The sequence below is a fragment of the Elephas maximus genome, chromosome 1 (genome assembly GCF_024166365.1).
Source record: "Elephas maximus indicus isolate mEleMax1 chromosome 1, mEleMax1 primary haplotype, whole genome shotgun sequence".
NCBI classification, from domain to species: domain Eukaryota; kingdom Metazoa; phylum Chordata; class Mammalia; order Proboscidea; family Elephantidae; genus Elephas; species Elephas maximus.
This window is the reverse complement of record NC_064819.1, coordinates 6,865,264-6,937,352: the sequence shown is the minus strand read 5'-3', so window position 1 is coordinate 6,937,352 and position 72,089 is coordinate 6,865,264.

The following is a 72,089-nucleotide window of genomic DNA, read 5'->3' as shown; positions in this document are numbered from 1 at the left end:
CGGCTGAGTGCTTAACATTTGACACCACCAGGCTCCTTACACGTGTATTTACCACAATTTAAAAAAAAAAAAAAAAAGAAAGCTAATCAAAGTGTCTATCTGCACATTTCACTATATATAAATCACACCTGCATAAAAAATAAATAATACACAGTAGCCAGTACGCTCTTTCTCCCTCCTGCCATAGGACCCTGGTCTCTACAGCTAGATGCTGACCCTCGTTAAATTCAGTTGATCCAGTTGACTACCAAGGTTTTTGCACCTTCCACCTTATTGGCAAACTATCTGGGAGATCTAAGGTTGGGTCCCTAACAAATGCCAGCCCCCAAAACTTCTGGCAGATTTGTGATTTTTAAGCACTTGAGAAAAGGACCCTTTTGTATCCTCAAAACTCCCAATACAAAATCATTCTTGCTGCAATCGACCTGAAAAGGAGATGAATATGTGCAATATTGCAATTCTAGCCTGAAAGTGTGTGTACATATAAATGACAGGCAGGCTTTGAACAGTTCAGAACCCTAAGGCTGTCCTTTGCAACACTTAGTTCCAAGTTTCTAGTACATTTCAGCTTCCCAGATACAAACTTTCTTTTAATCTGATCTTCGTGCCTTACTTGTTTCTGCCTTGAATATCAGATGCCTATCTCATGACACAGAAGAAAACTCAAAATAAACCTTTACAAATCAATTCATGTCACCCAATAACTATTCAAATATCTAATCTGTGCAAGACACTGTACTGAGCCCTAAAAAAATGCCCTCTCTTCTAGTTCCAGGGTATTTTCTATACCTCCTCCTTTTATGAAGAACAAAAAAAAATTTTTTTTTCTTCCTTTTATAGACACAGCAAAGCTGTAACAGGAACATCTTAGATATAAATAAAGGAATCTTATGACCGTTTGAGATATTTTAATTGCTCTTGGGCTTTTACTACTCTGTGGTCTTTTGTGTGAAATTCAGAGGGGCTCTAGTACCGTCTAAGGAGATGGAATCAATATTCTCCACTGTGTCCTTCCTGGTGAACCTGATGACTGAATGACGGAGGCTGTCTATGTGGAACGATCATGGCAAACTTACAAGGAGGTCTTGTCACACTGGTCATGAATGCAAAGAACAACTTAATCATTAGGGTCAGCAATACCCTAAATGACTTCGCTGCTTCCCTGTTGAACTGTTCATTTATTATTGACTACACATCCTGTTGGAGCCCTGGTGGCCCAGTGGTTAAAAGTTTGGCTGCTAACCAAAAGGTCGGTGGTTCAAATCCAAGAGCTGCTCTTTTGAAACCCTGTGGGGTGGTTCTACTCTGTCCTATAGAGTCATTATGAGTTGAAAACGACTTGAGGGCAACCAGTTTTTTTTTTTGGTTTACAGATTTTATTGGGGTTCCTGGTGGTAAAAATGGTGTGCTTGGCTGCTAACTAAAAGGTTAGAGATTTGAGTTCACCCCGATGCACCTTGGAAGAGAGGTCTGGTGATCTACTTCCAAAAAATCATCCATCGAAAACCCTATGGAGCACAGTTCTACTCTGATACACATGGGGTCTCCATGAGTAAAGATCAACTAACTCATTGGCAACTAGTTGTATAAAACAAGAGTGATTACTACGTACCTGCTACAGTGTAGGCTCGTTTTAAAAGATGAGAAAGCCACCATTTCAGAGTGCATGTTTCTTTCACCAACCAAATTCAGTTCCTGAATTTGAATAATGAGAATTCAAAGAGCGAATTCAGGTAACAAGGGGCTACACCTTTATCTGAGTCTATTCAGTTTCTTAGTTTCAGATAGCAAGTTCAGAGAGCAAGGAGTATGTTATGAATATTTTGAACTCTTCTATGCACCTGATTTTGGATTTTAAGAGTTTGGATAAATAGGAGAAAAACACGAGGAGAAAGGCTTTGTGGCTTTATGTTACTCTTTTAGTTTTATAGTAAAACCAAAACCAAACCCATTGTCATTGAGTCAATTCTGACACATAGTAGCCCTAGAAGACAGAATAGAACTGCCTCATACGGTTTCCAAGGAGCAGCCGGTGGGTTTGAACTGCCAGACTTTTGGTTAGCAGTAGTATCACTTTGCACGTATGCACAACCATGATACAAATCAGCTTTGATTCCTCACCAGGTATATAGCTATAAAAACCAAACCAAATCCACTACCTTCAAGGTGATTCCAGCTCATAGTGACCCTATGGGACGAAGCAGAGCTACCTTTTATGGTTTGTAAGGATATAATCTTTATGGAAGCAGAGTGCTGCATCTTTCTCCTGCAGAGCAGCTCTTTTGTTCAAAACAGGACCTTTCAGTTAGCAGCCGAGTGTCTAACCACTGCACCACCACAGCTCCCGTATAGCCATAAGGGCCTGAGTATTTACGATACAGTCTGAAATTGCAATTATCTCTTTAGCTCATAGTTTAATTGCATTGGAAAATTTACTATCTTAATAGAGCTATAAGCAGGCACATGAATTGTGAATTTATGTATATGGATTATGGTTTTATACATTTGAGGGAGAAAGAGGCACAGATGGTTGGGCTCCATAAACTACTTCATTGGTGTATCAAATACGCACAGGTACATTTCAGGCAGGTGAGAATAAAAGAAAAGAAAAGGAGAAGAAAAGATGTGCAGATAAACTCACCGCATCCTGACACTTCAGTAGGAAATTAGCTATGGAACTTTATTTTCCTTGTTATATTGTAGGAATAAAAACATAATTTTCCTTGTTCCAATTCTTTCCCGGATGAATTACACTCAAACCAGGGGTCAGTGCCTCAAAACTCCAGTGAAAGTATTTGTAAGCACAAGTTGAGAACACAAATCTTCTTGAATTCACCACAAATGAGTATACTATTTCAAGTGCATAGAGCGCTCATACTGTGCTACAAATTTCTTCTTCGCCTGAATGTATATGATGCTGACCTCATGAAAGGTGGTAAAAGCCACCTATTAGGAAGAAAGTTAGAAATAAGTTTCCACTTTTATAGCCAGGAAGACTGGGGCAAAAAAAAAAAATAAAGGCTCAGAATGATGTAAAGGAAACACAGGAACTGCTTGGGAGAGCCAAATTGCAATTGAACTTCACTTTACCCTTGGCTAGAAAGAAGTCTGTCTGAAGATTGATTAAATCCAGTGTCCACAAGTTGCCTGGGGTTGCAAGTCATTTACAGAAAGATCCTGTGCAGAGAAGTAGAGATTCCTACTCTTAAAATACCACTCAGAGTAAAAGGTTCATTAATACTGAATTACTAAGAAGGTACTCTGTTGATTGCTTGGTCTCCCCTGGGGCAATCTGTATGTTCTGTAATTTCCGAATTAGGAGATTTGGTGTTTGTAGGTAAAGGGAACTGTCAGGAGAGCAGATGTGGACTGCCAAGCATAGGCTGACTGATTTCCCCTGGAGAATTCACTGCTTCAAGTGGGGCCAACTATCTCACAGGTTACTGGGGTGATTTTGTGGAGTTGTTTAGACCCTGTTGAATTAAACAGGCTTAAAATGACGTTGGCATTATCATGTAATGCCATTCAGGTGCTTCACATGCGTGCGAAAACTGGACAATGAATATGGAAGACCTAGAAAGAAGAACTGATGCCTTTGAATTATGGTGTTGGCAAAGAATGATGAATATACCAGGGACCGCCAGAAGAACAAACTAATCTGTCCTGGAAGAAGTACAGCCACAATGCTCCTTAGAAGCAAGACTGGAAGGACTTCATCTCACGTACTTTGGTCATGTTATCAGGAGGATCCAGTCCCTCGAGTTGGATATCGTGCTTGGTAAAGTGGAAGGTCAGCTAAACAGATGAAGACCTTCAATGAGATGTATCGACACAGTGGCTCCAACAATGGACTGAAACATAACAGTTGTGAGGATAGGATAGCACAGGACCAGGGTAACTGCGAGGCAGAGCCGACTTGACAGCATCTAAAAACAACGACAACGGAACTATATTAGGGAAGGTTCACAGAGAAAATCTATTTTCATAGCAACAGTTTCCTAACTTCACAGGCATCCACAGGTCAGTTTTATGTGAAAACACATAGCAGACTCCAGCATCCATTTATTTCATCTACACACCTTTTTTTTTTTTTTTTTTTCCGTTCATTATCTATCAGATTTTAGGCCCTGATTTAGGCCCTGGAGATATAACAGTTAAAGATGACACTCGTACAACCTCTATCACAGTTGAGGAAAGAAAATTAATAAGTAATATAAAAAAAAAAAATTTTTTTTTTTTTTTATAGATAGATGTAAATTTAAGTAGCTAACAGTGCCAAGAAGAAAAATAAAGCAGGGGACAGATTTTGGGTAGAGAAAGCTTCTCCAACAGGTTGACACACAGACAGAGGGAAATACATGAATGGGTCGTGGTCAGGACTGGGGAAAGAATGTTGCACATCGGAGAAAAGGCACGTGCAAACACTTTGAGGTGGGAATGAACCAGACATATTTGAAGAAAGTACGGAGGCCATGTTGGCAGGAGTAGGTAAGTGGGGGGAATAACTGCACCAAATGAGTCTGGAAAGGTAAGCAGAAGACAGACCACACAGGGTCTGGTTGGCCATTGTATGGACTCTGGCTGTTCATAAAAATTGGAAAGGGGTCCATTAAAGGGATTCATCAAAAGAGTGACATAAACTGACTTAAAAGGTGACCAGGGTTACCACATTGAGCATAGACCCTTTGAGGGTAGAAGACAAAACAAGATGAGTTAGTGAACTACTGAGGTAATTCAGGTGAAAAATGATGGCAGCTTGACTGAGAGTGATACCTCTGGAGGTGGTGTGAAGTGATCAAATTCCATACAGTTTGAAAGGTACACCAGCAAGTCTTGCTGATAGATATAGGCTGCAGTTTGTGAGGCAAAAATCAATGATGGTAAATATGGGGTCTGAGCAAGGCAGTATGATAATGTCATTGCTAAGACTGGGGTCACAAGGAGGAATGGATTTGAAGGCAAGAGGATATTGAGAGCTCTGTTTGGACATGTTAAGTTTTATCACTCTTAGAATTCCAAGAGGAGGTGCTGAGTAGGAGATTGAATATATGTCTGCAACTTGAAAAGTGTTGCAGTTAGAGAAATAAATTCAGAAGTCATTATAAGGATGACATTTAAAAATGTTCTATTATGAAAGGTCTTAAGCATACAAAGCAAAATATTATGAAGAACCCATATTGTCTGTCATTTGGCTTTACTAATTATCAGCTCATGGCCAATCTTGATTCATCCATACCCCCCCACCTTTTCTCCCTTTAGTATTATTTTGAAGCAAATACCAGTCATTATGTCATTTTTTTCAATAAATGCATACATATTTCAATATGTATATGGATTAAACTCATGGGTCGGGGCAAGACCATCTAGCGAGAGAGTGAATAGAGAAGAGGCAAAAGATGTGAGTTTTGGAGCATTCTAAAATTTAGAGGTCAGGAAGAGACTCCACCACAGAAGACCAAGAAAGAGCCACCACTAAGATGCGGGAGGCAGGAGGGTAGAGGAATGTGGTGTCTTAGAAGTCAAGTGAAAAGAGGTATTTTGCTATGTCAAATGCTGCTCAAAGTAGAACAAGAAGAACACAAAAAATCAGCTTAAAAAAAAAAAAAAAACTCATTTCCATCGAGCAGATTCTGACTCATAGCGACCCTACAGAACTGCCCCATGGAGTTTCCAAGGAGCGTCTGGTGGATTCAAACTGCTGACCTTTTGGTTAGCAGCTGTAGCACTGAACCATCACCACCAGGGTTTCCAAATAATTGACTACTGAATTTAATTAGATGGAAATCGTTGTTAATTTGGAAACAGTGGTTTCCCTAAAATGATAGGGACAAAATCTAGATTAAAATATGATGAGAAGAGAATGATAGGTGATAAAGTGTAGGAAGAAAACATTTTGAAGTGATTTCTTGAAAAAAACAAACAAAAAAAAGCCAAGAAATCGGGCAGAAGCTAGAGAAGGACACTGGGTCCTCAAAAGTGCTCTCATTATCGAGGGACAACGCAAGAGAAATGGTCTGCACTTGGCATTGAGGAGCGTGAAAGAAGACTGTCATATCCCCAGGCCATGTGTTCAGCGGTGCAGGGAAACAAAAGAAAAAAAAGCAAAAAAAATAACTGCCTTAAAAGGGCAACAGAGACATCTGTGATCTCAGGAAATATCGGGCACCAGGGCAATTTGGGAAAAGTAGGTTCAGAGAGGAGACCCTGGTGGTGTAGTGGTTAAGAGCTATGCCTGCTAACCAACAGATCGGCAGTTCAAATCCACCAGGCGCTCCTTGGAAACCATATGGGGCAATTCTACTCTGTCCTATAGGATCACTATGAGTTGGAATGGACTTGATAACAACAATTTTTTTTTTGTTTGTTTGTTTTTTGATTTTCAGTGAAGAGGTTAAGGATAAAGGGGATTTTCTGATGAGAGGCCATGTACTTTAGAGGGCAATTGAAGGGCTTTGGGGGAGAGCTGAGAAGGAACAGGAGTTGAGGTCAGACTGTGAGAATAACAGTCCATGTGCTGATAGTTCCTCAGGGGCTTGTGCTCAGGCGGTGACTGCTGTGAACAGGGGTGAGAGCACGGTCGGTTAAGTCCTGCTGATCCCTTTAGGGAAGGCGAATAATCACTGCATCATCACACCCCCCTCGCTAGATCAAGCTTTTAGGTAGCTTAATGTGGTAAAGTGCTGTTTTCGTAGCCAAGGGAGAAGTGGCTTTACCATGGTCACATGGCGTTTGCTCAATTTCAAGAGCAGGCAAGAATCTGTAAAACTATTTTGTAGATTACAAGATACAAAACAATTGAGGCTTTTTGAAGGAGTAGACACTGTAGACGTGGTGCCTTTCTCTTTCTCTTTCTTCCTCACTGCAAAGAAATATGCTCAGGAAATGGAGGTTTGATGGAAAGTCCACAAAGCCTGAAGTAATTAAATCTTGTTAACGCAGTTTAAGAAAGCCTCCCTTAAAGTTTACGGTACAGAGAATTGTCTTGAAAATTTTATAGAAATGAAAATTCCTGGAACTCAATCCTAAAGACGCTTTATATCTGGGATTGGTAGGGTGAGCCTATGTTCTATTTTTCCTGGGGTAGTGCAGTTTATTCTTGTTAGCCACCATGAGTATTTATAGAAATCCATTTCACTCTCAGAAACGTCCAAGCTTGAACAATAAAGTACATGATCATCTTAACAATAGGATCTGACGACCTTTATTTTAAACAAGCGTGGCAGGTGAATCTGACACAGGTGGCCCAAGTACCACTTTAGGGAACAATACTGCTTGTTTTGCCAATTCTGGGCTTCATATCATTTCTGAATTAGTAGTGTGGCCTAACCAGCCCAGTACAGTATATATATCTATATAAAATACCAACTTGAGCAAACACACACACTAGCTAGCACTATTGGATAATACTGTGTCCCAGGAAAACACCTAATATTATTTTCCCTTAATAGGTGAGGAAATTGAGGCAGAGAAGTTAAATAACTTGTTGGAGATCACACAGCTAATAAGAAGTAGTGTTTGCATTCAAACTCAGCAGCCTGCTCCGAGCCTATGCTCCTAACCATTTCGGTATACTGTCTCATGTACTCCTACTCTTGTGGAAATAGTGCTCTCTATTTCCTCCCCCTTAAAACGCTGGTGATAACCCTCAACAAGATCATGTATTATCATTACCTTGTATTGTCTTATTCCACTGATCTTCTACGTGTCTCACTGAGTCCTCGTGCCATTTTTTTTATTATTATGAGAAATACGTAGAATTTTTATTATTTGTACATGACCATTCGTCTTTTCATTCCCAGAAGTCATCCCAAATTATCGGCTTTCCTCAGCCTCAAATGTGCTTGGAATAAGAAGAAGGGAATTGACAGTCACTGAGGGCTTACTAAGTGCCAGCTACATCATTGCATTTTACATACTTTTTCTCATTCAATCTTCATGACAATTCTGAGAAGTGAATATTTTATCCCACTTTTCAAGCTAAGAAAATTGGAATTTAAAAAGCATAAGTAGTTTTTGCAGGCAAACAGAAAGCAGTGGAACCTGCCTTTGCACCCTGGGCTGCGTTCTCCAGGCTAGACTGTATACCATGGTTTATTTTAGCACCAGCAATAACTTTATTATTCTATTTGCTTGGATCTGATGCTCTCTCCTTAGCCTGTGTTAATAATAGCCAAAGGAAGGCTCTTATTCCATTCTCTTTGGTGAAGAGATGTATTGCCTTGATGAAGTCTAAGATGAAAGTAATAACATTAAAGACACCCTTTCAACAACATAAAAGGTACTGCTAATTAACCATTTCACACTCAGTGTTGTGAGATTTTCTAGGCTTTCCTCTTCAATTGAAAGATGACTATGACTGACGTTTATCCGTCTATGGGCTACTTATTAGTAAAGGAGTGTCATTACAGTGACCAGGTGGCTGAAAATTAATGAAAAAAAAAACATGAAAATATACTGAAGGCAGTGGATGACAGCAATAAACACAGTATTCTGCATGGAGCTAATGCTTATTTATTTGGTCAAAAAATAAAAACAAATAGAAAATTCAGTACTGAGTTATAATAAGAACTGTTGCTATAATCAAGACCTATATGATGCCAAAAAGAGAGACAAGAGAAAGACGAAGGGAAAAAAAGGTAACAAAAATGCATATAGCAGCCAAGGAAACAAGCCCCCTGGAAGTATTGACCCTGACAGAACCTAAGGAAGCTTTTAGGAAGACTGAATAACTGCCACAGCTCTCCAAAGCAGTGTGACAGCCTGAGCAATGTTGTGTCCCTAAATATCTATCTTTTCATTTTCTAATTCTATATGAAGTCATGTTTTCCTTACTGACTGAAGCCTGCATTCAAAACTGCAGTGGCTTCTACTCTCAAAAGAAAGTAAAAGATTGAACAGACATAATATTCTTGCTGTTTGCCAAGAAATGGGAAGGATGCTGAATTTTTCTGTCGGGAGAGCTCTCCAAATCCCTACAGAGAGTAAAAGCCCATCTGTGTTTCTTCCGACGTTTCACCCCGCACTTCTAATGCTTTCCGCATCTAAAGGGAAGCCTTCAGGACACCGTGCTGTGATCAATGTCTCATGTCAGTGTCTCTCACAGTTCTATACACGCAGTACCTGTTCATTTGTGATTTTGATCAATTCAATGTCTGATAGACATGTTACTCACTTGTTGGGAGTTCAAGGTCCCAAATAATGTTTCCATGTAAAACGAGAAGGACTTGTGTCAGTCTCTCTAGTTCAGTTATCTTATCACTGAAAGAAATTTACATAATGGATAGATAACCAAGAAAAGAAACATCCATTGCTATCGAGTGGATTCCAACTGGTAGCGACCTTATAGGATAAAGTAGAACTGCCCCATAGGGTTTCCAAGAATGTAATCCTTAGGGAACCAGACTGCCACATCTTCCTCCCATGGAGTGGCTAGTGGGGTTGAACCACTGACCTTTCAGTTAGCAGCCAAGCACTTAATCACTGCACCATCAGGGCTCCTTAAAGACAGGTAGATAAATAGATACATATGTAAATATGTTTGTGTATATATGTATATGTATGTTTGTATGTGTATTAATGTATAGAGAGCTGCAATAGCTATCCGTGTCCACTGACTGACATTAGCTGGCCCTAACATGTAAATGTTAGGAAACCCTGGTGGCGTAGTGGTTAAGTGCTATGGCTGCTACCACCAGGAGCTCCTTGGAAACGCTATGGGGCAGTTCTACTCTGTCCTATAGGGTCGCTACGAGTCGGAATCGACTTAAATCACAGTGTTTTTTTTTTTTTTAACATGTAAAAGTTAATGTGAAAATGTATTCATTTTTCTGTGATCCTGGTGTGTGTCCATGTACAGAGAAATGACCAGGCGTGTATGACCCAATGGAGAAATTACCTCCTCACCTTCCTCTTGGACAACTGAGATTAATTTCCTCAGGTTTAACACATGAAAAAATTATGTGTTTATTGACCCTGATGTTTTCTTAGCAAACACCCAGTCATTTAGGAATCTTAAAATGGATATATAAATATACATATATATATATGTATATATAACCTGGATGTTTACAAGAAAATGTGTATATTTATAATTTAAAATATAAATTATAATTTATATTTTCATGGGCACAAACCATGTGTATTATTTCCTGCACATGCTACAGGGATTTTAAGATGACTGACTGGAGTTCTCCATTCAGCATTCAGTCCACAGTTGATGTCTCATATAAAGCTTTGTTGATTGAAAGAAGAGCAGGGGTTCATAGAGTTTTAGCACCATTATATTATATACCCAATGATGATTCTAAGACTCTACAGAGAATTTTCTCAGGTTTTGACTGCAGTTCCCACTGATTTATATCCCATACAAGGAAGAAATAATCATTTCATGACAATTCATGTCACTTTTCTATTTTAAGCACTAGGATGTTTATCAACCGTTTATCATTGTTTTTAGGGTGAGACCGAGGCTGCTTCCTGTTAATCTGCCTATAAAATTTGTAACTCTTAGTATGTTCTGGGTTGGATTCCCAGCTTTGTCATTTGCTAGCTGTGTGACCTTGAACATGTTCTAAAACAATTACAAGCCATGGGTTTCATATTTAAGAAGTGGGGGAAGGGTACAACAATACATACTTTATAGGGCTGATGTTAGGATTAAGGTGAGCTCTGCGAAAGAGTTTAAGACAATACCTGGTACTTCTTTTACAAACTTTCCCTGGGGATGCAGAAAATATATATATTTTTTACTGCCCAAGCATCCCGAGAATCCATTTAATCCAACTCACTCATCTTGTAGATAAAGTCTAATGGGATGAAGTGATTCCTTCAGCTGGTTCCTTGCTGGGACAGAAGAGGAGCGCTCAACAGCAGCTTCTGAGTCCCTGGTCACGGCGATTCTCAAGCATCAGTGTGTCCATCAAGTCAAAGTGCTAACACCAAGTGAATTGTTCTGCTTTCTGAGTTCTATGAACACTTGCAGGGGTGGTGAACTGGGAAAGCCTTGGCAGTAATAAGGTTTAAGGAAAAGAACATGGGTTCTGGAAAACATAGACCAGGCTATAAGTCCTGAGTTTGTCATTATGTCCTTAGGTGAGCTTCAGCAGCCTTCCCTCTTGAATTCCCATGGGGGCAATTGGCTCTGTCCTTAGCTCTGAGACATCTAGCCCAGCCCTTTTTTGCTGCCCTACTTTGCAACTACCAGATAGCATCACTTGATTCTACAAGCAGTTATTGAGCACCTTCTATATTCCAGATACAACATTCAGATGAGCCTCTTGTGGGCCTCTGAAAAACTAAGATTTTTTTTTTTTTTTTTTTCCCCTTCTGGTTCCCAGTTGCATCTTTTTAGTGTTATGGCTCTCTGGAAACTACCTCATTTCTCTCTCGGACTCTTGCCAGATAAATTATTTGAAAACTCTCTTCTCTGGTCTGGGAACACACATCCTCCTTGTTCCTGTGAGTGATGGCCATGTCTGGGAGGGAAACAAGTTCTCAATTATCTTATTCTGTAAAAACTCCAAATAGGCTCTTGGCAGGTGGAGATAGGGTAAGGTGGGAAGAGGAGGTAATTACTACTAAATAATAATTCAGGGCCTTGTTTCCACTTTGCATAAGACCTTAGCTCTTTCCTGACCTGCTTCCCGGAAATCACTGAAGCAGAGTATCTAGGGATTGTGCTTCTCACTAATTGGAATGAGCCAGAATAGAGACCATGACCCAGGGACCAAGCCAACATCACTTTTTAGCCATAGGACAGGAAAGTACATTCCAGAGACATGCTACTATGTGCTGCTAAGATTAAAGGAAACTCAGATTCTAAAAATTCATGAAGAAAGATGATTTTTAATGAGGTCTTTTGTTTATTTTCATTAGTGATTGCTTACTGACCCAATTAATAAGAAGCCAGAACTTCTGTTGCAGAGAAAAATGAGAAAAATGAAAGCATAACTACATAAAATGTTACTCAAAATTACCTGAAGGGAAAATATTTTCTAATCATGGAATCAAAGTTGTATTAATTGTTTTTAATATTTTTAAATATATGTGCAAGTCTTTGGCATCATAGTTTACAGAAGTTGGGATCTTGTAAAGGTGGAGACAAAAAAAAAATCATAGAAATGGCCTCTAGAGTAAGCCAGAATAAATTGCCTTTAGCAAGAGTTATTCCGTCTATATCAACTTCCTTATAAACTCCAAAGAGCAGGCATTCGATACTATCTTATCACTTGGGCACATGTAGGTGCTTGCATGCATGTGGTTATTTTAGTCAACTTTTTATTACTTATGTATGGAAGAAGAATCAGTGGTTTGCTCTACCATTACGAAGTGTGGTGAACCTCCACAGTGTTTCCTGGAGCCTCAGCCTCCTCGTCTCTAAAATAAATCCATTGACTTGGAAATTGTGTTCAGTGTATTTCAAACATATGTGTACATAAGTGTGGTTATATTTCAAAAAGGATCAGTCTTTTGTTTTCAAACTTTTTTCTACCTGCCCATTATGAAGCTGCATAAACATATTTACAACTTTCTTACCTCTCACATCCAGAGAACTTCGTACAATGGAAAAAAAACCTTCATGGCTGGAGGAATAACCTATCGGGTGTGATGTTTGTTTGTTACCTAGTTGGGGTGATGGGCTGCATGTCAAAATTAAAAAGATATGAGAAAGAACAGCTTGATTTAAAACGTTAAAAAGGTCATGAAATGCTCTAAAAAGGGGGCCTAGAGTGCTACGACTGGAGGCATGAATCAATAAAACAGAATGACTGGGGCTAGAGTTTTGGGTGTGGAGGAATAGACGGGAGGGTGATGAATTATTTTGTGAAGCTGCTAGGAGGACTTTGAGAAGCTGGATAGGGCAAAAGGGTCTCGTGGAGGTCTTCTGGCTCACGCACTGAAATCCTTTTGGTGCTACATGAAGTATTTTAATAACTCTTAAAATGTCTTTTCAATATTTCTTAGATACTCTTTGATTCCAGTCTCATGTTGAAAAGGGACATGAGGCGGCCCAGCTTTATTAGGGTGCGTAAGGATATGCTGCCTCAGTGTTTAAGGACTTATTCCCATTTAAATCTTGTGCAGTTCCCTGATGTCCATCTGTGCTGTTCCAGCCACCAGGGCACCAGGAAAGGTGTTCCATGACTTTATCCTTGATCTGTGGCAGAACACCATACTCTCACTGGCAAATCTTCTGCTCTTAATTCTCTCCTACTTCTCTCCCATTTCACTTTTCTCCATGCGTTTACCATGTGGATGTTTGCGTTGGTCTCACCCACACACTAAGGTAGGAAGATGACAGCTACAGAGTAAGAACACGAGAAAACGGAATGCATTTAGTGTCACAGCAATGTAGAGTCTGGCGATTCTGCTAAGGAAGCTGTGAGGTTATCTCACAGCAGCTGCTCAGTAATCGTCTGCAGGCATGTACATGTGCAGCAGGGCGTGCCCCCTGGCATAGGTCTTAGTCTAGTCAGCCTTTCTGTAAATAAAGGAGTTTCGGATGTCACCATGGAGAAAGGGAATTTTACACAGATAGACAAGGAGTCAAATATCATACAGACGGTGCTCTATGTCCCTATTTCTATAGCATTTTTGCAGTTTCCAACATTTGTTGTCTTGTGTGATCCACTTTGCAGCCCTGTGAAGCTGGCAAGACAAGAGCCATGGCCCCAGCTGAGGAGTCAAGCTTAGAAAGGTTAGGTTCGTTGCCCAAGCCACACACAGCAACTGTGACAGACTCCATGGTAGCACTCTAGACTCCCCTCTTCAGTCCATTTCTCTATCATCTGTAAGATGCTCTTTCTGGGTGAGCCGGCCTGAGGTCAGAATCACTGCTAAGTGTTTCACTGAGCTTTGTAACCAGTGATCACATGGGGTCATTTGATCTTTTTTCCTAGAGTTGGTTTTTTTTTTTTTCTTTCTTTCTGTCTTTTTTATTAAATTCACAGCACTCTTAGCAAAGGGTCAGTTCTGGAAAATTCACAGCACTTTTAGCAAATGTTGGTTGTAGAAAACCATCACAAAAACCTTTTTAAGAGCTTCCTTCTCTGGAATAGATCTCATTTAATTGTAGTGTATTAGAGGAGTTTGTTTACCTAGATTGCAGCTGATTAATTAATTAAAAAAAAAAAGTCCTAGTTTACAAATAGGGAAAATGAGGCAGGGAACATTGTCTGAATTCTCTATTAGTTGTTTTCTTCCTACCCTACTCTAATCACCTCCATCATATTCTTCTTATGTGACTGTTGGTAAAAAGGATGCAATGTTTCAGGTTGAAAATTGTGCAGCCAATTAAGGCCAGTTGCCTAAGGTTGGATGATGGCATTTGTCACAGCAAAAAGGTAGCCTTAGAGCTGTTGTTCAGTTACAGAATTTAAAGATGAGTTCATTTCTTATTTTGAAAAGATGCTGAATAAGCTATTATTTCATTGCCTTCTTTCAAAATGATTCATCTGAGAATAGAACCTAAGTTTGAGAAAAATTGATATAGAACCCCCTTGTCCCTTGATTTAACTTACTAATAACTATGGGATAGTAAATTCTGTATATGCTTGGTTCAGGTTAAATCTTTTGTAGGTTTGTCAATAAGTTTTTTACCCAGCTATGGCTGAGTTGTTTTTTTTTTTTTTTTTTTTCCTTTTGTCTGCCCTCTTTGTCTCTAATTCTTTTTGATCCATTAGAAATATGTGCTCACTGAGGTCCATTCCACACTCTACCCAGAAATCAAGGAACTAGAACAGTCAGGTTCTTAAAGGATATGACATAGGCTAAGCAACAAGAGAATTGTGGTACCTGTCTTTGAATCCTGGGCAACCAGTAAGTTGCTAAAGTATCACTGGATGTTCATTCCATATTGCTTTGATTACCCTTGTTAGCTGCCACCAAGTTGACTCTGAAGCATGGTGGCCTTATGTATAACAGGAGGAAGTGTTGCCAAGTCCTGCATGGTTCTCATTATTGTTGCTGTACTTAAGTCCATTGCTTCAGCCACTTTGTCAATTCATCTCACCAAGGGACTACCTCACCTTTACCAATCCTCTGCTTCACTGACCTTTTCTAGAGTTTGGTCTTTCTTGATTAAGCATCCAAAGTAAGCAAACCAAAGTCTCACTATCCCTAAAGATCATGGAAGAAAAAACAGGGATAGCATTAAGAGCTTTAATACATGGCTTAAAGAGAATACAAACTATAACTAATCATGTACAAACACCAGAAGATAAACTAGGTAACTGGGAGCTCCTAAAAATTAAACATGCTTATCAAAAGACTTTACCAAAACAGTAAAAACAGAACCTAAAGACTGGGAAAAAAAATTTTGGCTACAATATATCCAACAAGGTTCTGATTTCTTAAACCTATAGAATACTTCAACACCTTAATGACAAAAAGACAAAAGTTTAATTAAAAAAATGGGCAAATGATATTTACAGATACTTCACCAAAGAAGACATTCAGGAGGCTAACAGACACATGAGGAAATACTCGAGGTCATTAGCTGTTAGAAAAATGCAAGTCAAATCTGCAGTGAGATACCATCTCCAACATTACTGGCACTAATCAGAAAATAACAAATGTTGACAAGGTTCTGGGAAGATTGAACTCTTATGTACTGCTGGTGGGAATGTAAAATGGTACAACCACTATGGAAAACAATATGGCACCTCCTTAAAACTCTAGAAATAGAAATACCATACAATCCAGCAGTCCCACTCATAGAAATATATCCTAGAGAAAAAAGAACTATCACATGAATAGACATATACACACCCATGTTCACTGCAGCATTATCCACAACAGCAAGAAGATGGAAACACCCTAAATGCCTATCAATAGATGAATGGATAAACAAATTGTGGCACATACTCACAATGGAATACTATGCAACAATAAAGAACACTTAGGAATCTGTGATTCATCTCACAACATGGATGAATCTGGAGGGAATTATGTTGAGTGAAATGAGTCTATCACAAGAGGACAAATATTGTATGAGACCAGTATTATAAAAAACCAGGAAAACGTTGATGCATAGAAAGAAAAAAAAATTTTTTTTGATGGTTATGAGGGAGGGGAGAGTTGGGAAAGGGAAATCACCAGCTATATACTAGACAAGTGTTAACTTTGGTAAAGGAAAAGACAACACACAATATAGGGGAAGTCAGCACAGCTTGACCAAGGCAAAGTCATAGAACCTTCCTAAACACATCCAAACACCTCGAGGAACCACGTTACTGGGGCTGAGGGCTGAGGACCATGGTCTTGGGGGATATCTAGGTCGATTGGTATAACATAGTCCTTTCTTGAAATGTGATATGTATGAAATCACCAGGAGTTATTCCAGGAAGACCTTACCCCAGGTAACCCCTGTCATAGTATCTAGTGCTGCCATAACAGAAATATCACAAGTGGATGGCTTTAACAAAGAGAAATTTATTCTCTCACAGTCTAGTAGGTTACAAGTCCAAATTCAGGGTGTTGGCTCCAGGGGAAGGCTTTCTCTCTCTGTTGGCTCTGGAGGAAGGTTCATGCCCTCAATCTTCCCTGATCGAGGAGCTTCTCAGGCACAGGGAACCTGTGTCCAAAGGACACACTCTGCTCCTGGTGCTGCTTTCTTGGTGGTATGAGTTCCCCAGCTCTCTGCTTGCTTCTCTTTCCTTTTATCTTTTGAGAGATAAAAGGTGGTGCTGGCCACACCTCAGGGAAACTTCCTTTACATTGGCTCAGGGAGGTGACCCGAGTAAGGGTGGTGTTACAAAGCACCCTAATCCTCTCAACATAAAATTATAATTGCAAAATAGAGGACAGCCACACAATACTGGGAATCATTGCCTAATCAAGATAATACACACATTTTGGGGGGAACACAATTCCATCCATAACACCTCCTGCATGCTTGAACTACCACATATTATAGAGCTATGTCTCCCATATTTTGTTCCTGGATGGAGATATTATTCTCCTTTGAGTGGACTCAAAAAGACTGTTACCATCAAGTTGATTCCAACGCATAGTGACCCTATACGATAGAGTAGAACTGCCCTGTAGGGTTTTTAAGGACTGGCTGATGGATTTGAACTGCTGACTTTTTGGTTTGTAGCCAAGCTCTTAACCACTATGCCACCAGGGCTCCTCATAAGCACAAACCCCTGCAGGATGCAATAGCATCCAGAAAAAAAATCATCTCAGAACTCTGAAAGAGTGGCTTTGGTGGTTGTAAAAGGCTTGAAAATAGAAAACATCATAGACTTGGAATATTGAATTATAATTTCAATCTCATTCCTTAACTTCATTGCCTTGGGCCAATCATGTAAACCTGCAGAGCTCAGTTTCTTCACCTTTAATATGAGTTAATATTTATGTGACCAATCTGTTGTCATGATTGAGATATTTGAAAGAACTTTTCATATTAAAAAAAAAAAAAAAATCCAAACCCACTGCTATTGAGTTGATTCCAATTTATAGCAAACCAATAGGATAAAGCAGAACAGCCACATAGGGTTTCCAAAGCTGTAATCTTTGCTGAAGCAGACTGCAACATCTTTCTTCCACAGGGCAGCCGGTGGGTGCGAACAGCTGAGTGCTTAACCAGTGCACTACCAGGGCTCCCTTTCATATAGAAGGTGCTTAATAGGGATATATTAAATGCACTACAATAACGGTTGCTGGATGAGTTCCATCAAGAAATTTTCGAACTCCTAAAGATATATTGCCCAAACTCTGTCCTGTGGAATATGAGCATACCTTTAGTTGTTAATAGGTTTTAACATAAAAATAAAAAGGTTTATAGTCAAAAAAGCTTGATGAGACCTATCAGGGTCACAAAATACATGTTTATGTATTAAAGCCATTAAGAAGTCCAATCACTGAAAACAAAATGAAACAAAACAAAAAAAGCCACTTTTTTTTATCCAAGTGTTTAGCATTCTTATTGTCTTAAAATGCATTCTCACAGAACATTTAGTAAAGTTCTTCCAGAATATATTTCAAAAAATGCTATTATAGAATTTTGGAACTTTAAGAGGTCTTAGAAATAATCTAGTTCAAAGCTTGACCCATTTTATTTTACAGATGAGAATTTTCAGGTTCACAAAGGTTGAGGAACTTATCCAACATCATACCACTAATTAATGGCAGACCCAAGATCATAACACTTGCTGAAGCTCTTTCCACTGCACTCCCTGCTATGGATCTAAATTGTCTGCCCCTTGACTCTCCATAAATCAGTCATGAAGGGGCTTCAGAACAATAGTCTATATTCCCTCCTCTACACATAAACCCTCTAGGCTTCCATAGTGAGATCCTAAATATTTGTGCCCAATGATCCATTTTTCTTTTATACCCACCCACTTGTGCGCAATCACAGACATGCCCATGCTGGTTCCAGGCGGCTAATTCTAAACACCAGCTCTTTCAACTCATCTCAACACCCACGCACAAATGGTTATTGAGCCCTTATTAAGTATAAGCACAAAGCGTGATCTAAAAATAAGAAGGACCGAGTTCTCAAGAAGTCTTAACCAAAAATCTATGCTCAGAGGCTTTGGGCATTTTTTATGAGCTTCTTAGTGTTCCATAGGAAGTCTGTTAGATGTAGGAATGCAGATTTCTTGCATATACTTGGGCAGAGATTAATATTTGCAGTACTGCCAGAATATATATCCAGCAGCAAAATGCACAAAAACACGATAATTATCAGACTAAATATTTCTCTTACAGTAATTATTACATTATGCTTTCTTGTTCTGATTATCTATGTTCTATTTATCTTCTCAAATAGAATTTTAAAACTCCTTGAGATTAGGAGCTTTGTCCTTATGCACCTTGCACAAAAAGAGGTTTAAAGTCTTCTTGCTTATTTATGTTATATGGAGTTCAAGGGCATAGTTAAAATCATATCTGAGTGGGTAAAAGAGGAAGGGAGGAGTCAATCCTGAAGCCTGGCACCATTCATGAGAAAAATGGATTAAATCCAGTGTAGGTGTGCCCTGTTGAAAACACACTTCATCATAAACAATTTGAATGACAACTCTCAGTACATTAGTTGTTTGGTTTGACAATATAAACCCTGGATCTGAACAAATGCCTCACTGTTATCCAAATGACTTGTTTTACTGGCTATTTTATTCTATCTTCTTTGCACAAAAATAACCCCTGAAGTAACATGCTTTTCTGAAATAGTTGGCAGTGAAAGCTGCTGTCTAATGTCATGGCAAATGCAGTTACCTTTACTAAGCACGTAAATTCTGTCTCTTATGGGAACGGATGGCTGTCTTAAAGTTACTCTTGAACTTCAAATTGCCACATGCCAGGACAGCGATTTATTGCTTACTGAAAGAAAGTTTTCTAACATTCAGATCTCTGGGCAAGTACAGAATGACAGAGCTACAGCAGAGTTGTGCAATCAGGTATACTACTAAACATATAAGCAAATAATTTCATGGGTAATAATCTTATCATCACTCATTTCAGAAGACTCCAGTGGTTCCCAATGGCCACCCTCCAACCAATTCTTGAGACCTGCTTCCCTCAATCTGTCCTTATTTCAGTCAAAAGAACATTTATTAAAAATACTTCATGGAAAGTGCTGTTTTTATGTATGAAATTTATTTTCTTATATAAATTATGTATTTCTCTGGGCAGACAGCCTTCACCTTATGGCACTAATAGCTCATCGGTAATACCAAGCTATAAGACAAGCCTTAACAAGAGGTTTGTATTCTTCAACTTAGCACTTGTCTACCAGGCACTGCAGAGGGAGAAAAAGCCAGGATCTGCTCAGGAGGTGAAGAACAGGGCAGGGAGGTGGGGCAATGGATACCCTTCTGACAGTTTTCTCCCAGGAAGGAGAACAAGCAAGCTTTCTTCTGGATTCTAGGAGTGAGAAAGAGTGAAGCTGAGAAGCCTGATGCAGCACTGCCCTTTGGCTCTCTTTACTTCTGAGGGAAGCAGAGGACGCATTTTCTCTCATTTGTAACACATCGCCCTGGCCTACCCGATGCTTTGGGGAACAGTATGGTGGAAGTCGTCGGAATTAGCAGCAATTAAGAAAAGAACATACATTGCCACAGTGAGATGGGTGTCATCCTGACCACAATGACCTGAAACCTATATGTCCTAGGAGAATGCCATTGAAGACCCAGAGCTGGCTGGTGTTGAGTCTTCCAACTATCAGTCACAGATGTAGAGAGACTGAGTCTGGAGACAGAGTAAACGGAATGTCTGAGTAGGAGGGTAGAGTACCATGGGGGTTGGGTATCAGTGGGCAGTGGCTGGAATAGGATTAGGCCCTCTTCCCTTGCAGGTGGAGGCTGGACAGGGAGTGGGGTTAGAAGGAGCTGCAAGCTCCTGGAGCTCCCCTCACTCTGGCTCTTTACTACACTGAAGACGAGTTGCTCAGATACTCTGAAGCACATTCTTGATACAGGAATGGGGGTCTGTGGGGGGAAGCAGCGATTTGGTATTGGGCAGGAGCCAAGTTAAGCCTTTATGAGGGCAGCCACCACAGCCTTGGTGTTGAGACTGCGTAGGCCACAGTAGGTCTGGTCAATACCCACAAAAACAATGAGTTTGCTTGTGACGTATACGTCATAGAAATAGCAGCACCCACCCTGTCATCAATGGTATCAAATTTGGTGAGGGCAATGCCATCAGTGAGCCAAGGTATTTGAGCTATAGAATGGTCAGCCAAGGCTCTGTTGAACTTGACCAGCTGATCCACAGCCTGGTTGCCTACTAAAGCCTCCCCTACAAACAACACAAAGTCAGGTGTATTGACAGTAATGAGTTTGGCCGGGGCAGTCATCAGGGGCGCATTGTCTTGCATGTGGCCAGCTGTGTCCACCAGCAGCACATCAAAGCTTCGGTTACGTGCAAAGGCAATCGCTTTTATGGCAATGCCAGCAGAATCTTTGCCGTAGCACCTTTCAAACAACAGCACCATAGTATGGCCGTTGTGATTCTCTGGCGAGTGCAGGGCGCTCAGGCGCGGGTGTGTGTGTGCAGCTAGTTGCTCCACAGCCCCAGCACAAAATGCATCGCGGGCAGCAATAAGGACACTGAAGCCATTCTCTGACAACCAGAAGGAAATCTTGGCAAGGTTAGTAGCCTTCCCCACTCCGTTAGCACTACAGAAGGTGACAACATACAGGGGCTAGTGGCTCTGGGCATCCATGATGTCCCAAAGCATGTCCATACAGCGTGGAAAGTGCTTGATTTTTAAGTTATTATTTTTTTAACTTAAAGTTGATGTGTTACACACTGAAAATTAAACATATATTTTGTATTTCAAAAATTGTTGGCACCCTCAAAAGTGTCTGGTTTTTGGTACAAGCGGAGACATTTGTCCTGAGAAGAAGTAGGGAAGGTGAATTAAAAAAAAAAAAAAAAAAGTGAGAAGTAAACTGACAGGAAGAGAGGAACAAGAGGAAAGAGAACTGCTCCAAAAAACAGTGTTAAAAGGAGGTTGCTCTGAAAGGCAAGAAAGTATCAGATCAGCAAATACAAAAACTGTTGGTGAGATCCTGTGTATCTTAGGAATTGTGGTCATTGTTAGGTGGGGTTGAGTTGATTTTGACTCATGGTGACCCCATGTGACAGAGTAGAACTGCCCCATAGGGTTTTCAAGGCTGTAAGCTTTATAGGACAGAGCATTAGGTCTTTCTTCTGAGGAGCTACCAAGTGGGTTTAACTACCAACCTTTTGGTTAGCAGCCAAGCCCCACCAGAGCTCCTCTTAGGAATTAGCAAAAGATGATTGATAGGTATTTAAACTCTAGGTCTTTCAGCATCTCTTTTATCTCTTGAAATTTTGCTCTAATCTCATTTTCCCTGACTTCAAAAACACAGGTAAGCTAGTTGGTATTTTTTTTTTTTTCCTCACTCTGGTATAAACTCTGTAAGTTCATAGTTAGTCTTCATTCTCTTCATTCTTTTTTGTGTTTATGGCAATATTTACTCTATAACTTGGTACCCGGCAGATATTTAATAAATGTAGTCTCATTCTTCATCTTAACAATTGGACTAAAAACTAAGCAGTTATCTATGGATTCAATTGTTATTCTTAACTGTTGCTATGCTTGTATTAAAGAGGTAGACACTTAACTTAGTGGCTTGTTGTTGTTAGCTGCTGCGGAATTGTCTCTGACTCATGGTGACCCCATGTACAATGGGATGGAATGTTGCCTGCTCTTGTACCGTCTTAATGATCAACCATATGGTGCTGTCCATTGTTGCAGCCACTGTGTATTTTGAGTGCCTTCCAACCTAGAGGGCTCATTTTCCAGCACTATGTGGGACAATATTCTGATGTGATCCACAGGATTTTCATCTTCTGATTTTAGGAACTAGATAGATCTCCAGGCCTTTCTTCCTAGTATATCTTAATCCAGAAGCTCTGCTGAAAGCTGTCTTCTACAAAAGACCCTGCTGGCACTTGAAATACTGGTGGCATAGCTTCCAGCATCACAGCGACTCAAGCCACCAGAGTACAATGAACCGACAGATAGGTGGTGCATGTAGTAGCTAAGCTCACTAAGATAATCTACATTCCTACCTTAGTTATCTGTTCTATAGCATTCTTACATTTCTAAGACAGCTAGTACACAGTATGACTTGTGCTATTACATCATGTCTATGTTAAGCAGTCAAAAAATCCTTTATGGGAGCTAAAAAATATTATACCCAACATATCGAGGGTGATTATGAACTGTCGAGCTTATGAGTTTTCAAGAGGTGCCCTTATGAGATAAGTTTAATTAAGCAAGGCGTTCTATTAATCATTTCTAATTACTCATGCAAATCACAAACGCTCTGGCCTGTGATTTAATAGCCTGATTTAATCCCAAATGCAGCTGATGTCTGTGGTCTAATGGGTATTTCAGTGAACGAGTCTTCGCTGATCTTGTTACTCTATCTAGATATGATAATTGTCAGAAAACCATGGCTTGATTTATTAGGCCTTACAAGTGTTTTAATTGCTGGATTAAAGCGGCACAGGTAAAAGAAAGGAAGAAAAGGTTGTGTTGTTACATGTAGCAGTAAAATTACAACAATGCACACATGTATCCATCTGGTTGTTTGGGAGCTATCCAAGGTGCTGGCTCAGGGACCTATCCTTTTCTCTTCCAAAACACAAGTTCTATCCGTTCACTCCAAATGTGATGCTAAAAAAAAAAAAAAAAATCTTATCCTGAGTTTAGCATCATCATTTACATAAATAAATAAGGCACGTAGATACACTAAGCTTGTGTGACTTAAGATTCCAATTTTCTTCTCTATACTAAGCAGTGAGCAGTTGCCATGGAGCCAATTCCCACTCATGGAGATCCCATGTATGTCAGCGTAGAGCCGCACTCCATAGGATTTTCAATGACTATAATCTTTCAGAAACAGATCTCTAGGACTTCCATCCAAGGTGCTTCTGGGTAGATTTGAATCACTAACCTGGTTAGTAGCCAAGTGCTTAATCATTTGTGCCACCCAGGGGCCCTTTTCTCTATACTAGTAGTCAGAATGGTTAAAAAATGCAGCCTCTTCACCCATCTCCACTCCAGTTTGCTTGAGAAAATCTATAATGGCAAAAGTACCATGAATTAATTTCTAAGTAAATAATTTAGAAAATATAAATTGTAAGAAATAGTCATCTACAGATACATGGGACTTACTATTTATTCACTCTAGAAGCAATGCTTGGTGAATATATTCGTTCAAAGATTTCTTGTAATAATTCCACAACCCCCTAGGGTTTTATTCTATAATTGGGATCTCTGTTCTCTTACTGAACTGTTAACTGTAGGTCTGTTTTAACCTTGTTATTTGGATAGAGGTTTTGAAATTCCTTGTACTGTAAGGAATAAACAGAAGTCTCCATTTGTATTTTTGATTTTTGTTTGTTTTTCCCATGTATGGTGAATTTTCTCCTAAACCTATATAGCCATTCCAGGCAAGCCGGGGATTCCAGTTATAACCTCAACCTCCCTTCCCTCCATCAGAATGACCCTACTTTATTTTTCATTGTACTTTAGATGAAGGTTTACAGAACAAACTAATTTCTCATTAGACAATTAGTACATATATTGTTTTACGACATTGGTTAACAATCCCACAACATGTGAACACTCTCCCTTCTCAACCTTGGGTTCCCTGTTACCAGCTTTCCTGTTCCCTCCTGCCTTCTAGTCCTTGCCCCTGGGCTGGTGTGACCCTTTAGTCTCATTTTGTTTTAAAGGCCTTTCTAATCTTTGACAGAACAGTGAACCTCAGGAGACTTCATTGCTGAGCTGAAAGGGTGTCTGGGGCCATACTCTAAGGGTTTCTCCAGTCTGTCAGGCCAGCAAGCCTGGTCTTTCTTTCTGAGTTAGAATTTTGGTGGTAGCAGGGCACCATCTAGTTGTACTGGACTCAGTCTGGTGGAGCCTGTGGTAGCTGTGGCCACTAATCCTTTGGAGTAATCTTTCCCTTCTATCTTTAGTTTTCTTCTTTCTTCCTTGCTTCTGAAGGGGTGAAACCAGTGGATTATCCTAGATGGCAGCTCACAGGCTTTTAAGACCCCAGACAGGATTCACCAAAGTAGAATGTAGAACTTTTTCTTTGTAAACTATGTTATGCCAGTTGAGCTAGATGTTCCCCAAGACCATGGTCCCTACAGCCGTCAGGCCTGTAATTCCGTCCCTCAGAGAGTTTCATTGTGTCTTTAGAAGAATGCTCCCACTTTACAATCTTAGTTTGTGTCCCCTTGAACACTCCCATCATCAAAATCTGCTGTCACAAAATGTCTTGCTAAATCAATTTTTACTAAGGTGTAAAGGACAGATAAGGTTGTATTTGCATTTGAATAGAGATGACTGTATTTCACTAAAGGGATTAGGCTCTGACCTAGGACTTTAAAAATAGACGATACCGGTTGCAGTGGAGTTAATGCCCACTCGTGGCAACTCCATGTGTTTCAGAGTAGAGCTGTTCTCCATAGGGTTTTCAGTGGCTTATTTTTTTTAATTAGATTGCCAGGCCTTTCTTCTGAGGTACCTCTGGGTGAGTTTGGATCTCCAACCTTTCTGTTACCAGCTGAGTTTGTTGCATCACCCAAAAACTCCTGAATCTTCCTAAAACAAACAAACCAGTTGCAGTCAAGATTCTGACTCATAGTTGCTGACTCAAGGCACCTCTGGGTGGACTGAAACCTTCAACCTTGGGGTTAGTTCAGAAAACTAAAGACACGAATATTATCTGGGCAGGTAACAGATGACTTTCTGACTCATAGCAACCCTATAGGACAGGGTAGAACTGCCCACAGTGTTTCTAAAGAGCAGCTGGTGGATTCAAACTACTGACCTTTTGGTTAGCAGCCTTAACTTGTAACCACCAGTGTTTCCGTTAACCACTTAACAAACCCATTGCCATCAAATCAATTCTGACTCATAGTTAGTACCCGTGAAATCACTCTAAATGTGTATTCATGTGTTTATCCACCAGAGAGCCAGTGTGATGAGCTGATTAAAAGCCTACATCCTGGAGCCAGACTTGCCTGAATTTAGAGTCATTCTTTGGCACTTGCTTACCTGTGTAACCTTGGGCAGGTTTTTTTTAACTTCCCAGAGCCTCAGTTATCCGATTTATGAATGGGGATGAAGATAATAGTATCTACTTTGTAGTTATGGGTTGTGAAAATGTATCATTTAATGAATGTAGAACACTTTAAATATGCCACACACATGATTAGTGTTCAGTATGTATTCGATAAATAAAATAAATACTAGTAAAGCTGGCCCTGAATCCTTGTGATCTTTTTTCAAGAATAAGAATTAAGTCCTTGGATATGTTTTAGTTATTCCTGGGAACTACACTATGCAGCTGGATGACTGGTGTAAATTAGGCCAAGTATTTAGAACTACACTCTTTAAAGTATAACCCAATTTGGGGACACCCAAATGAGAATGGTAAATGGGGGGGGGGGGGGCAGAGTTTTCCCTAAATCACAAACCCCAGTCCTTTCTGACCATGAATAAATACTGAGGAACAGTTCAATGAATGTCAGTACTGTGCTCTCTAAACTCACAATTTCTGCCTTCCTACCTTCTCATTGAAGGAGCCCGACAGGTGCAGTGGTTAAGTGCTCAACTGCTAACTGAAAGGTCAGCAGTTTGAACCCACCAGCAGCTCAAGCAGGAGAAAGATGTGGCAGTCTGCTTCCATAAAGATTTACAGCCTAGGAAACCCTATGGGACACTTCTACTCTGTCCTATAGGGTCACCGTGATTTGGAATTGACTTGATAGCAACAGGTTTGCCTTTGGTTATCTGGGCTTCTCACCTTCCAATTTTCCCCTTTTATTTCCCTCTTTCTTTAATTTCAAAAATATTATTTGGCAGGTAACAGACAACAGGAGGAAGAGCAGGTTGGGTGGGAATGGGTGGTCGACTAAGAGCCCGTTTTTAGACACCTGTGCATGTGTTGCTTTTTGAAAAGCCACACAGATATATCCGGCAGATGGCTGAATCCAGGGATCTGAACTCAAGGGGGAATCAATGTTCAAGATAGAAGAGATTCTTCAGTGTGCAAGTGGGAGCTGAAGTAGGCCGCCACGTTAGAAAGCGTAGAAACTAAAGTAAAAATCACAGAGAGATGCTAGAAAAAATGTTAGTTAACCCTTGGTTTTAAAAGGGCAGGATAGGAGACGAATCAGTGAAAAAAAGTAAGATAAGCTAAAAGGTAGGACAAGAACCCAGTGTGCTTGTTTCACGGAAAGCAAAGGAGAATTATATTTCTAAAAGAAGTTAAAGAGTTGAAAACTATTTCTGGTAAGAGAAATAGGGGCAGGGCAGTTAAGAAACAGTGAGTGATAAGCAAACAGAGTTGCTAAGAAACCATCGTTCTTCTGAGAACCTAGAAAGAATGATGAGACAGGGATGGTGGGCTAAGTGGATAGCTGAGTCAAAAACAGATTTGCTTTTAACTTTCTTATTTTGGGCTTGTATGTGTGTATAGCCCTTGTTTGTTTAAGAACAAGAGGCTATGAGAGAGGAAATTCCAATGGCCTTTGTAGAAGGTGAGACTTGAGTTGTACAAAACATGGTTTGACCCTAAGGAATGCTCCAGAAAACTACTGAAACTAATAGAAGAGTTTGGCAGAGTCTCAGATTATAAGATAAACATACAAAAATCACTTGGATTCCTCTACATCAACAAAAAGAACATCGAAGAGGAAATCACCAAATCAATACCATTCACAGTAGCCCCCAAGAAGATAAAATACTTAGGAATAAATCTTACCAAAGATGTAAAAGACCTATACAAAGAAAACTACAAAGTACTACTGCAAGAAACTAAAAAGGACCTACTTAAGTGGAAAAACATACCTTGCTCATGCATAGGAAGACTTGACACAGTAAAAATGACTATTCTACCAAAAGCCATCTATATGTACAATGCACTTCTGATCCAAATTCCAATGACATTTTTTAATATGATGAAGAAACAAATCACCAACTTCATATGGAAGGGAAAGAAGCCCCGGATAAGTAAAGCATTACTGAAAAAGAAGAAAGTGGGATGCCTCACTCTGCCTGATTTTAGAACATATTATACAGACACAGTAGTCAAAAGAGCCTGGTACTGGTACAACAATAGGCACATAGACCAATGGAACAGAATTGAAAACCCAGATATAAATCCATCCACATATGAGCAGCTGATATTTAACAAAGGCCCAGTGTCAGTTAATTGGGGAAAAGATAGTCTTTTTAACAAATGTTGCTGGCATAACTGGATATCCATTTGCAAAAAAATGAAACAAGACCCATACCTCACACCATGCACAAAAACTAACTCCAAGTGGATCAAAGACCTAAACATAAAGACTAAAACAATAAAGATCATGGAAGAAAAAATAGGGACAACATTAGGAGCCCTAACACAAGGCATAAACAGAATACAAAACATTACCAAAAATGAAGAAAAGAAACCAGATAACTGGGAGCTCCTAAAAATTAAACACCTATGCTCATCTAAAGACTTCACAAAAAGAGTAAAAAGACCACCTACAGATTGGGAAAGAATTTTCAGTTATGACATCTCCAACCAGTGCCTGAACTCTAAAATCTATATGATTCTGTTAAAACTCAACCACAAAAAGACAAACAACCCAATCAAGAAGTGGGCAAAGGGTATGAACACGCACTTCACTAAAGAAGATATTCAGGCAGCTAACAGATACATGAGAAAATGGTCTCGATCATTAGCCATTAGAGAAATGCAAATTAAAACCACGATGAGATTCCATCTCACTCCAACAAGGCTGGCATTAATCCAAAAAAACACAAAAAATAATAAATGTTGGAGAGGCTGTGGACAGATTGGAACTCTTATACACTGCTGGTGGGAATGTAAAATGGTATAACCACTTTGGAAATCTATCTGGCGTTTTCTTAAAAAGTTAGAAATAGAACTTCTGTACAACCCAGAAATCCCATTCCTCGGAATATACCCTGGAGAAATAAGAGCCTTTACATGAACAGATATATGCACACCCATGTTTATCGCAGCTCTGTTTATAATGGCAAAAAGCTGGAAGCAACCAAGGTGGTCGTCAATGGATGAATGGTTAAATAAATTGTGGTATATTCACACAATGGAATACTACGCATCGATAAAGAGCAGTGACGAATCTGTGAAACATTTCATAACATGGAGGAACCTGGAAGGCATTACGCTGAGCGAAATTAGTCAGAGGCAAAAGGACAAATATTGTATAAGACCACTATTATCAGATCTTGAGAAACAGTATAAACTGAGAAGAACACATACTTTTGTGGTTACAAGGAGGGGGAGGGAGGGAGGGTGGGAGAGATTTATTTACTGAATAGTTAGTAGATAAGAACTACTTTAGGTGAAGGGAAGGACAATACTCAGTACACGGAAGGTCAGCTCAACTGGACTGGACCAAAAGCAAAGAAGTTTCCGGGATAAACTGAATGCTTCAAAGGTCAGCGGAGCAAGGGCGGGGGGTTGGGGACTATGGCTTAAGGGGACTTCTAAGTCAACTGGCAAAATAATTCTATTATGAAAACATTCTGCATCCCACTTTGAAATGTGGCGTCTGGAGTCTTAAATGCTAACAGGTGGCCATCTAAGATACATCAATTGGTCTCAACCCACCTGGATCAAAGGAGAATGAAGAACACCAAGGTCACATGATAACTGTGAGCCCAGGAGGCAGAAAGGGCCACATGAATCAGAGACTTACATCATCCTGAGACCAGAAGAACTAGATGATGCCTGGCCACAACCAATGACTGCCCTGACAGGGAGCACAGCAGAGAACCCCTAAGGGAGCAGGAGATCAGTGGGATGCAGACCCCAAATTCTCATAAAAAGACCAGACTTAATGGTCTGACTGAGACTAGAGGAATCCTGGTGGCCATGGTCCCCAAACCTTCTGTTGGCCCAGGACAGGAACCATTCCTGAAGACAACTCCTCAGACATGGAAGGGACTGGACAATGGGTTGGAGAGAGATGCTGACCAAGAGTGAGCTACTTGTATCAGGTGGACACTTGAGACTGTGTTGGTATCTCCAGTCTGGAGGGGAGATAGGAGGGTAGAGAGGGTTAGAAACTGGCAAAAGGATCTTGAAAGGAGAGACTGGAAGGAGGGTGCGGGCTGACTCATCAGGGGGAGAGTAAGTGGGAGTATGGAGTAAGGTGTATATAAGCTTATATGTGACAGGCTGACTTGATTTATAAACGTTCACTTAAAGCCCAATAAAAATTATTTAAAAAAAAAAAAAACAGGGTTTGATGGGATAATGCAATGGAAGAAACAAGGTAGAGGGAGAACAATTCGGAGCTCAGAATTGAAGGGGCACACATCTTTCTTTGAGAAAGAAGCAAAGAAAGAGAATTGGCGAAGCCTGTGGCTATTTAGAATTTGTGAGGAGAACGTGGTTTTCAGAGACATTTTGAGGAAAAGAGGAAGAGAGTGAGGAAGTTTATCCCTTGTGACTTTGATTTCTTCTCAGTTAAGCCTAGGTCACAAAATGTTCCAGGCTAGAGTAAATATTCGATGAAGAAGTTTTTAAGTTCAGAGGGTTTGCTTCACTATTTACCTGGGGGGGAAGTTTAGTATCAACACTAAAAACAGAGCAAACAAAAACCTGTTTCTGTTGAGCCAACTCCTACTCATGGCGACCCCAAGTGTGTCAGAGTGGAACTGTGCTCTGTAGGGTTTTCAGCGGCTGGTTCTTCAGAGGCAGGTTGCCAGGCCATTCTTCCAAGGCACCTCTGTGTGGACTGGAACCTTCAACCTTGGGGTTAACAGCTGAGTTCAAGCTAAACATTTGCACCACCCAGGGACTCCTTTTTGAAACTTAGTTGGGGAATTTTTGGGTCTCCTTGTGTCTCCCAAGGTAGTTACTTTATTTTGTATTAAAGTTTTCAGACTTTTTGTTGGGTCTCATCAGATGTTAATGTAGCTTCTGAAGAGACAGGGCCCTGGGTAAAGTCTGGAGCAGAGTGCATGCCAATAATGCAAGCAGTCATTTAGGGAGAACCTACCACGGGTTAGGATTGTGCAATGTGCCCTACACTTGTTTAAAAGCAAGTAAGCGAACAAACAAACAAAAAAATGTGTGGGCTTCCAAGTTAGGTTCCTTTGAACCTCTCTCACACCCAGTGTTTAATCTGTAAAATGAAGCCTACCATTATGACTAATTCAGTATCTACTAATAAAAAAAGCAGAGTATTAGATATTTATATACCGTATTTTTACACAGATAACACACCTTATACATTGTTTTACAAACTGTGCAACCCCCCACACATTATTTTCACAGGTGCCCTATACCAATATTTTTTTACATGTTGCTGACTTCAATTTTTTTTTTTTTTCTGTCCAATGGATTTAATGTTACCAGGATAAAACTGATCTCATGGAAACTTCATTTAAGCCAGGTATTTTCCTAATCCAAGCGCAATCAATGGTGAACTGAAGGGGCTCATGATGGAAGTGGGATGCCATGTTGAAACCAAAGAGTGTGAATGCAGGAAGAGCTAGAAATTAGTAAGAAGTGATCCTAGGCCTAAAACTACAAGAACAAATTGTTGTTTACATTTTATCGCTTTCATAAATCTTAAAAACTGAAACATAATTTTTGATAATCAGTGTCTTGGAAATCAACAAATAAAAGTCACCAGAAGAAACTGCATTTTCTTCTTAAAACAAGCCCTTTTAGTTTATTCATTCACTGCCACCTTCATCATCATCCGACCCCCAGAACCTTTCAAAATCCGATCCCTCGTCACTATCGTCATTGAAGTATCTCAGAGCTTCCTGCAGACACTCTTCTGTGACTTCTGTACTGATGTTATCATCTTCACTGCTTTTGGCATCTTCATTGTCTATACTTTGTTGGTACATAGTTCCAGGCTCTCTGAAGCCATTGCAGATGGTTTCTGGGTTATTTTCCCCCAAGCAGAACCCAACCACTTGCAGATTTCTGCCAACATTGCCTGCTCCGGTCGTTCTGATGGTGTGAGCCCCTGAATCGCAGGCTGCACCCATTCATCCCACCGTCTTCCCACAGAAGTCTTGAATGGGTGGTTGACTGCCATTTCTAGTGACTGCAGCTTGCAGAGAAGGCCACCAGGTGAGACGGCTATATGGGTACCAGTAGAGTTAATATAATTTTGAACTTTTTTTTTCTTTATGAGCAGCTGTGGCATTGAAAATTAGCAAAGACTTCTTCAGGAAAAATCCTCCCTGCCTGGGTCTATAACATTCACCTACCTACACTTTCATGACCTCACAGTCCATCCATCCCCTCTTGCTACAGTAAACAACCACACTGGCGGGCTTTTTTCCTCAGGGCAAAGTAACTCTCTTGAAAATCACCGACAGCTTTAGCTTCGCCCCACTCACAGTGCAACCAAGTACTGCAGTGAAGCAAGCCCTCTCGTGCCCAGCGGTTGTAATGGCTGCAGTTTTCGTACCTGAAGCAGATACAGTCCTGGTGGCCTGAACGTGGAAATACATCCCAGCGTCAACCCTATTAACTGCAGCCATTGCAGAGATACCTAGTTCAGAGATTTCTTTGGTGACAAATTTGTGGAAGTTGATTACCTTTTGCTCCCAGTCATCTGGAAGTTGCTGGCCCACAGTGGTTCTCATTCTCGTGGAAAAGACATTCTTTTTTTTTTTTTTTTTAATAAATTTAGAAATCCGGTGAAACCCACCTTGAAATCTGGGACTCTTCTTTCATTTGCCAGAAGCTTCCCTTTGATCTGAATTGATTTTGTTCTCTTCCAGAAATAATCTACTCTTTCAAGTCGTTCTCCAACCCTAGCCATTTTGCTTTGGGCCCACAATGCGTGTGTTTTCTCAAATTTGTCTTCTCCAGTTCCTTTTTCTCCTTTCTCCATTCACAAATGGGTGACACTCCAACTTTGAACTCTCCGCTGCCACTCCCTTGCTTCTACAGCAGTGTAGAACTTTCGTTTAATTCTTGACATGATCCTAAAAGGTTCTAAGATTTAGATTTATAAACTGAAAAAATGTGCACAATATAATCAATTACTGGCTGGTTCTAGTAAAAAGATCACAAAATTCAAATGTGATGTGTCCAAGAAGCAAGATATTTTTATATGCTGGCAAGCATTTGACTAAGATAACTTGATCACTGATCAAAGATATTGGCACTAATAAGACATAATTAGGCTACAAGCAGACCTAACAAAGCTTAATGGTTTCAGTTAAGATGGTCCAGTAAAGTTTTTGTGTTCAACTCTTCAGCCAAGAGCAATCCTGTATCAGTTTTACTTTGTTTACTCCTCCAATTCAAAGCCAGAGTTGGAAGAGGACCCTGATAATTATGTCAATACAGATTGAATCTCAATTCCTATTGATAGCTACTCAAGGGGACTTATGGCAATGCAGGCTTTGCTTTGTTTACACTGCCAGTTGGTTGCACGTGATTTATTCAGTAGGCTCAAGGTTCCAGGTGATGACACAAAAGCAGCAGGATATAATTACCAACTTAATAGAAACCAACAGTTTCAGTTGTTTATTTTCCAATTACGGGGGTGCTACCAAACTCGACCCATGACTTCCTGACCATGGCTTTTACCTTTATTAGACAAATATGATCAGGAGTAACATTTTCAGGCTGTCGAATGCGGGTGGAAGGGGCCTAAACTCGCTTCCGGAAACGCCTCAAGACGTCCATAGGAATGCACGGAATTGCTAAGGCAGAAGTTTTTTTTTCCCATAATTTCATTATTTTCACACATTACATGTGTGTGTGCTTTCTTTGCATTGGCACCCTATTTGAGAAAATACGGTATATGTTAGCTTAAGTAACTTAAGCACTTAAAAATTCTCATTCTACCTTTGAAAGCACGTCTTCTCTGTGGTTAATTGCCAAAGTTACACAATTAAGAAGTGCGCAGTTTGACTCAGTGTCTATCTTCTTTTTACAATGCTACGCCTTTAGGGGAAACCCTGGTGGTATAGTGGTAAAGAGCTATGGCTGCTAACCAAAAGGTCGGCAGTTGGGATCCACCAGGCACTCGTTGGAAACCCTGTGGAGCAGTCCTACTCTGTCCCATACAGTAATTCCTCCTTCACACTATTGTTTTGCTTTGTGGGCCAATGTGAATCGCACCTTGCTGTCCCCCTGCTTTTTTTTTTTTTTTTCCTGTTCTGGAGCAGTGACACCTTTCTCCTGTTCTCTCTCTTTTTGTGTCTACCTCTCTAAATACTTGGTTTTCTCAGCTCATTAACTCTTGTCACTTTCTCTCTTTTCTCTCCCTACCAACTTCTCTGTTTCTCTTCTCTCTTGAATACTTGGCTTCTTCTCAAATAGAAGAGTATTTTGGCTGTATGTTTCACCATCTCTTTCCAACTCTTCTACAATTTTACTTAGGAGGTCTGAGAGGTATCTGCCCTATTTCTTCTAAATCATTTTTTAGCAAAATCAAACACAGGTTGCGGGGGTGGGTGAGATACTGGAATTAAAAGTTTTGACAAACATTTCTTCAGAGCCCTTAAATTGAATTATTTAGAGTGGCTTCCTGGGGAAGTGGCATGTGGTCAACGTGTTGAAAAAATATGTTCTAGTATATTGGGGTCGATATCTTCTCAATCGCCTGCATTTTTACAGTATTAGTTGAACATTTCCATAGGCAATGTTGCCATCCCTTCTTTCATTTGAGAAATAGGGAAAAATAATGTTTTTGAAAACATTCACGTTACATTTAATCATACTCCAGACACATCTCAGTTGTTTTGATGGAATTGTGACTTTGTGTATTACAAAGCCAATCGCTTAATAAATTATCTTCATTTGTACTTTACAGTTCTGTGAATTTGATTATTAGTGCAGAGAATTTGTTCACTTAAAGGCAACAGTTCCTTGTGTCTACACTTAAAGGAGTGAGATTTTTGTAAATACTTTTTTCTTTTCTTTCTTTTTTTTTTTTTTTAAAGTACTCTGTAGCCTCTGAGCTGTGAAATATGGGCCCTCATTAGCTGTACTGAGAATTCCCTGTTACCGCTCCAGCTGTTGACTGTTTACTACAGGAGCTGATGTGAGTGGTAGGCAGAGAAAAATGTTCATTTAGTTGGTGCTTTTACAGGTGAAGATGTCTTTGAGGTTGATTTGAGCATTTGCCTATTATGGGAAAAAGCTATGCATTATTCAAGTCATGGGGAAAAACAAAACAAAACTACAAGAATCTCCCCAAATTGTTCAATGTTTTGTCAAATAAAGTAAGTGCGAGTATTTAGAGAAAAATTCCATTACGCTAACTTAAAAGAGTCATTATCTAACACACTTTTTTTTAAAATGATAAATACTAGGAAATCCCAAATCTAATTGTTTACAGATACATTTTAATACATCTCTAATATTTCACTCGTGACCAAACCAACCTATTGCTCTCAGTTATAATGATTATACAATCTGGTTTTTAAAAACTCATACCAATCTTAAATCACAATAAGAATAGTTGTCTATATTCTATTGACCTCTGGGGACATATTTTTTGAAAGGCATTATAGTCTTAAAGAGAGGTGGTGTGCTATAATAGGGAAAGCCCCAGCTCTAAATAAGGCAAACCTATGTTAAAATGTTTAAACACTTTAAAAAAAAAAAAAAAGGAAATAACAATTTAGCAGGTTTCCTAAAGGAGCCCTGGTGACACCATGGTTAAGCTCTGGGCTGCTAACCTAATGGTTGGCAGTATGAGCCTACCTAGCAGTTCCATGGGAGAAAGAATTGGCCCTCTGCTGCCATAAATATTACAGCTAAGAAAACCCTATGGGGTTGCAATGAGTTGAAATTGACTCAATGGCACCTAACAACAACAGCAGATTGTCTAACCTCTCCAAGTCTCCTTTCTCACTTGTTATCCAGCCACAACGATCTCAGTCATGGACTGACTGAGTCCTGCCAAACACCTGAGTCATGAAATAATAACTACTCAGAATAACTACATCAACTATGTGATAGGATAAAGGGCGACATTTCATTTTCTTCTTTGTATTTTCCCGTTTTTCTGCCATTCAGTATGTGTTGCTTTTTTTAATCAGTAAAAGTAAAGATTACACAAAAAGTAATGTACATGGAAGCATTAGACACTACAACATTCTTTTGAAAAGCAAGATATAAGCGTTAAAGAAAATTTCAAGGGGAAGGACTACACAGCCCATGTCTATCCATTGCCATTCTCCTTGCTTCCCAAGTGGAAGCCTCTGGAAATAGATTCTACCATCAGCTGGCACACTCCTAAGCTTTTCCGCTTGCATAGCCAAGAAGTGCCAAAGCCATGTTGTGAGATTTCCAATGTGATCATCTCACATGAGGGGACTAGTGTTTTCAGGCTAGAAACAGCATGTTACTACACTTTGGCAATAATGCATTAAATACAGATGGGTTTGTTTTTAGCCAAATATGTATCATACAGCCAACAGATGTTTAGATATTGCCAACGGTCTGTTTAGTACACAGAGAATCTGTGAGTTTTTTTTTTTTTTTTTTTTGCTCAAGGAAGTCACGTTGATACATGTAAAAGCCCCACAAGCGTGTCCAGTTTTCAAAAAAATAAAAAACGGAAGACAGAGATCACATTGACAAAGGCCTGCGATGATTTTTTTCTTTTTTTTTTTAATTTATTGTAATGAGTAGGATTACCATGTTTTTCTAATTATATTTAAGTTATAATTCTAGTTCATTCAATGAATTAAAAATCCCTTATAATCTCAGCAGTAATGCAATCAATGATAGCATTTGGCATTTCTTCACGTTTTCTTGAAAAGTATGAAGCATTGAGGAATTCACAGCCCTAAGAACACAGGCAGTACTTGGGCCCAAACCCCTCCCACAAGCATGGGAGCAGCAACAAGCATCAAGGACAGATTTCCCATTGCCTAGAATTTATTTTAATCACTATCAAAGTCATCCAGATACCTAATAAAATGCCAAATATATTATGTGAGAATGGAAAAAAAAAAAAAAACCCTAGGATTTTATTCCATCAAATTTTTAACTGATTTAATAAAGGACCATTAAATATAAACAAGTGAAACACAATTTAATACTAGAGGAGTTCCGGTGGCCCAGTGATTAAGCACTCAGATGCTAACCAAAATGTTAGCAGCTTGAACCCACCATCTGCTCCTCAGTAGAGAGATGTGGCGGTCTGCCTCTGTAAAGCTTGCAGCCTTGGGAATCCTTTGGGGCAGTTCTACTCTGTCCTATAGGGTTGCTATGAGAGTAGAACTGCCCCAGAGGGTTTCCAAGGAGTGCCTGGTGGATTCGAACTGCTGATCTTGTAGTTAGCAGCTGAACTCTTAACCGCAGAGCCACCAGGATCCCATAGGGGCACTAGAAGTTGTAATCGATTCGTCAGCAATGGGTTTGGTTTGGGTATTTTTTTGGTATATGTGCAAGGGCCAAGGCTTCCAACCGGTTCATTCTAGTTTGCCCCCTTGCTGAGAGTTTGCGTTTCTACCCCAGGTATACTGAATCAGGCTCTACATTTTAACAAGACCCCCAGACAATCCTTATTATATGTAAGACTCACCAGGGGATCTGGTTAAAATGTAGATTCTGATTCAGTATATCTGGGGTGGAAATGCAAATTTTCAGTAGAGGTCAAACCAGAATGAACTGGTTTAAAGCCCTGGCAAGGGCTACTCCGGTTCCCCATTTTTGGGTAAACATTATTTTAATACCTGAAGCAAGGAAAACCATTGATTTACACTCTGTATTTTAGACATACTGCCATTTACAGGCTCGATCATTTTTTGCCCCTATAACTATTTTTTTTTTTTATAACTATATATGGAAACCCTGGTGGCACAGTGGTTAAGTTCTACAGCTGCCAACCAAAAGGTCAGCAGTTCAAATCCAACAGGTGTTCCTTGGAAACTCTATGGGGCAGTTCTACTCTGTCCTATAGGATCGCTATAAGTCGGAATCGACTCGACGGCAATGGGTTATAACTATATATTTCTACAGTTTAACAAATATAACCCTTTCATTGAAGTGGATAACCTTAAAACTTTTTCAACAATCATCAAAGAAGGTACATCTTAAATCAGTTTAAACTCTTATGACACAGGCAGGAGTGACCCAGAGTTTGTGGGTCCTGAAGTTTACAAAAATTAAGAGAGAGCTCTGGAGGATATAAAATTAAAAATAGAAAATTATTTATGAGAGAGAATATTTGTTATGAATTAGAAGTGAAATAATTCCAAATCACTGAGAGCTTGGCTATCCATGTCTCTTATTTCTGAAATCTCTTTATCCATTTTCTCCAAAAAACCTCAAAGAAATATTTCTTGTTTGCAGCTGGGGCTCCTTTCCCTGCCTGACTCACTCGACATCAGCCCACAGCTCCCAGCACTCATCAGGGTCTGTGCAAGTGAGGAGCCTGGAAGTCGAAGCACTATTAGCTTTATTACCACCCACTAAATGAGAAACTCTTAGCCTTTTTTAGCATTTAGCACTTGTTTGCAGCGCTCACACTTTAATGGCCCACTGAAATATAAAGTAAGGAGAGGCAACACTCTGGAGTCCTTCTCAACTCCAAAATATTACTGTCACTTTCTAGCAAATGCTTAAGTATTGCTGTAATTATTAACAGCAACCCAATACTTTATTGGTACTAAATGTCCTCTGGTAATTATATCTTTGTTTCTGAGTTCTCCAAAGTGGGTATTACTCAGAGTTCTCCAAGAAAATGAACCAATTATATATATACATATATTTTTCATATATATATTTCTCTATCTCAACTACTAGCCAAAATGTTGATGGTTCAAACCCACTCAGAAGCATCTTGGAAGAAAGGCCTGGCAACCTGAAAGGTCAAAGTATTGGAAACACTACACACGGTTTTACTCCGCATGCGTGGGGTTACCATGAGTTGGAATTGACTCAATAGTAAGTTACAACAACAATGTATGGTAGTTTACAACCACAATAGATTTATACATATAACTTTGTTGTTGTGTGCCTTCGAATTGATTCTGACTCATGGCGACCCTATAGGACAGATTAGCACTGCCCCACAGGGTTTCCTAGGATGTAAATCTTTACAGGAGCCAGGTCTTTTCTCTTGTAAAACCACTGGTGGGTTCAAACCACTGGCCTTCCGGTTAGCAGCCAAGCACTTAACCATTCTTCCTTCCTTCCTTCTTTCCTTCCTTCCTTCCTTCCTTCCTTCCTTCCTTCCTTCCTTCCTTCCTTCCTTCCTTCCTTCCTTCCTTCCTTCCTTCCTTCCTTCCTTCCTTCCTTCCTTCCTTCCTTCCTCCCTCCCTCCCTCCCTCCCTCCCTCCCTCCCTCCCTCCTTCCCTCTCTCCCTCTCTTCCTTCCTTCCTTCCCTAGGTAGGTAGGTATATAGGAAGGTACATAGATAGATAGGTAGGTAGACAGGTAGGTAGATAGATAGAAAGACAGATAGACAGACAGATAGATGGGTCAATGGATCGACAGATCTATAGATGGTAGATAGATACATATTTTAAGGATTTTTTCACGTGATGTGGGTTTGGGAAGCCCAAAATTTGTAAGTCAGGCCACAGGCTAGAAACTCTGTCTGGCAGGATGCCTGTGTTACAGGAGGCAGTGAAAAACAAGGAAGGCATTGCTCTTTCTGTTGACTTCAGCAAACACAGCGGTTTCTACAAGGTACAGGGAGGGGCAAAGTAGCCAAACAAAAACTCAGCAAATCGCTTTTTACTTACAAATGATACTGAGTATTTGAAATTTTTTTTTTTTAAGTCAGGAGTTAAGGAGGAAAATCATAAATTCCTGAGTCTATTTTTCTGTTAAAGGCAAAGTTAGTAAAGGCAATTTGCATGTAAATCAACATTTACCTGACACGTGCACTTTTCAGGGATTGAATAAACTGTGACATGAAAAAGATGAAAGACACAGGACTTGTATAAAAATCTATAAAAGGTAATTGGCAGACTCTTGCAATAAATATTTATTAGCACAGAACTGTGCTTTTTTTGGTTTTGTGCCACCGTGATTCCTACTTCATCTCTGTGGTCTTTCCATTTTCTCATTAAACGTGACTTCTCTTTTATGCTAGGCTCAGACCACATTCTGATTCTGGAGGGAGCAGGGATGATGAAGGAACCTTGGGAAGGAGGCTTTTTTCCCCTCCATAAATAGCTTTTTGAAGCTGTAGAAAACGTGTGAGGCAAAGCTGAATGCCTGAAATGTTTGAAAGGACAGAAGAACATAAAGTAGAAGATACATGACTTAGTTATCTAGTGCGGTTGTAACAGAAATACCACTAGTGGATGGCTTTAACAAACAGAAATGTATTCTCTCACACTTTAGAAGACTAGAAGTCAATTCAGGGAGCCAGCTGAAGGGACAGGCTTTCTCCTTCTGTCAGCTCTGGGGGAAGGTCCTTGTCATCCATCTTCCCTGGATCTAGGAGTTTCTCAGTACAGGGACCCTGGGTTCAAAAGACTCCTCCACTTCCAGCCCTTCTTTCCTGGTGATAGAAGTTCCCCCCTTTCTGCTGGCTTCTCTCTCCTTTTATCTCTCCTAAGATAAAAGGCGTGACTCAAGCAAGCATGATGCATCCCGCCCTAGTCCTCATTAACATAATCTAATCATGCCTCAGTAAACATAGCAGACAACTCACTCCCGAATGGAATCATAACCATAGGCATATAGGCTAGGGTTTATAATACATAATTACATCAGATCACAAAATGGAGGAGAACCAGACAATACTGGGAATCATGGCCCAACCAAGTTGACAGGAATCTGGGGGGAACACAGTTGAACACATCACAATAGGCTAACACCAGATGGGCTTTGCTGCTCTCACCTGGCTTCCTCCAAACCAAACCCATTGCTGTCGTCCAGTGGATTCAACCCCATGTGTTACAGAGTAGAGCTGCTCTATAAGGCTTTCTTGGCTGTAATCTTTACAGAATCAGATTGCCAGGACTTTTTCTGTGGCACTGCAGTGTAAGTTCAAACCACCAACTTTTCAGTCCACAGCTGAGAGCAAAGTGTTTAGCTACCTAGAGCACTAGAGAATCAACTTGACTTCCTACCACCTTTTAAATTATTTCCATGTTGGTTGTTTTACTACTATTCCTGTCTTTGAACTCTATGCAAGGACCATTTCATTAGGAAGGAAACCAGGCATTTGTTCAATGGTCTTAAGGTATTTGACTCTTCAAAACATTTGAAAGCACGGTTCAAGAGTGCTGTTCTGCACTTCGGCTTGTTGGGAAGGGGTCCTGTCTCATTGGCTTTAGGGGTGTTGTCCAGTGGTAATACTTTAATGGCCCACGGGGAAAAAACAAACAAATAACAAAACAGTTGTCGTTGAGTCAACTCCAACTCCTGGAGTTCCCACATGTGTCAGTGTAGAGCCATGCCCTGTAGGATTTTTTCAAGGCTGATCTTTTGGAAGTTTATCAGATCCCCAGGCTTTTCTTTCAAGGCACCTCCGGATGTACTTGAACCTCCAACTTTTCAGTTAGTAGCTGACTGCCTTAACCATTTCTACCACCTAGGGACTCTGTAGAAATATACCAAAAAAAAAAAAAAAAACAAACCAAACCTGTTGCCATCAAGTCAATTCCGACTCATAGTGACCGTATAGGACAGAGTAGAACTGCCCCCATGGGCTTCCAAGGAGCGGCTGGTGGATTTGAACTGCCAACCTTTTGGTTAGCAGTCTAGCTCTTAACAACTACGCCATCACTAAAATTCTGCAAGCCCTTGTATACTTGCCTTGAAGAAAAAAAAAATGGTTTTTGTCTCTACCCTATTTCCTTTATATCTTCTTACTTTTTCTCTCCTGTTCCTGTTAGCTGTCTTTTATCGTGATGTTCCCTGTTATGACAACCTATGCCACGATTTAAAAATGCTTTCTTATTATTAATGATGACACTTAATAATTTCTTTTAAAAAAGTTTCTTCTAAAATCTCTCCTCACTTCATTCATCTCTTCCAGCTATAAAATGGGAAACAAGCTCCTACGGACCAGCACCTTATCTTGCCACATACAAATGCCACATCTCCTTCTCACTCAAGCCACATAAAATACAAGTAGGATTACATGGAATTTCTACATTTAATTAATGACTTTTCCCACCTCACCACCACCCCCAGTATCGAGGGATGTATCTATGCAATAAAGAGCAAAATTTTAAAAGATGTACTATTTTATTATTTCATTTATTTCCAACTTCATATCATTTTTAAAAGCTATATGGTACATTTTGGAAACCCTGGTGGCATAGTGGTTAAGTGCTATGGCTGCTAACCAAAGGGTCGGCAGTTTGAATCCACCAGTTCTACTCTGTCCTATAGGGTTGCTATGAGTCGGAATCGATTCAATGGCACTGGGTTTGCTTTGTTTTTTAAATGGTGCATTTTACATGAATTTATATATATTGTGAATTGAAAATTCTCAGTTGTCTCCAAAAATCATTGGAAATACATTAAATTACCATAGAAACAAGGCTGTAAATCCCTCATCTACATGTGCTGTGGAAGAGCTGCTCTAAGCCGATCGGGATACACCTTCCACTTAGCACCTGGTATTTTGAAGTGCCCATTGTGTAAAGAGTCCAGACTGTGCTAACTTGATCCAGAACAATGGCTTCATTTATTCTTGGAGCCAATCAGCTGCCACGTAAGTAAAGAAATTCTGCTGTTCATGTCAGAGCGACCCACAGCAGGCCTATATGAATTTTAAAGGTTCTGGGTTGATCTCCTTTAGAAAAATACCACTTACTCAATCTCAGTTTGCTTTAATGAGGTATTTACAAGGGACACTTTCCTCTTTCCAAGGCTTAAAGTACATACTTCTTACAAATATAAAGTCTGTTTCAATTGATATCTGAATGTTTACCTTTAATATCTCTGTAAGGATTAAAACAAACAATCCTGATTAAATGTTAACTTACTTTGGGCATCTACTGTAGGCATAAGAGACATCCCATTATGCTTTGTATGTGAATGGTACTTAATGTGGAAATTACTTCTGAAAAAACTGACAAGGAGATGGAATAACTCATTTCAACATTTCTACAGGTCTCACCTTTTGGAAAGCTTATGACTGAATCAGGGAATGTAAAATTGTATGTTCAAAACTCCAAGCTGCCAAAAATACAGTCTGGTGCTTTAGAACACTAAAAGATTTCCCTTAATTTATAAAATGTAAATTAAAGTCCTGTTGAAAATGGCATTGTAAGAGGATGGTATCAAGTAATTAATAGATTTTCCACCATTCCACAGTGCCGCTGGACACTCAAACAGTAATAAGTGTCACCAGCCTCTGAATCTTTCCATTTTCGGCAAACTTAAATTTGTTTCTTTTGTATTTTTTCTTGTAGTACCTTGGCTTTATTTACTGTGACGGTAGGTTCCTTAACTCAGGTGATGTGAAAGATGGCAGGGTACCAATCTGATATCCCAAAAGCCCATCACATTTGCCACATCTCTTGATCCTGTACCTCTTAAAACCTTCTCCATTTTCCCACTTGCACCCATTCCATTGCCACTACTCTATTGAGGCCACCATGATCTCTCACCTGGACTCCAACTGCACCTTACCTAGATTCTCTCTAACTGGTCTGTTCTCCCTTCAGTTATGCTCCCCACTTTATACAGAGTAATCTTCTAAAAGCATACTTGATTACCTTGCCATTCCCTTTTGAAAACCCTTCAGAAGTAACTCTTCCTTACCGAAGGTCCCAGTTCCCTAACATTGCTATGGTAAATTAAAAAAAAAAAAAAGGCCCCAAATATTTTCATCCTATATGCATGCCCCGTGGCCATGTGACTGCTGCTTTTTCCATCAAGAGGTGGGTTCTATTTCTCTATCCCTTGAACCTGAGCAGAATGGGTCAGATACTCTGACCAAGAGAACGTGGTGGCTCTGTTCTCAGCTTAGACATCAAAAGGCCTTGGAGCTTCTGCTTTCATTGTCTTGGAATTCTTCCCTGTGACCTCGATATGAAGAAGCCTAATCCAGTCTACTAAAGGATGGGAGACCTTGTGGAACAGAAACAAGTCTTCCCAGATGAAGCTTGATAGACCAACTAGCCAACACCCAGCATCCACTTTGGTGTTAAGCGTAGTATGCATAGTATGCATCTTACCATAATTTTAAAGATGAGCAAACCAAGGGAGGCTGTAAGTAACCAGCCAAAGATCAGACATCCAGTGTTGGAGCCAGGATTCTCAGTCTAGACACCTTCACCAGGGTCACCAGTTTTAACCATTGCGTGACACAAATATCAATGTTAAATACTTTACACGCTGTGCTGCAGGCTGTTCCCTCCCCACTTAATTATGTCTAACTGCATGACTTTTTTATTGACCCTTTTAACTCAACTATTCTCAAAGATAAAAAGCAAAGCTCATTGCCATTAAATTGATTCTGACCCATAGTGGCCCTATAGGACAGAGCAGAACTGCCCCATAGGGATTCCAAGGAGTGGCTGGCAGATCCAAACTGCCAAGTTTTTGCTCAGCAAAAACCAAACCAAACCCATTGCTGTCCAGTTGATTCTGACTCATAGAGACCCCATAGGACAGAATAGAACTTCCCCATAGAGTTTCCAAGGAGAGCCTAGTGGATTTGAACAGCCGACCTTTTGGTTTGCAGCAGAACTCTTAACCACTATGTCACTGGGTTGAGCTCTTAACTAGTGCACCACCACAGCTCCATATCAAAAGTATAATAGATTATATACGTATATCACTTAGCACATCTCCCAGAATATGATAAGCACCAAATTATGGTAGTTATTATTCCTAAGCAGATAAAAAAAAAAAAAAAACTTAATACTTTGAGTATGAATTTTATTTTTCCAAACAGTCAAAACCCATTTTGGAACTAAGAAGGATGAGAGTTGCCCTTCTCTGCTGTGAAGTCTGCCCTCATTCATGGTGACCCTTGCACAATGGCAGGAAACCACTGCCTGGTCCTGCACCATCCCCATGGCTGGTTGGGGTTCGGAACATTGTAGTCCATGGGGTTTTCACTGGCTGGTTTTCAGAAGTAGATCATCAAGCCTTTGTTCCTAGTATGTCTTATTCTGGAACTTCTTCTAAAACCTGGTCAGCATCATAGCAACACGCACACCTCCCCAGACAGATGGGCGGCAGCTGTGCTTATGGTATATTAGCCAGTAATTGAACCCCAGTCTCCTGCATGGAAGGCAATAGCTCTACCACTGAACCACCGCTGACCTCTAAGAAGGGTAAGTAGGATGGGGGATTCCTGCTTTAATCCCACTTGGCCTTAACAAAGTATACTGGTAAAATAAAGAAGCTGCCTTTCTCACGTGGGTTGGGACCTGAGTTTGAAAGCTGTTCTCCAGAGGTTCTGAGAGTAATATCACCAGTGAAGTGCAAGTTAACACCCATGAAGTGAAACAGTCATGTGAATGTGTAAGTTCTGGCATGGTGGTGAAAATATCAGTTTTTTCCTATAGCCAAAACTTGTATACATAAATTCTTATAAACTGTACGTAATAAACAAACAAGAATATGCATGATAACTGTGGTTTTGTGTGTTCAGTATACCTGTAAGTGCCTGGGGTGCTCTTGAGCTGGCTGAGTTTGGCTGTCATGCTGCCAGTAGCTCAGGAATCATTGAAGGTGAAGGCGAATTGTTTCTTTTTCCTATGGGAGGAGAAATCATCCTATTCCTGAGACCTTTTTTTACAGAATCAAGCCTAGGGTCCTTAACATGGCATTCAAAGCCCTTTTGTGATAGATTCCTAGCCCGGTTCCTGGATGTCTTCCTAATACAGCTTGCATTTCATCACATTGTGCTTTATTCTCACTTACCCATACCTGGAATTTGCATTTCCCTTTCATATTTCCCCCTGACCCTGTTCAGTAATTCCTTATTGAAAACTGCTTAGGCCCACCAGATCATATGTCAACAACCTGAGGAAGCCTGCACAAGGCTCTGAGCACAAAACAATCTTTCCTCCAACTTTCCAACAAAACTTTATCAAAATATAACCATTTTAATGGAAACCCTGGTGGCTTAGTGGTTAAGAGCTTGGCTGCTAACCAAAAGGTTGGCAATTCGAATCCACCTGGAGCTCTTAGGAAACCCTATGGGGCAGTTCTGTTCGGCCCTGTAGGATTGACTGAGTCGGAAATGACTCAATGGCAATGGATAGTACCTACATCATAGGCTTGTTTGGGGGAATAAATGAGTTATTATATGTAAAGAACTTAGAACATACAGGTATATAATAAACAAACACTTCATAAATGCTGGCTATTATAATTTATAGTTATTGAAAAATAATGTGTAAGTAAGTTGTAGGGATGGTTGCACAATTTTATAAGTGAAGCATGACAATGACATTGGGCTGTCAGTAAATCTATACTGATAAGTAGTGAAATAAAAAAGAAAAATGATATATAGAGTGACTGCTCACTGGATTTGAATATATGTTGAGTTGCCCAAAAACAAGGTTGGGGACAACAGGGTGGATCCATGAAGTATATCTAACCACTATTAAAATGGACTTGCCAAAACTCAGCTGACCTTATCACCTCAGAAAAAAATAAAAAAGCAAAAAATTACCCCATAAAAAAAAATAATAGGATGGGAGGAATTATCTCACTTCCTAGACCTGTGTCTTGTCGATTACCCAGGTAAATTACCAGATTAATTTATTAAAGACCCTATTCTCGAAATCAAACACATTCCAGAAATCAACTTTGTTGAACAAAAACTAATGTTTAAGGAAAGAGGAAACAGTATGGGCAAACAGAGAAGTCCGACTAGAATTACTAAGAAACTGAAACTCATAGAAACTTGCAAAAAGAATTTCTTTGGGGGTTTTCATCTATACAGACACCAAGATGAAACAGCTTCCCTCTTCACTGTGACCAGAGCTAAACACTCTGAATATTTAACTATTAATTGTCCGTGCAGGAATGTCTGTGTGTATGGGTAGGTAAGCTATGATTAACTCACCCAGTGAATATTGAATTTTTCTGAGCAGCAGTATTCTGTGATAAGCCTAAAGTCTCAAACTTTAAGGAAAATATTTCCCATTCTATCATCTATAATAAATTACAGACCCTATAGGGTTGCTATGAGTTGGCATCGACTCAATGGCAATGGGTTTGTTTTTATGTTTTTTATATGGGTAGTATAATCATAGTGTTGTCAGTTGTCACGGGGTCAGCTCCGACTCAGAGAGACCTTAAATATAACAGAAGGAAATGTGTCCTGGTCCTGTGTCTTCTTCTTGATGGTTGGTACATTTCAGTCCATCGGTGTGGCTTTTGTGTAGTACCCTCCAACCTAGGGGGCTCCTCTTTCAGCACTGTTTCAAGTAATATTCATTGTTATCTCTACAGTTGTCATGGGCTAATTTTCAGAGGTAGTTCATCAGGTTTTTCTTCCTAGTCTGTCTTACCCTGGAAGCTCCATTGGAACCTGTCTACTGCAGGTGACCCTGCTAGTATTTGAAATACCAATATCATAGCTTCCAGCATCAAAGCAAATAGCAACATGCAAGCTACCAGGGTATGACAAACTGATAGACGAGATGGTAGAAGGGTAGGCCCTCAATAATTACATGAAAGGTACAAAGGGATTATTCTGTCTTTTTGATCCAGGAACTTTAAGTCCTCTGGCACAGTGGTTAAGAGTTAAGGCTGCTAACCAAAAGGCCAGCAGTTCAAACCCACCAGCTGCTCCTTGGAACCCCTATGGGGCAGTTCTACTCTGTCTTATAGGGTCGCTATGAGTCAGAATCTACTTGATGGCAATGGGTATGCAGTCTTTTATTATCTCACACAGATTGTCACAATGCCATGAACATAATAGATGCTCAGTATATTTGATGGACTTTGTGAATTATATCTGTTTTCAAAAAAATAATAATTTATTTTTATTTTATAACAGCAACAAGGTACTATTATTTTCTATTGTCTTGGAGTTAATACTTGCCTACTAACCTAAAATGGAAACCCTGGTAGTGTAGTGGATAAGTGCTACCACTGTTAACCAAAAGGTCAGCAGTTCGAATCCACCAGGCACTCCTTGGAAACTCCATGAGTAGGAATTGACTCGACAGCAATGGGCTTTTTTGGTTTACTAACCTAGAAATGAGCTCTGGTGGCACAATGGTTAAGCTTTCGGCTGTTAACAAAAAAGTCTGCAGCTCAAACTCACCAGCAGCCCTGTGGGAGAAAGACGTGGCAGTCTGCTTCTATAAAGATTACAGCCTTGGAAACCCTATGGAGCAGTTCTACTCTGTAACACCTAGGGTCGCCATGAATTGGAATGGGCTCAACTGCAGTAAGTCTGGTTTTGGTTTGGTAGTCAACAGAGTCCCTGTGTGGTGCAAACAGTTAACGCATTCAGCTGCCAACCAAAAGGCTGGAGGTTGGAGTCCACGCAGAATCACCTCAGGAGAAAGGCCTGGGATCTACTTCCAAAAAATCAGCTGCTTACGAAGCACAATTCTACTCGGACACGCGTGGTGTCCTCATGAGTCAGAATCGACTCAAGGGCAACTGATTTTGGTTGGTAGTCAACAAGATCAACCACGTTTTCCCTGGAGAAAATACATGAAATCAATTTTCCCCATCCCATTAGCCTTAAACCTTAATGTAGGGTTGTACATTAATCCATACTTAATCACATTTTGTTAGTTTGAACCCATTTGCCAGCCAGTCAAAATCTTTCTGAAACCTATGTGATAATTTTTCCCCTATCTTGTATCATCTGGAAACCCTGCTGGCCTCGTGGTTAAGTGCTACGGCTGCTAACCAAGAGGTTGGCAGTTCAAATCCACCAGGTGCTCCTTGGAAACTCTATGGGGCAGTTCTACTCTGTCCTATGGGGTCTCTATGAGTTAGAATCAACTCGACGGCAGTGGGTTTGGTTTTTTTTGGGTTTTGTATCATCTATAAATCTGTCCCTTTTCTGTACTTTGGTCTAAAATATTAATTACATTTACAATAAAAAATTTACAATAGTGTGGATAATATATGACCCAAGGGTTCACATCCCCGAAGTCCTTGCTCTAGGCTGATAAAAGGAAGGCAGTAAAAAGAATACATGGCTTATTTTTTTTTTTGGAAAATAGTGTCAATGCCCAGTACATCACTTTTCTATCTTATCAGTTTTGCACACGGCCTGAAATTTGCTAATAAACAGCTTCACGTTAAACTTAAATTGTCCTTAGCAAACACATTTTCTAGAATACATATTTATCATGAAAACAAACAAGAGGGCCTGGTGTGAAAATAAAGAGATACGAGGATTTAATTGGACATAACTGAATGATATTATTAGTATATTAAATTTGTACAGCACTTGTAAACACAAATCATTTCTTAAAACATATCTGAAAGTTTCATGCATATCTTATTCAGATTTATGAATTTTAAAGTCACATTTTTTTTAATAAGTAATATGGCATTTGTGTATTCTTTGTTAGTCCTAAAACTTTTTTTCTTTTCTTTTCTTTCTTTTTTTGTTATGCTTTTAAATTTTGATAATCCTCTCTCTTACGGAGTCAATTTGCTTATCCTTTCAAAGGTTTTACTTTCATCTGTCCTGGAAGATACAAGTAAAAGAGCAACTTCCATTTGTTTGGGATTTAATATATATTGGGTACTTTACACCACCTTTTCCCATTTAATCTTCCAACAAGCCTATGAGAGTACAGAGAATAAGACAAGTAAGCAAATTTGCTCAGAGTGAGCACCTTACAGTCAAAGAGGCTTGTTTTCAACTCAGGCTCAGCTTAACCCACACAGTAGGCTCTCACTTCAAATTTCCCACATGAATGAATGCATTTATTTTCACATACAGTTTTCTAGAATTTTAGAAAAATAACATTCAATAAGCAGGAGTCACCCTGATTATCATCTGATCCATAGCGAGACTCACCACCAACTTTTAGTATTTCTCTTCTAGGAAATCTTACCCTGTGTCTGCACCCTCAGTCAGCTACTGTGTAAAGCAAACAATACACAAGCTACATTTCCCAATTTCCATTCTTAGCTGCTATTCAGTGCATACCACCACATCGCTTGCCTGTTCCACTTGTCAAACCTTGGATCATTCAAATCCGTAATAGACAAAGTGATGATCAAAACTGGAAACCTGGTCTACTCTCCAGCTTCAAATGTTTCCATGGTTCTCCATTGAACTTAGCATCATGGGATATGATCTTAACCATCAGCTAGTAACACAGGGTTTGAACAAGCTTGAACATTCTTCACCTTTTACTCTCATGTCTGACCACACCCATCCTGCAGGGCATGCTCCCAGCATATTGAATACTCACTGAAGCCTACAGCCCTCTATCTCAAACAACTCCTAGCCTCACTGCACCTCTTTGCCTGGTCCAGTGGTTAAGAGCTATGGTGAGTTATGTTGCTAACCACAATGTCAGCAGCTCAAGTCCACCAGCTCCTCCTTGGAAATTCTATGGGCAGTTCTACTCTGTCCTACAAGGTTGCTATGAGTCAAAATTGACTCAACAGCAATGAGAAACATCAGAAGTAGATGCCCCAGACTTAGTTCAAAGCCTCAAGAATAACAAGAAGAACTCAGGTTCTATGTAGATACAGGGACACTGTCCAGATCTCCCTTCAATGAATGACTTGCAGCTCAGCGTGGGCATGCACTCAGCAGACAGACTGTAACTTTCAGCTACTTCAGGGTTGTCCTCAGCTGCAGAGAGCCACCCAGACCCTGGGCACACACTTCCCGGGGAAGCCTGTATCTGGTGACTGAGTGAGTGGAGCTTCAAGCATCATGTCCTTATATGAACTACACAAAAATCACAAGGGGGAGGTGGAGTGTAGGAGGTAGGATATCAAGACAGAACTAACTGTATCTCATTTTATTATGGAAGAATATTTGCCAGAATACCCCAGCTAGTGCCCCAGATTAGCTCTTTATCTCGACCAGTATTGGGTCACATAACTACCCCTAACTATTAGAGAGATTAAAGGAGTTAGGGGATTTGCCCTTAATCTCTATCTTGAGATGCCTAGGTACCTACATACCGGTTGCCATCAAGTCGATTCCCACTCATAGTGACCCTGTAAGACAGAGTAGAACCAACCCATAAGGTTTCCAAAGAGTAGCAGGTGGATTCGAACTACTGACCTTTTGTTTAGCAGCCAAACTCTTAACTACTGTAGCACCAGGGCTCCTTAAGATGCCTACTCAGTAACTAAAGAGGAAGGGTCATCCTTCTGGGAAAGAATTTCTCTAGGACAAGTCTTCAAGTGTTTATAATTATGCACACCTAAAAAGAGTTTGAAAATAATGTATTTCCTTGAGCATTTTTAACTTTTGAAATGTGTTGCATTATAAATTGAAATACTTAAAAAGTGTGAGATTTCTAGCATTTATAAACATTTTTATTTATAATCCAGAGGCATATAAATTGGGATATAAATACAAGTCCAGGGGAATATAAATACAATTTTTTTTAAGTCTTTAGTATAGAAAATTTTAAGTATTCCCCAAAATAGAATAGTATGATGAACTTCCATGCACCCATAATCGAACTTAAACAAAATCAACATTCTGTCATTTTTGTTCTCTCTCTCTCTATATATATGGAAACCCTGGTGGCATAGTGGTTAAGAGCTACTGCTGCCAAACAAAGGGTCGGCAGTTCAAATCCCCCAGGCACTCCTTGGAAATTCTATGAGGCAGTTCTACTCTGTCCTATAGGGTCGCTATGAGTCGGAATCAACCCAACAACAATGAGTTTTGGGATATACATATATACATACATGGAGTCCTGATGACACAGTGGTTAAGAGCTCAGGTGCTAACCAAAAGGTCAGCATTGGAATCCACCAGCCGCTCTTTGGAAACCCTATGGGGCAGTTCTACACTGTCCTGTAGGGTCACTATGAGTCAGAATGGACTGGACAGCAACGGGTTTTATATATATATATACATATATATATAAAAACCCAGTGCTGTCATATATATATATTTTTTCATATATATATATATATTTACAGCCTACATTCCTTAATGTTGTCTAATACTAGGTCTGTGCTCATTTTTTTCTGGTTGTTTCAATTTTTTTGTTATTGTTGTTTGAATATTTCTTTGAATTGTTGTTATATTTATTTGAATCAGAATCTAGAAAATTTCACATACTTCATTTGGTTGATTCTTCTTGAGTCTCTTTAAATCGTTAACTTTTACATTTCATTTTTATTTTCCATGCTACTTATTTGTTGAAGAAACCAACTCTTTAGTCTTATAGAAGTTCCTACATTCTGTCTGTGATCATTGTGCCCTCATGGTGTTGTTTAACATGTTCTTCTCTTCTCCCGTATTTCCTACAAACGAAATGTTGAATCTAGTGAACCAATTGAATAAAGGATTCAATTTTATTATTTGTTTATTTTTATTTTATTTTTTAGTTTTACAAGAATACTTCATGGGCGAAACTTCGTATTTTCTATTGGGCTATATCAAGAGACACACAGTGGCTGTTTGTCCTACTTTCAGTGACAGTAAAATTGATCAGTGGATTCAGGTCTTGCCAGCCTGACTCATTCATTTAAAATTTGTCATCTATAGGTCAGATGGTCTTAGCAGCTGTCAGTAATCATTGCCTGTATTCAGTATTTCATTAAGTTTACAAAATAATGATTTTCTAATTCTACCATTCTTCCTGTATTTTTCAACCATTTTTGCCTCTAAAGAACTTTCCCTTATCAACTATTTGGCTACTCTGAAAAACAGCTTTGTAAGAAAACCAAGATCAGTGCTTGATCTTTTCCCTTTATCAGTTTTCAGAATAATGAGTTGTTGCCCTAGCAACTTTCAGAGGTTATGAATGTGGGTTTCTTTGTGTGTGTGTGTGTTTATGCTCTAATCATTGAGAACTTCTGGACTTTCATATGTGTTTCAGTCTATTGCAGTCATTATTCTTTTTGATGCTCAGATGTTTCTGACTATGGAAGCCTTAAGTGGGCTTCTGTGTCCTTTAGATATGACCCTAGTAGTCTCTGATGTTGTCCTTTCTTTTAACCATGACAAGGCTCATCTTATAAATGCCTTACTCCAGACCTGTACTTAGTCATTTTTTCAAAAGATTTGCTTTGTTTTGTTTGTTTTTAAGTCAAAACACTTACAGTATTTAGAGGAGATAATCTGGGAACTCCACCGAGCTATGATACTCACCATTGCCCTAAAAGGGTAAAAATACCTAAATAACACATTTTTCAACTGTCAACAATTTTTCATTGTTCCCTTTTCTCCTTGAATATTTATTCCTACCGCACTTCCCTAACAAATTTTATTTTAATAAAATATGTTTTTATGCTTGAAAGCATTTTTCCTCATCCCATCAAACCTCTACAACAAAAATTTGTACACATATTTAAATTTAATAATTTTCTTTATTCCTTGCAATTATGTCTTTTAATTATAAAGTACGTTTATAATATAAATATATAAAACTAGTTGCTGTCAAGTCGATTCTCACTCATGATGACCCCGAGTGTGTCAGAGTAGAACCATATTCCATAGAATTTTCAAAGGCTTTTTTTAAATCTCTTAGAGTTAGGTCATCAGGTTTTTTTTTCTGAAGCACCTCTGGGTAGACTCAAACCACCAAACTTTTGGGTTAGCAGCCAAGCAGGTCAATCCTTTTATCATCCAAGGATTCCAAATATAAATATATACTTATTATATATTAACATATATTCATATATTAAATCTTAAATGCCTTAATATTCTAAATAAGCTTTTCATAGAAGTCAATAGAAATATTTCTAAGGATAAAAATAATTGTTCAAGAAAATATAAAGCACATCTCATAAAAGTTTTTTTACTTAAAAATATAGTGTTAATTTGTGAAAAGTAAAGATGGATCTTTTCTCCCCCTCCTTCTTGAAATCAGGCAAAATGTGCAACTGAGGGAGAAAGCTAGGCAGGGTGAATGAAAATAGTCCTGTAGTCCTTTTTCATAGCTGAGAATAATGAAAAATCAGAGAAAGGGCTTTTCAGAGTGTATATCAATATTGCCCAGCATTCGTCTTACAAATTTTGAATATTCTAATTCTAAAACAGGTAGATAAGGCATAGGGTCTTTCTTTGACTGCTGTATTTACCGGAATGAAATAAGTTATCACCCTTTTTCTTACAAACACTCTATTTGCTTTGCTACCACAGGATGCTTCCCCTGTATGTTTTGACAAGAGTCAGGTGGGAGGAAATATAGTAGTTAAAAGGACCACATCTTTACTTCCTTGCAACACACTTCAATATATCTGAATTTAGAGTATTTCAACATTGACCAAAACACCCTGCTTATAATGTTACAGATCACCCTGCAGACTTCACATAGTCTCTTTGTTTGAATCAGGGAGTCAGGCTTTGAAACCTGGGGCAATGCCCATAGTAAAATTCTGGAAGGGCGAGAGGAAGGCCTTTATTTTTAAAGTGAGAGAAGAGCAGTCATGAAACTACAGAGTGAAAGAAGAAAACCAGAACGATGCAAGCAAGCAGAACAAGGATACACAAAATTTGAGGATCAGAAAATTGACGTACTTAAATCCCTGTGCTTGGAAAATTTTCATGGGTGAAGCCTCCTTGGCAAGGTCTTTGTGTACCCCTAGAGCTACAAGTCCCTCATTTGGAAGATTCCTGTATTGAAGTATATATTCAATAGTGGAACCGAAGGATCCTAGAATAAACACGTGCATAATTGTATTAAGTCCTACCAGATTACTCTTCAGTTTGGTTAACCATTTCCACCAGTAAATGTACCATTTCCTTACATTCTTGTCAACACTTGTTATTATCTAACTTTTTTTTCCAATCTAATGGGTTTAAATGGTGTCTTGAGGTAGTTTCAATTTCTATTTCTATGATTTAGTTATATTTCTGCTATGCATGTGCAATTTCCCTCCTGTGAACATTATCTGGGAATCCTCTCCCCGTTTTCTACTGAATTTCTTGCCTTTCTCTAGGTGATTTGCAGGAATTTCTTGAATGTTATTGATACTAACCCTTTTAATATTTTAAATGTTACAAATATACTCTCGAAGTATATCACCTTTCAACTTTACCAATAGTTATCTGCAGTGAACATAAATACTTAACATCCAGTGTAGTAAAGCCAACAATTATCTTATTTTTTTCTTCATAATTTGTGCTTTTTGAACTTTGTTTAAAATTCTTTTCTCCCATTAGCATTATTGCATTACTTTTCACATGTAAATTTTAAATTTATTTGAAATTCACCTTTTATATAGTATAAGGTAGGAGGTTTCAACTTTATTGCTTACCATTATAATGGATCTATTTTCTCACAAATATTGTTTATGTAATTACTCCTTTGTGGATTTATACTACTAACTTATAATGCATATAGTTCCTATGTATACTTAGATCTATTTAAAAGTTCTTTATTTTGTCTCATTTTGTCTGTCTATTTCTATGGCATTTCCATGCTGTTTTTGTTACTATGTCTTTGTAACATATGTCAGTGCTCATATCCTAGTGCTTGTAAGACTTTCTTCGGTCTACTTTTTTCAAAATAGACTTAGTAATCTATGATTTTTATTTTTCTGTATACATTTTAGAATACATTTGTGGAATTTCTTTAAGATAATTCTGCTGATCCTATTGGCACTTTTATTGGAATAGTTTTAATTTCTAGATTAACCTGTAGATAGTACACGTCTTGACAATGTTGTCATCCCATCCATGAACAAGGAGCCAACCAACACTTATTTAAATCTACTTTTATGACTTTCTAATGGAGTTAACTATTTTATCTATAAAGAACTTGTGAACTTTTGCTCAGGATAATTTCTAGATACTTTTTTAGCATTTGCGGTTATTAGGAATGATACTGAATTTCTATTATATCTTCAAGTTCACAATTGCTGGTATTTTGGTTGTTTGTTGCCGTCGAGTTGGCTCTGATTCATGGCAACTCCACATACAACAGAATAAAACATTGCCAGATCCTGTATCATTTTCATAATTGTTTGTAGGCTTGATTCATTGTTGTAGCCAGTGTGTATTTTGAGTGCCTTCCAGCCTTAGACGGCACATTTTCTAAGACTGTACAGGAAACTATTTTGTTCTGATCCATAGGGTTTCCGTTAGCTAATTTTCAGAAGTAGATCTCCAGACCTTTCTTCCTAGTCTGTCTTTTCTGGAAGCTCCATTGAAACCTGTCCACCATGAGTGACCCCACTGGTATTTGAAATATTGGTGGCATAGCTTCCAGGGCCATAGCAATATACAAGCACCACAGATGGACAAACTGACGGGTGGTGGATTAGAGGAATGCTACTGGTTTAATGCAAGTTGATTTTAGCAGTATTTCAAAACTTCTTTTGAGTTTTAATGGTTTACATAATAAATGTGTTGATTTCTTTATGTAAATGTTCATACCATCTGCACATAGTTATAACTTTGTCCCAGTTCTTCCAATCTTTGTAACTCATTTCAAATTTTTTCATAGGCTTTAACATTGTCTAGGACTTCTAGTACTTTAACAGTGGTAGTGATTATGATCTTCTTTCTTCTTTCTTTTTCTAAGATCTCTAAGGGAGCCCATACAAAGATTTTTCTGTACGTAAGATGCTTCGGTAGATTTAGTCTATAATTTAAACGTAGTTCCTTGAGTACTGAACTATTCCAGGAATTCTGACAGGTGTTTTGTTTTGCTCTGCCTTGCTTATTTCTTCGTTTTTGCTTTTACTCATAAATATGTATTGAACTTTATCAAAAGACTTTTTTTCTACATTTATTAAGTGAAATCTATGACTTTTTCTTTTCTCCTTTAAGCCACTAATACGGTGACTTAATGTCATAGATTTTCTGATGTTAAACAACCTTTTTGGCTCTCAGGATAAACATCGCTTGGCAAATTTATTTTCTTACTATTCTTGATTTTGTGAGATCATGTTTTATTTAGTATTTTCTTATTTATGCTTATAAGTAAACTTGATGTTTTTGTATTATTCTTATTTTAGGATATTTAGAATGACAGTTTTGTGGATTTTTTTTTTTGTCTGTTGTCAACATTCTTGAACAATTTGTGTAAGACAAGAATTATCTTTTTTTGAACATCCGATTTTCCTGTCAAGCTGTATGGCTCTAGAACTTGCTTAAAGGTAGGAGAGTGTCTCTGATTATCTTTTTCAATTTTGAAATGGTTACTGATCAATTCAATTTTTCTTATTTTGTGCAAAACCTGGCCACTGTTCCAATTATGTGGCTGTGTAACAAATTACCCTGAAACTTAGTGGAGAAAACCACCATTTCTGATTCTCACAGATTTTGAGGTCAGGAAATCAGACAGGGTCATAGAAGAGATGGTTTGCCCCTGAGACATGATGCCCCTCAGGTGGAAGAATTGAAGATTTGGGATTGAAATCACATAAAGGCTCATTCACTCATCTATCTGACAGTTGATGCTGGCTACCAACTACGGCCTGGTTCCTTTCTTCGTGGGCTTCTCCATGTGGCCTCTCCACTGTATCTTTCCATGTGAGCAAGTTTGGGCTTCCAGCATGGTGGCCAGCTTTCTCTGAGAGAGGTCAAGCATGGGAAGTCACATAGCACTCCTTCCATCAAAGCCCATTGGTCTAAGCAGTCACAAATCTGCCCAGGTTCAAAGGGAGAAGTAACAGACTCCACCACTAATGGGGAAATGGCGAGTTTCTGGAAAAATCTGTGGACATTTATAGAAAATACAATCTGCAACAACAATTCATTGATTTTCAGATATAAATCTCATCTTTGTTTTCAAATGTATTAGTGAATGATTAGCTATAATATTCTTTCTTTCTTCTTAATTGCTGTTTTGTCTTTATGTATTCCATATTTTGTTTAATTAAAAAGTTATGTATTTTATTTAATTAAAAATTCCCTTTTTTCTTTAATCCATCTTATCAGAGGTTTGTCTAATTAGCCTAACAAAAAAAAAAAACTAATATTAGATTTTGGTAATATTCATTATTGTGTATTTGTCCTTTGTTTTCTTCATTTCTTCCTTTTTCCTTAATACTTATCTCTCCCTTATTTCAATTTGCTCTTTCTCCTTTTTTTTATGCATTAAGTAGAATTCATGGCTTATTTTCTTTTAATTTTTTTTCTTTTATGATAAATGCATTGGAAACTGTACATTTCTCTCTCAGTGCTGCTTTAGTTGTGGCCTGCAAGTTCTCATATGCAGTGTTATGATCGTCAGAGCCCTGGTGGTGTAGTGGTTTAGAACTTGGCTGCTAACCAAAAGGTCGGCAGTTCTTAATCCACCAGCCGCTCCTTGGAAACCCTATGGGGCAGTTCTACTCTGTCCTACAGGTTCACTACGAGTCTATGAGTCAGAATTGCTATGAGTCAGAATCCATTTGACATCAGTGGGTTTGGGTTTTTTTTTTTTTTGGTTTTGGTTATCACTGTCCTTCAATTCTCAGTAGTTTATAATTCCCCTTAGGATTTTTGCTTTAGCCAAGGGTAATTTAATAGCATCCAATTTTGTTTCAAGTAATAGGCAAAATTTTCGCTCTTTTTATTTTTTCTTTTCTAATTTTATTGCAAAATAGTTGGAGAATATAGTCTAATGTTTATTCATCGGGATTATGGAACTTTTCTGAACTAGTGGGAGTTTAACTTTTTGAGTATTCACTGTGAACTGGAAAAGAACCTGTTCTTGTTATATGCTCGCCTGGCAAGCAGGTCTCATATGTTACCCATGACCCCTAGCCCAATAAACATTGGTAGATGCAACCTATGATGAAGGAGGGAGAGTCAAAAGGACACACCTGAAAATGCCCCATGGAGTCTGCATCCTCAGTCCAATGAAACCGGCCTTAGTTCACCCACTTGAGATTCTTAACAACTTCCTTCTCTTTCTCTAGGGATTCTTTCACTCATAAACCTTCCTCTGACTCCTGTAGCATCTCCAGGGTTGGATTTGGTGGGGGGAGGGGGAGAGTTGGAGGAGAGAGGGAGAGACTGTTAACCTCTGTTAATTTCTCAACTTGTCAGTACTCACAACTGTTTAAAATAACAATTTTGCCCTAGAGTGAAGGACTTTCAAAATGTAAATATATACTCATTAAGTCAACCCAATGCTGACTGAACAAAGGAATGGTAGGGGAATACATGCCGTCTATGCAACGGGCACCACAAGTAAATAGAAGGATGGGATTGATGGCTTGTGAAAGGCCTGGGAGTAAGAATGATGCAGTCATATGGTCAAGTACAAGTTAGTCTGCAATGGTAGGTTGATAACTGCCATCTGTCTTCAATTCCAAATTGAGGAATGCTGTCTTTATAGAAATGAAGAATTGTTAAGAGTTTCTGACCTGTGATTAGACATCAAAACAGTGATTTAAGAATATTAGGCTGAAGTTTAGGTAGAGAGGAAAGGGTAAATGAGAACTAGGGAGGCCATCTACGGGGCCTCCCTAGGTGGTGCAAACAGCATGTTTGGCTGCTAACCTAAAGGCTGGAGGTTGGAGTCCACTCAGAGGCCTCCGGGAAGAAAGGCCTGGAGACCTACTTCTGAAAAATAAACCACTGAAAACCCTATGGAGTACAGCTCTACTCTGACACACAAGGGGCCACCATGAGTTACAGTTGACTCAAAGTCAACTGGTGGTAGTGGTGTCAATAGAGCTTAGGTAGATGTAGACAGGGACTTGAAGTAGCAGCCAGGAACGAAAGTAAGGATGAAGATAAAATACCTTACAAAAGAACAATAAACATGACTTGGTAACTGACTGGGCCAAGAGGACAAGAAAGAGATATTATAGGATTCAAAAATGATTCTAAAATTTTAGTAAGTATGTAAGGCAAGGGGAGTTAAGGAGATTGTGAGTCCATGTTCAGACATGTTCAGTTGTATAATTATAAAACCACAGACAAATGTTCAGAAGGAGCCCAGAAAAGTAGAACAGAGAACACCGTGATGGCCGCACATGCGTTTACAACTGGAAAGGATCACTCTACCTACCTTCTGCTATTCTGCTGGAATGTCACAACTTTGCCTGGGGCTTCCTGGTCTCTAGCCTGTATTTCCAATCTAACAGTCTTCTTAGACAAGTGTTTTCATGAAAATAAAGCCCAATAATATTGGGCTGACTTTGTCAGTCTGGTATTCCTATCCCACATTAGATTTCTGAAGAGAGGATTGCCCTCTTCACGTGTCAGGGGCCATGCAATCTAGTTTTCTTCATACTCCCAATGTTGCACACTGTCAACCGGCAATCCAGTTGGTTGGAGATAGCAGCTGATTAATTCCTTGTAGACTAAAATTAATTCTTTCATCCTCAGTGCGAGCAGATGGCTAAATAAAGGGTCTAAACCAAAAAAAAAAAAAAAAAAAAAACACGTTGCCGTGAAGTCAATTCCAATCCATAGTGACCCTGTAGGACAGGGTAGAACCACCCCATAGGATTTCCCAGGAGCAGCTGGTGGATTTGAACTGCCAACCTTTTTGTTAGCAGCCAAACTCTTAACCACTGTGTTACCAGGGCTCTAAATAAAAGGTCTAGGCCAAGTTTTTCCCTACATTTTATAACCTTCTTTGTGTCTTCTACATGCTAAATCTCGTCTTCCTTCCTTCTCTTGAATCTCCAAAAAGTATCTAGGTCTTTCCATGTAGAAAGCGTAAGGACTAAAACGAATGTGCTGTGTATTCACCATGCTTACAGTGCACGGATGGTCCTCTCTTTCAGAGGCAGGATCTCTGTGCATTTCGCATCCTGAGGAGTGGAGGGCAGATTCTCTCTCCCTCTCTGCCCTTCCCCTCGGCCGTCTGCTTTCTTCAGAAGGACCTGTGTCCAGGAGGCCATTCCTCTGTGACAGCTCTCAGGCCTCCCAGCTGGGTCTACCCTCGGCTGTCTTCCTCTGCCTGCAGCCTGTAGGATGCTTCAGCAGCTCCAGCCCGGGGCTTCCATTCCTGTCTTGGCAGTGGGGTGGGAGAGTTTTTTTTTTTTTTTCATCTTCTTCTTTTCTTATTTTGTTTGCATTTTTGTTGTTCAGTTTACACATTCCAGAGCTGTCACGCTAGACTGCCCCTCCCCCACCAGCTGTCAGACCCCCACCACCACCAGGAGACAGTCAGAGTAAACAAGAAACGAACAATGTATGAAGAGAAATTTCAAAGTGTATTCAGAGAACCATGTTACTTCAAAGGCAGGAACGTGGTCCCCCTGGAGCTCATTACTGTAGTCTGTGAGATAAGGCAGGGAGGGGGCTGCACTGTTGGCTCCCAGGGGATAGGGAAAAACGGAAAAGAAAAAAAGCCCACAAGAAGAGCAGTTTAGCTATTTCTTAAACTACCAACTCCATATACCCATCACAGATGAAGAAATAAGCATTGGCCGGTCTGTGGTCCCTAGAAACTGTTCATTATCCCGATGCCCCACTAAAAACTTGAAAGCCGTGGGCTCCAAGGTGGAAGATAGACTTTTCCATTTGTGCAGTCAGTTTGGCTGTGGAGTAAAGAGGAGAGAATGGCAGGGTTAGAGGCTACATTCCGCTGAATAGCAGCAGTCCAGGTGATGAGGCGGAGGAGAGGGGTGGGGGCACAGTGGCCACCAGCCTGACCTGCACTTCGGGATGGAATACCACCAGGGACAGTGGTGGAACCCTGGCATGGAGTCTCCTTCACTTCCGGGGAGCTGGTTTTGTTTCACTAGTAAAAGATACACTTTGAGAATACATTTCAGGCAAACATGACCAGGGCGGAAGGAAAAGAGGGGGAGAGGGAGAGAAGAAAGGGGCAGGCGAGAAATGAGAAATAAAGGAAGAGAGGAAGCAAAGGAGGAAGAAAGATGTCTTGTAGACAGGACTTTATGGTAAAAAGAGAGAAGACAATTACCACGATATCTTCTAAAAGTGACCAGGGCATGAATTATGTTTCTTTATGTATACATGTAGGAAGAAATGTTTCAAAGAATGCTAAAAAGGTTTCCTGAACACTGCAAATTGGTGTTGAATAGAAATCTAACTCTGAGATCAGTGTCACGGGGTGATATGTGTGCTGTAGCTGTTAAGAGTGGGGTTGGGATGGGAGTCCATTCCTTCCATCCTGGTTCTGCTTGCAGATCAGACATGGTCTACTCAGAAGCAAATTTTGATTTTGACTCCTCTTTCTATGAAGGAATTCTCATCACTTTCTAAATAGCATTGTCTATCAACTTAATGAGTTATTTTGCTAGGCTGCTATTTTTTTTTGTACTTCGCTAAATTTGTATCCCAGAAAACAATAAAGGTGGAGAAAGGAATTGTAGTCACATAACTTGTGGGAACTTGCCCTTGGTTGCCTTGATTAAGTCTTCCTGCCCAACCTCAAACCCCACACTCATAGAATTCTGTCTTTCAGCTCTTTAGGAAAGAGTTTATTGTCACTGAACTCAACCAGGTCTGAATTTCAATTCTGCTTCTATCATTCACTGTGTCACCTTGAGCAAAGCTCTTATCTCCTTTGAATCTTTTAGGATTATTAGGACTGTTGGGCAGGCTGTCCATGATTCAACGAGTATATTATTCAGAAATTATAGGGCATCTTCATGTGAGTATACCAGCCACAAGTTTTTACCCTTTGCAATAGTGGTAGAAAGAGCTAGAGCCCGATGGAAGGGAGATGTCAAAGAAAAGGAGTGGAGATAAGAAAGAGATGTTAGCAGATTACAGGAAGGTACTGGGGACATGTAGAGTCAGGGTCCAGTGACTCTACTACAGGATGAAAAATCAAAGCAAATAATAAAATAAAAAGAAAAAAATACCAAAACACTGGTATGTCTAGAACATATCAAACATCATGCATGTTGCCTGAGCCGGTTTTGTTCACATGAGGCCGAATGTCTCTAGAAAATGTGTTAACGTAATAGTATGCTTCATAACATGCATTCAGTAGCTTTTTCTTTCTACTCCCTTTTTTCACTTTTCTCTGAATTTAAAAAAACATCCTTAAGCCATTGCTTGTTCTTTGGGTGGGCAAGGGAAACACCTCACATTTTTCTGACATACATAATCCATGCTGCATAAGGCTTTATGCCATTTACTTTGAATATCTCTATGTTTTAATCTTCGGAATCTAAGTTTAGACATTTATATGCTGCAAAAAAAAAAAAAAAATCCCCCTGTGGCTTAATGTCTTAAAACTATGTATTTATGCTCCTGCATCCATTTAAATTCCAGCAAAACATACTTTTATAGGGTACTTGGTTGTATACACAGTATTTTCTTAAGAGTTTTCACCACAGAGCATCACAGGAACTGAGGTTCAGAAAGGGTCAGTGGCCTGATCAAGGTCATACAACCACTGAGCTGCTGAACTAAAACCTCGATTAGTTAGTCCAATCTCCATATGAAAAAACCAAACCCACTGCCATCAATTCCTACTCAGAGTGACCCTATAGGACAGAATAGACTGCCCCACAGGACTTCTGAGCCTATAATCTTATGGAAGCAGAATGCCACATCTTTCTCCCGTCAAGCCACCGATGGGTTCCAATTGCTAACTTTTTAGTTAGCAACTGAGTGCTTAACCACTGTGCCACCAGGGCTTCCTCCAGTTTCCATATACAAAGCATTTTTTACCTCTATTATTCATGATTCAAGTAAAAAAACTGGAAGTTAATTGTACGTATAACACACATATAGTACATACATGTATATAAGTATACGTTATATGTATGTACACATATGCATATATAATCAGGAGCCCTGATGGCACAACGGTTAAGTGCTGGGGGGGCTAACCGAAAGGTTGGTGCTTTGAACCCACCCCGCGGTTTCTCAGGAGAAAGACTTGAAGGTCCGCTTCCATAAAGATTACAGCCCGAAAAAACCCTATGGGACAGTTGTACTTCATCACGTGTGGTCTCTATGAGTTAAAACTCTCTCAAAAGCAACTAACGACGAAACATACATGATCGTCCACAAACATATATCCACGTAAGCATGTTTTGTTTGGTTCTTTCTTCTGTCCTTGGCATTTTGCTAGTTCTCTCAGCAGCTTTGCGAGTTTGAAGAGCAGTTTTCGTTTTACAAATAGACAAATTCAAACACGGTGAGGTGTCTAGTTAACTGAACGTTTCCATGTCTTGCAAAAATCTTCAGAATGCTAAGGAACCCATTCTTTAAGCATGTGATTCCTTGAGCTAGTAACCTCCCTCAGAGAAATCTTATCTCAGTAAATTACACTCAGTTATTTTAAAATCATAAAAAATGAAAGTGTAAAATTTATTTGCTATTCTTTTGTTTCAAAATGGCACATTAAGCCACAAATCATATATAAGATGTGAGCACTGATCACCTCCTTTCATGCAGGCACTGTTCTATACACCAAGACATATACCGTTGTGGTCGTTAGGTCCTGTCGAGTCGGCTCTGACTCATAGTGACCTCATGTGCAACAGAAAGAAATACTGCCCAGCCCTGCTCCCTCCTCAGAATCACTGCTATGTTTGAGCCCACTGTTGCAGCCACTGTGTCAGTCTATCACACTGATGGGTTTGCTTTACCAAGCATGATGCCCTTCTCCAGGGACTGGTCCCTCCTGATGTCTACAGTACATGAGTCAAAGTCTCACCATCCTCACCTCTAAGGAGCATTCAGGCTGTATTTCTTCCAAGACAGATTTGTTTGTTCTTCTGGCAATCCATGGTTTATTCAATATTCTTTGCCAACACCATAATTCCAAAGGCATCAATTCTTCTTTGGTCTTCCTTATTCATTGTCCAGCTTTCATATGCATATGAGATGATTGAAAATACCATGGCTTGGGCCAGGTTCATCTTAGTCCTCAAAGTGGCATCTTCGATTTTTAACACTTTAAAGAGGTCAATACTTGTACTACCTGTATGAAAACATGAAATACCACAAAGTCACAATGAAACAGACTTTAATTACTTACAAATGCATGTGAACTAGAACCAGAAAAGATCTATATGTTAAGTCATGAATGTTCAATCATCTTAAACAATTTTAAGTATGGAAGTGCTAATAGCATTTTTCTACATATTCTGTTAAATTTATAGACCTATAATTAAGATGCTCAGAAATATAAATTTACTAACTAGAAAATTCTTGCTGGGTACATATCCCAATTTAGAGGAGTTCCTGGTGGTAGAAACAGTTAATGTGCTCGCTTGCTAACCAAAACATTGAAATTCGAGAGGTGCCTTAGAAAAAAGGCCTGGCAATCTCCTTCTGAAAAATCAGGCATTGATTGGAGCACAGTTCTACTCTAACACACATGGAGTCACTATGAGTCAGAAACAACTTGATGGCAATTGTTGTTTGTTTTTGTTTTTGCCTCTGCAGTAGATAGATTCAGTCACAGATCCTTCCAGGGGCTGACCCTGACTTTGGGGATCACCAGGGCTGGATATAGACTTTGATGCTGAAATCCAGTTCCTGCTCCAGGGGAATATTCATCTTTGGAAGGAGATAAATGGGAAATAAAGACCCCAAGGAGCCTTTCTCACAGGTCTGAGGGAGAGTAGAATCCCCAAACATGAGACTAAAACCTGCCCATAGACCTTCACTGAGGGAAGTCACAATGGGGTGGGGAAGATCCCTCCCAGCTCTGGAAGCCAGGCCAGAAATTCTAGGCCTGATGCTCCATGCTCAGAGGAGGGAGTAAGCTGGGTGGGCCAAGGCTGTTCTCGTTGCAAAGGAGGCTTTGCTCCAGTTTGGTGGCTGAGCAGCCTGTCCCACTTGACTTGTTGATGGTACCATCCTCCAACTGGGACCCTTCCTCCTTTTTTTCTGCAGCTGTCTATGTAGTCTTCTCCCCCTACCCCCAGTGTCACCCCTGACCTCATGTCTTTTTAACTTGACCTGTGTGAACAGATATCACTGGCTGCCCCCATCCCAAGGGCTGATATCTTTTGACAGTCAGTTGTGCAGATGGACCACCTATTCAAACATGGTCTGGCTCTAGTTTCTGCCTTGCTGTTCGCCCTGCTTTTGCAACTGAACCGTTCCTAGGCCTGACCACATCAGAGATTTTCTTCCCCTCTCCCTTGTCCTTTGCTTGCTGCATTGACACGCCATCCTACCGCTGCCCCTCTCCCATCACTGCAGACCCATCTCAGCATATCACACCTCCCTTCACCTATGTCATTACTGCTTTCCCTCATTCTCAGAACTCCTGTCCTTCGCCTAGTTATACATACCTTTGTTTATGTTTCCTGCCTTCAGGAACGCTATCTCTACATCCCACCGCCTGTCTGTCAGGCTTGCATGTTGCTGTGATGCTGGAAGCTATGCCACCAGTATTTCAAATACCAGCAGGGTCACCCATGGTGGACGGGTTTCAGTAGAGCTTCCAGACTAAGACAGACTAGGAAGAAAGGCCTGGTGATCTGCTTCTGATAATCAGCCAATGAAAACCCTATGGGTCACAATAGAATATTGTCTGATATAGTGCTGGAAGGCACTACGCAGTAGCTGCGACGATGGACTCAAAAATACCAATAACTTTGAAGGCAGGACCAGGCAATATTTCGTTTTTGTTTCACATAAGTTTGCTATGAGTCTGAATTGACTCGACAGCAGCCAACAACATCCCTGAATCTCTAATCTGAGCTTCTTTCCTTCCTCTCTAATTTCAGGGACTCAAACCCGGTATTTATATTTTTATGTATTTACTGTGAATCATTAGAACCATTGCCCCACCCCCAGTTATTTTAACCCCTCTCATTTATACTCATAGCCCTCATCCTGGCCTTGGAGTTGGCTAAGTGGAGTAGCTCTGGAGATGTCCTCATTACTATCCAAAAAGTAAGGAAGGGAGAGAAATCTTCTATCCAGCTTGGCAAAATTATAGGGAATGGGAGAAGGCAAAAAATGTGATTCTGGATATTTTCCATGAAAACATTATTTAGTACAGAATTTTCTTTGTTTATCCATTCATTTATCCATTCATGTTTTTTAAAGACCTTTTTTTTGAGTAGTTATTTTACTGTAAACACTATCCAGGGCTTTAAACCGGTTCTTCCTGGTTCAGTCATGACCAAGGAGGTGTGTCAGAACAGACCCAAATTTTTTAAATGTGGGTGAACAGAAACAATTAACAGGACAGGAAATGTTACAGGTTGAAGTCCTGCTAGAACCTTAATCTCCCTCTTAGAAAAGAAAGGCAGCTTGCATGTTGCCAGCTGAGTCTTAAACAGCTTTGCCCTGCTCAAAGATGACAGCCGACCACACCACTTTGAATGTGTGTCCCTCTACACAGTCCTGCCACTAGTCCAATCTTCCGCAAGGGCTCACTACACCTCTTCTGAGTCTCCGATTCCAAGGCTTTGACCCATAATTTTCCACATCCCAGTTATTTTTCTGGGTAGCACAAATTTTAAAAATTTGGGTCTGTTCTGATTTCATTTTGTCGACCATGACTGTACCAGTTCCAAGCCCTGGCACTATCATATCTAGTTAGCTAACAACATCTGTCATTTATGTGTGCCAAGCACTGTGCTAAGCACCTTGCGACTATTTTGTCATTCAAGCCTCCAAATAACTCAGAGAAGTAGGTAAGATTGTTATCTCTATTTTAAAGTAAGGAAATACAATCAGCAAAGTTAAATAGTTTGCTGAAGTTCATCCAGTTAATATAGTGACTCCGCTACGTTGTATTGTTTCTCAGGTTAGAATCAAATGTATTGTGCATTAAGGAAATGTTTATTTGTCTGGAGAATCTAAACACTTTATTTCTAAGGGGGTAGACTTCCAAACAACTAGTTGCAAACTCCCTGCTGGTAAATTAGGAACTGAGTATAGTCTACTTGTCTTTGGGTTTTTACAATAAATTTACATGTTTTAAACTCATTCCTATCTAAGTGTTCAAGGTCAAAGCCAAAAGAAAAAAAAATACATACATGTTGTCCTTTTTTTTCCTTATTATATGTACCTGTTCCTAATTATACTTTTCTGTGTATGTGTGTGTTTGTTTGTGAGTGGGTGGTGTGTGTATAAACACGTACAATTTTTAGGATAAGAGCAATTACAGTTCCAAATTAGAAAAAAAAAAAAAAAACTATCACGAAAGCCACTAAATTAAAACTAGAAAAAGTGGGGTAGATAAACAAGCCAGTTGCGATAGTATCCCCTTCTTTAATTTTCTAATTTTTCTAGCCATGAGATGATCTTTCTAATTACTCCTGCTGTGGCTAGGTATGACTGCAGGAAACAGACAGCAACACCATATAAACCGCCAGAATGTAACTGGAAGGTTCTGCAGCAGTTAATCTTCCATCCTCCAATCAGAGATGCCTAACCTCTTCCGTGGGCCAGTTAAAGGCGATACTTTCCAAAGACACTCAGGGAGTTGCAGGACAGAAAATTTAAATGAACTGTGTCTCAGAGAGCATTGAACTGTGTTCGGGCTCCCTCTAGCCGCACGGAGCTGGATTTTCACCACTTAAGCAGTCCAGCTGAACACTTCATTCAAAACACCAGGCGTAGAAGAGGAAAGATTTTATCTCCTCTCCGTCTCCCTCATTTACTCTTCTGAATCCACTCATGTTATTTCATTTAGCTGCTGAGACTGGGGTGAGGGTAATGCAGCTGTGGTCAGAAGAGGGTACTCATGGTAGAGAATGAAAAGGCAAATGTTGTAGAGATTGTTTTTAGAGGTGCTTTAGGAATGCCTACAAAAATAACATCAATTCTCCTTGTCAATATTTTTATTGGATTTTTCCCCAAAGGGCCTGGGTTGGATGTGCTCACTTATTAAACCACCTCAGTCCCACATATAACCTCTGTTGTTTTTCAATGTAATGTCAATTCATCCTTATGTAACCCAGCAGGCTGAGGGGTGGAGTAGAGGTGGGGTGATAGGAAGCGCCCCAGCAAACACAGCTACCTGGCAGCGGTGCAAAGAGTCATCCCAAAGGCCTTTCCCACACACCAGAGCTCCTGCCAAGCAAGAGAAGCTTTAGGAATGAGGAAATTAGAGATGTTTTAGCTTTTCTCTTCCTTACCAAAGCCTGCTGTTACTCTATCTGCTGAAACACAACAGAAGACATCCCCAAGCGACTTCCAGCATCATCAGAGCCCTGCCTTCGGGGCACTGACATTTATTTCAGTGTGTTTCTTTCTCTTATATATTCTACCCTTGCACTCGGGGAATTATGAAGCACCAAACAGATGTAACATAATATACTGGGTATAGCAATCCATACTGCTATCCATGAAGCACTGCTGAGTGAGAAGAGTGAAACCACTGATGGCCCCTTTGAATGGGATTAAAGGAAGTTGTTGAGTCTACAGATATTCATTTAGCACCTGATAGGTGCAAAGCAAGGTTCTAGGAATGGGAATATCAGAAATCATTGTGATGCCAACTCTGCCCTTAGGGACAGAGGAGGAGGACAAGCTCCTACATACTAACTGGATGGCAGGGCAGAGTGGGGCAATCAGTTACTGCTGAGCCTGCGGCGCCAATTCCCTCTCACGGCGACACCCTGTGTGTCCGAGTAGAACTATGCTCCACAGGGTTTTCAATGGCTGATTATTTGGAAATATATCTCCAGGCCCTTCTTCTGAGGTGCCTTTGGGCAGACTTGAACCTCCAGCCTTTTGGAGATCAATCAAGCATGTTAACCATTTGCACCACCCAGGGGCTCCTAGAGTGGGACAACCTGAAAATATAAACAAAGTACTAGGGGAGTAGTGGGGGTGGAGAGCAACTCCTCTTCCTGGGATGTAGATGGGATCAAGAGAGAGGCACCAGGGGCAGCTTCGTGGAATGAAAACATTTGAACAGAGATTGGCAGAATACACAGTGTTTTGGAAGGCTGAAAAGGGGATGACAGAGAATTATGAGAAGGAGAAACAGTGTGAAGAGATGGGTGGAGGTGAGAAAGTGGAGCACTACAGTGGTCTTCCATGATTAGAATGAAAACTACATGGATAGAAAACTCCAGAGAAGGCCACAGGAGGGCTCAGCATAATTGAGACAGGCCCTGAATGCCATGTTAATAACTTTCCATTAATTGTTAAGGCGTTGGGAACCACACAAGCATTTCTGAGTGTGGGCATTATCAGATATTGTAGGGAGAAGTATGAGGCCCGTGGAGGTTGGATGTGAGAGGGGTGGACTAGACACATTTAGGGAAGATGGATGTTATAGCAATCTACCCAAAGAGAGAGGAAGAGGGCCTGAACTAGGGAGTGCTCCTGGGAACTAGAAGGGAGAGGACAGTGCAGTTCAGCCTCATGTTATCAGTAGTCTGTATTGTCCTATGGCTGCCCAAGAAGGGCCTGGGTTTATCCCAGACATGGGTTTTGCCTGCACTGTGCTGCACTGTACTTAATCGCTGACAACTATACCATTCTCTGGTTTTATGTGAGCTTTCTTCTCAACAAAGCTCCACATAAATCTAGTTTTCTATTACTTTCTACTGCTAGAACATTCACAATCCTCTTTGCTACTCATAACATAACTCTATTTTATGCTGAATGATATAGTTACCCACAGCTAACTGGCTCATTTTCTAGATTCAGAAACATTAAAAAAAAAAAATACAGAATAAAGTCCCCCCTAGGACTAGCAGCACAACAAAAAATAAACACAGGTGTTCAGAGACCAGCACTTAACCCTCAAGCACATTTGCCACATTCTCATCCTACTAATGTCCCACGTGAACTGACAATATACAAAACCCCTTCTTTCTCTGCACATTCTATAGAATGCTTTAGTGCTGTATTGTTAAGCAACTTTTGCATAATTAATACATTTCTGCTGTCATAATGCAGAGATGTTTCCAGAACACACGTGGAAGAATGCAGACGGATGATACACAATTATATCTCCAGCAAAATTGAGAGGCTATGTCAAAATAAAACATCACTGTGTATAATTTACCCTTTTATTTTTTTCTGTAATTATTATACAAATTTCAAACTGGGGTGTATATCTAAATTTGAGTTGGATTAGGGTTATTTATGTACACTTAATTCCAGTTAGAATATATAAATTATCATTTCCAAAATAAAAATGATTTAGCATGCACATTACCATAGCTTTGACATTATACAAAACACTTTGTTTGATACCCCTTTAAACAATGAACCAAGTGAAAACACGTTTAAGAGTCCAAATCAAATTTTTCAACATCTGTGTTGAACACTATGGCCTCACTCATCAACAGCAGACTCGACTCCACCACCAGCAAGACTGAGGAAGCTGTTCCACCTGGCCCTTTTAGAAAATGGAGGGAGTGAAAGACAATGCTTTTTAGGGTCCCTGTTTACTCTGTGATTGTGTGGCTCTTGGACACTCCTGGGCAGAGAGCATTGATAGGCATCTGGGAGCAGGTTAAAGACTTCTGAGGTTGCCAACAAAAGCACACACACAGGAAAGCCTAGTAGCAGGGGCGGGCGTGTAAGGGAAACTAAAATACTGGGATTATCACTCGGCCCTTAGTTGTTGCTTAATTAAACTTCAGGGACTGTGCAGATTCCCACTGTGGAATAGGGGAAGCACTACCTACAGCCCATTTTGTGAGCACCCCTCCCAGAGAAGAACCACATTTCCTCCTACAGTCCTCTTTCCTGTGTGCTCTGGGCAGAGGTCAGAGGAGCTAGTCCAACCCTGCCAATTACTGCTAAGGTGAGAGAGGTACAGGGCCTGCCTGAGTATGAGGTCGTGCTCTCCAATCAGCACAGAAAGAGCTCAGCTGAAGTGAAGTGCAGGCGCAGGGAAGGGCGGAGGGGAAGGTTTGCCACGTTTTCTTCCCAGAGATCTCCACTTGAATAGCTACTTCTCAATTTTTACAGATTAGCGCCAGCAAATTAGCATAATACTATTACCCAGGCTACTTACAGTTGTTTTCTTTCAAAGGTCGGTGTGACTGAAGTTAGAGAATGTAACGGGTTAAGAAAAAGAAAGAGAAAATTACCATATTTAATATTGTTTCCACAGAAATTGACATAGTTTATGGAGCAGAGGAATAGAATGTAATTTACTCCTCCGTCCCTGTCAGAGAGAAAGGGTGGGCTGGGGGGAGCAGGAGACGAGAGTAACGAAGCACAGTAGTTCTGGAGATAAGGTAGGTGCTAAAGGTGTTACTCCCACAGCACCTCGGGCTCCCAGGAGTGGCAGCGAATGAAGCCAGGTTAGCTACCTGTGAAACCTGGGTGAGATCAGAATAGCATTTCACCGAAATTACACTTGGGACAGTTCCTAGGTAATAGATACATGAATGTGAGAAGAGACCTTGATCGTAGGGCCTGATCCATGGCACGTGCGAAATCAGACTCACTGGTAAAGAACACCAGGGAAAACACCCGAATTGCCTTCACTCTACCACGCACATACCATCCTCTGTAATATTGGAGAAAATATTCATACATCCCTTTTTCTTCAGCTGCCTTGATTCTTCATCGCCTTTTCCCCATTGTGATTTAAAGATGGAAGGAAGGAAAAATGTAGAAGGCAGATGGGAGTGGGGAGGAGGATTCTTTCTAGGGAGAGCACTGCAGCATGGTAAGAGGCAAGTGTTTAACATCAGGCCGATGGATTCATTCCTCACTCAGCCTTACCAGCTGTAGGGCCTCAG